We start from the raw sequence: 72,089 nt of genomic DNA, 5'->3' as shown, positions 1-72,089 counted from the left end.
TAATACCTGGTATTAATGTTTAAGTTTGTGGATCTAATTAATTTAGACATGTCTTTAGAATCATCAACTTTAAGTATAATACTTTCATTGCACCTAGGTTTAATAGAAGTTAAATGAAATCTTGTTATACCTGTCGCAAATTTGTCAGCAAGAAGAATAACTTGGTAGATGAAACTTTAAAGTAAATGTAAATGAGATAAGAACTTTTAAGTAAATTCTATAGGAATAATTATGTTTTGAAAATTATCTAAAATAGTCCCTCCAGATTTTGGTAACTATTACTTGCCTCTTGGTTTTCACTGGAAATTAAGGGTTTTATGAGTTGGGGATTCTAATTTGGATATCTAATTAAAGCTACTAAAAATAATAAAACATTTCACTATACAGTAGGAAAGTGGGACATATATTTTGAGTAAAAAAGGAGTTTTATGCATGGTCAGGCTTAGATTAGATTACACTTAATTGGGTAAATGGATTTTGTTATTAAAAGTAGATTGGTGTCAGCAACAAATTGGCACTTGCCTTTGGTGCTTGCAAACTACCTCTACAAGGATTAAATCATGTGCTGCTGCAGCTGCTGATTTTCAACTCCCCCTGAAAGGAGTTCAGCATGAAGAGCAGAAATGAGTCACTCTGTGCTCTGGGAAAACTGACAGAACAGGTCTTCAGATAGTTATATATTTTCAGGAGACGATTTTATGAGCCCAGTTCTTGTATCTCCTCATATCTAAAAAAGCACTAAAATCCTTCATGGTTTAGCAGAAACCTTCTGCAAAAAAAAAAAATATATATATATATATATATATATATATATATATATATATATATATATATGTGCTAGATTGTATGTGCTCCCCCTTCACCAAAAGCACATATATACTGACCTTCCCCCCTACCTCTTTGGAACAGTTTCTTAGAACTATCTGAAATGCTGTCTCCTGGGCTATAGTCCTCATTTTGCCCCCAATAAAACTTGATTCATAATTCTCACGTGCATTTTTTTTTAAGTCAAAAGTTTTATGGCGACCATGAAGAAGGGACTCAGAGTGGAGTTCTCTCCTTTGACTGAACTGTATAAGGGACCAGAGCCTCGGTACCAACAGAGACCCCTTGCACCCATCCAGCTCCTTGGAGAGTCCAGACGAATTTGGGTAAGTCTCTCTTGGTTCTCGGATCTCCCGTATTGGTTGATGATCCTGAGTTTTATTTGGTGGTGTATAGCAGGTACCTGCCCCCTCCCAGTTGAAAGATACCAGGGAAATACCCACCCAGTTGGAAGATACTGGGAGGGGCCTTGTTGAAAGATACTGGGGTTTGCTTAGTTGTAGGAGACTGAGTGATCTGTGCTGAGTGGTTAGATAAGAGGCTGATCTGATGCTTTTCCTCAATTCAGCTGCCTTAATAGAATTTGTCGGGATAAAAGTGAGGATATTTCATGAGAGCTTTGCTCCGAAGAAAAGGGACAAGACTCCTCCCAGCCAGTTACTGCTTTCTCAGGTGACTGAGAACTTTACGGGAGTGGTGGAGGCAGAGTCCTCATACCGTGCAGTGGTCCCATAGGGAAACTTACTCATTAATTAAAACACTTGCTCCTCCAGGGGTCATGGATAAGAATTGGTCATTCAGCGATCCCAGCAACCGTGGTGGTCTTAGAACACCAAAGGGAGAAACTGAGACACGTAAGAGGGATGAAACGACTCTAGGGTAATGCCTAGAGGAGTTAAGCTCACAAACAGCACATTGGCCCACAACACAATTTCACTAGTAAATTTTATCTCTGACAAATTCAACGTTAAAATGGGAAATAGAGCCTCTCAAACACAGAAACAAGGGACATCAGAAAGCCAGCTTCTGACTAACACTCCAGCCAGCTTTATGTATGTACAAAACTCATACTTGCAAGTACCTACTTAATTGGGGAAACTATACTAAAAGGAGATCTCAACCTAAGATGGCCAAATTGGGGTTCTTTTGATATTTCAAAATTGATATTTTTGCATGCAAAGATAGAAAAAGCCAGCAGTAAGATCAGACTGAATTGAATGCTTACTTTGATTGATATCTGGAAGCTTCTAAAAGAGAAAATGATAGAGTAACTTCTTGAAACTATATCAGAACTAAAAAAGGCTACTAGCACTGTCTCTGATTCTGTCTCTCCCTCTGCTTCTCCCATGTATCCTCTTCTATTTTAATTGCCTGGCCCAGATGCTCTTTTTCTCTTCCAACTCTGGTCTCCTGCTGCTCCCCTTTCTCCAGCAAAGGAGGATAAAAAATCAGAAGTGATTATAGCTCCCTTTAAGGAGAAACCTATTACAGGGAGAGGTGAACCATCTTCGGTGTTTACGTACACACCCTGGAGCCGAACAGAACTTAGAGCCTTAGGTACGGAATTTCATGATCCAAGTCAGGATCTTTTGGGATTTGCTCAGGAATTTGAATTAACCATCCAGACCTACAAGCCCAGGTTTTCAGACCTATATCAATTAATACAGCTATTAGTTTCTGAAAACAAAGCAAGGGAATGGAAAGAGAAGACAGGATGGAAACGCCCCTTAATGGATTTTGAATCAAATAGTCCAGAGGCTCACACTGAATGCAAGGAATTAGCTCAGAAATTACTCGAACTTATCCCAGAGCTTTTTCCCAAAAATCCGTAGAGTGGACAGAGATTCAACAGTGTAAGTAAAGATCGGATGAATAAATTCTGGACTATTATGAAAGTTTGAAAGAAAAAAAAATTAAGCAATATTCTGGCTTGACACCTGAATCATTCTCTAACCACCAAAATGATCCTTTGCTTAACTCCGCTTTTTTAGAAGGCTTAGATGAAGATTTATGTACTCTAGTCAAAAGACACAATCTAGGTTGGTCTACGTTAAATACAAACACCCTTGTTACACTGGCTGACCAACTTTTCAAGACCATTAAAAAAAAAAAAAGGAAAGAAGAAAGAAAAGGGTTTATCTACGAAAATTATGAACCTTCAATTGCGCCAATTAAGTATACAATGCCTGTCGAAGGTTAACTGACCACTGTTTAATTCCCAACCAGTAGAGAAAGCTAGCTTGAAGGAAAAAAGAAAATCACTTCACTGTTCTGACCCTGAGGGAGTAAAACCTACTAGGAGAACCTGATTTTCTCTCCCTGTGACTTGAGACCAGAGTTCTCAGGATCATTTATCGTATTTGGATCATCTCTAAATTCCTGAGACTGACAAAAAAAAAGGAGGGGGGGATTCTTTTTAAAATTTAACTTACTCCAACTGTTATTTACAACTAGTGAGTTTTATATTATGATATCTGATTCATGACTAAGTTTAGAAAATGAAGCTATGAGATCTCTCGTGTCTGTCTGTATGTTTATGTGTGCATTATCTTTGTTTTTACCTTTGGATGGTATTATTAAAGATTAATTTGTAAGTGAGCTCTACTTATTTGGATTAAAGGAAATTAATATTTGTTTCCTTTATTTCGCTTATATAAATTCTAAAAAAAAAATACAGAAGGTAACTGGCCAGAATTAGTTTCAGGTTCACACAAACTGGGAAATAGTATTAAATTAATATCTGGTATTAATGTTTGTTTGTTGATCTAATTAATATAGACATGTCTTTAGAGTTATCAACATTAAGTATAATACTTTTATTGTGCCTAGGTGTAATATAAGCTAAATAAAATCTTGTTATATCTGTTACAAATTTGTCAGCAAGGAAAGTAATTTGATGTGAAGAACTTTTTTTTATATAAATTTATTTATTTTATTTATATTTATTTTTGGCTGTGTTGAGTCTTTGCTGCACGTGGGCTTTCTCTAGTTGCGACGAGCAGGGGCTACTCTTCGTTGTGGTGTGTGGGCTTCTAATTGTGGTAGCTTCTCTTGCTGCAGAGCACAGGCTCTAGGTGTGCAGGCTTCAGTAGTTGTGACATGCGGGCTCAGTAGCTGTGGCTCAAGGGCTCTAGAGCACAGGCTCAGTAGTTGTGGTGCATGGGCTTAGTTGCTCCGCAGCATGTGGGATCTTCCCAGACCAGGGCTTGAACCTGTGTCCCCTGCATTGGCAGGCGGATTCTTAACCACTGCACCATCAGGGAAGCCCCCAAAGAAAATTTTAAGGAAAGAAACTATAAATGAGATAAGAGCTTTTAGATAAACTCTATTGAGAATAATTATGCTTTAGGAATGTCTATCTAAAATAGTCTGTCCAGATTCTGTTAACTTGAAATTCTAAAGTTGTGCTAAATTAAGTGATGGAAGCTTATAGAATAGCTAGGTCATTCCCGAATATAATAAGATACTGAAACATTAATTAGTGAACATTGGCTTCCTTTTACAGAGAAACAAATGGTATTTAGGACTATTAATGAATATGTCTGGTGCCACATTCTCTAAAGAAAGCAAATGTTTTTAGAAAATATCACTGGTATTTATGTTCACCAATCTACAAAATGCTAATGTAAAAGACAGTTCATAATTGCTTACTTCTTAGTTTTCACAAGAAATTAAGGTTTTAAGATCTGAGGATTCTAATTTAAACATGTAATTAAAGCTAATAGAAATAATAAAGGAAACATTTCAGTATACAGTAGGAAACTAGGATGTGTGTTTTCAATAAAGAAGGTATGAGGAATGGAATTACATTTTATTAAGGGAAAAGGAAGTAGGTCTGACTTAGAGGTGGCTTTTTCTGAATGGGAAGATAAAGTGATGGATACAGAAAGTGAGGAAAGGTTTGTGGAAAATGGACCCTGAGAAAAGAGTTTTGTGCATGGTCAGGATTGACTAAGGTTAAAATAAATTTAATTGAGTAAATGAATTTTAAAAATAAGCAGGTACAAACTGAATTTAGTTTTTCTCTCTCTTAAGAGGACAAGATTTCTTAAGATATTTAACCACCTTTGATAATACATTTCAAGTTTCTTTACCTTTTAAGTGATCTGTTCTGTATTTGCCTTTGAAATCTTTTATTGTTACTTTGGCTAAGTGAATAACTATTTTTTCACAGTGACCTGTGATCCTATCTGACTGAGTGTTCTAAACCCTTTTTGATTTTTTTTTTTTTGACAAGACTTCCTAAATCAAATTCTAATGAAGTCCTTTTGACCTTTAGCTAACTTTCGGATACTTCAGAGGGCCCCGAAACATCCCAAAGAGAGATATTAAACTAATTAGGTTCATATGGTATGTTAAATTACATGAAAAGTATTGTCAAATGAGTAATAAATCTTCTTAGGTTATATTGTATGGTAAATGTTACTAATATAGAGATCCTAGAAATTATATGGAATTCCTAAAATTCTGATATGTCCTGGTAAAATGTTATCAGTCATAATTCTAGTTGTTATCTTAAAGTGTTGTATGTCACAACAGTAACCAAGTTTCTTTGTCAATTTCCCTGAAAGATAAGGATTGGTACAGAACAGACTAAGTCAGATGACCTGAGGATATACTGGGTTGCACCTAATGGAAGTTCTTGGCTTAATTCTTATTTATGACTTTACTAATACTGCTAGATACTTTATTTGAATTTTGTCTGTTTTACAAGATTCTTATTTCTTGCATTACCAAATGTGTGACTGAGCCTCCGACAAAAATACATAGTTTTATATGAGATCAATGATTGTAAAATTGTAACTCTACACTTGGGAAAATACAACAAAGGGGAATTTTCCTGGACCATAACAGATTGGTAAGACAGGTGGGCCAGAGTCCTTAGTTATTGTTAAAAGACCTAGTCCAGTAATAGAACATTAAGAAGCCTATCAGTGAAATCTTCGCCAGACCTAGGAATGAGCCTTCCTAGCACCATTCGTCCTTCCTTTCATCCCATTTCATAGGCCGAAATGGTCATGAAATGCCTCCCAAAGCAAGGTCGAACTTACGACCATGAGAGGGCCCTGTCAACAACAAATTGGCACTGGCCAAACAACCTCTACAAGGATTAAATCATGTGCTGCTGCAGCTGCTGATTTTCAACACCCCCTGAAAGGAGTTCAGGGTGGAGAGCAGAAATGAGGGCACTCTGTGCTCTGGGAAAACTGGCAGAACAGGTCTTCATATAGTTAGATATTTTCAGGAGCCGATTTTATGAGCCCAGTTCTTGTATCTTCTCATATCTAGAAAAGCACTAAAATCCTTCATGGTGACAACTGCTCCTCCTGATTAACAGAAACCTTCTGCAGAAAAATATGTGCTTGATTGTATGTGCTCCCCTTCACCAAAATCACATATATACCGACCTTCCCCCCTGCATCTTTGGAGCAGTTTCTTAGAACTATCTGAAATGCTGTCTCCTGGGCTATAGTCTTCGTTTTGTCCCAAATAAAACTTGACTCATAACTCTCATGTTGTGCATTTTTTTTAAGTTCACAGTGGTACAGGACCTGACTTGGTTCCTCTTTGCTAAAAGAACAAGTTTACTTAGAATGCTGTTTTTGATAACAGATTGAGGGAACTATCTTGCCTTAACCGATCTGTATTTATTCTTAAATATTCTGTCTGACCAAATGTTTTATAAAAAAAAGAACTTTTTGGCATTTTTGATGAACTTCCTATCAGATTCTAATTCAAGTTGTATTGACTTCAGTTAGCTTTGGGATCCTTCAGAGGGCCCCTGAGGTACCTCAGGAAAAAAATCTTTATATATATATTAAACTGACTAGAATTGATCGGTATGCTAAATCACATGGAAAACATTGTCAAATGAGTGATAAGCATCCTCAGATTATACAGTATGAATAAATGTTACTTTTATCATTCATAGGCAGCTAAGCTGATGCTTTGCACAACTGCCATATCTACAAGAAGAGTCAGAGAAAGGATGCTTTGACAAAAACAGGTTTCTGATAACTTTTAAATCATAATGCTGGACTTGGTAAGATATGTTAAAATGTAATGGAAACTCTGATTTCATAAAACTGTTAGTAAAAAAGATTAATTATATAGGACTGAGTAAACTGATGAATATGATTTCAATTTTTTGGTCTTGCCTGAATTACTGGCTTTTAATCTGTGTTTTTACTAAGGGGTTTAATATTCCCTGCCCAAAGCTGATCAGTTCCAGTTCATAATCACCCTTCATCGCCCCCGTACAGCAGAAAGTAGCAAAGTGCGGTCGTCGGCCCTTTCCCCACAAGATTGTGAAATGGATATTGACAGTTGGTAATTGTAATAGGGAAGAACAAATCTGATGCCCTATTAGACCTGTTTTTTTTTTTTTTGTAACATCTTTATTGGAGTATAATTGCTTGAAAATGTTGTGTTAGTTTCTGCTGTATAACAAAGTGAATCAGCTATATGTACACATGTATCACCATATCCCCTCCCTGTTGCGTCTCTCTGCCACCCTCCCTATCCCACCCCTCTGGTGGTCACAAAGCACGGAGCTGATCTCCCTGTGCTATGAAGCTGCTTCCCACTAGCTATCTATTTTACATGTGGTAGTGTATATATGTCAATGCTATTCTCTCAATTTGCCCCAGCTAACACTTTCCCCTCCCTGTGTCCTCAAGTTCATTCTCTATGTCTGCAACTTTATTCCTGTCCTGCCCCTAGGTTCATGATAACCTTTTTTTGTTTGTTTGTTTTAGATTTCATATATATGTGTTACCATATGGTATTTGTTTTTCTCTTTCTGACTTATTTCACTCTGTATGACAGACTCTAGGTCCATCCACCTCACTACAAATAACTCAATATCATTTATTTTTGTGGCTGAGTAATATTCCATTGTATATATGTGTGACATCTTCTTTATCCATTCATCTGTCGATGGACACTTAGGTTGCTTCCATGTCCTGGCTATTGTAAATAGTGCTGCAATGAATATTGGGGTACATGTCTATTTTTGAATTATGGTTTTCTCAGGGTATATGCCCAGTAGCGAGATTGCTGGGTCGTATGGTAGTTCGATTTTTAGTTTTTTAAGGAACCTCCATACTGTTCTCCATAGTGGCCATATCAATTTACATTCCTACCAACAGGGCAAGAGGGTTCCCTTCTCTCCACATCCTCTCCAGCATTTATTGTTTGTAGATTTCTTTATGATGGCCATTCTGACTGGTGTGAGGTGATACCTCATTGCGGTTTTGACTTGCATTTCTCAATGATTAGTGATGTTGAGCATCCTTTCATGTGTTTGCTGGCAATCTGTATGTCTTCTTTGGAGAAATGTCTATTTAGGTCTTCTACCTATTTTTAGATTGAGTTGTTTGTTTTTTTGATATTGAGCTGCATGAGCTGCTTTTATATTTTGGAGATTAATCCTTTGTCAGTTGCTTCATTTGCAAATATTTTCTCCCATTCTGAGGGTTGTCTGTTCATCTTCTTTATTGTTTCCTTTGCTGTGCAAAAGCTTTTAAGTTGCCTTAAGTCCCATTAGTTTATTTTTGTTTTTATTTTCGTTACTCTAGGAGGTGGGTCAAAAAGCATCCTGCTGTGATTTATGTCATAGGGTGTTCTGCCTATGTTTTTCTCTAAGAGCTTTATAGTGTCTGGCCTTACATTTAGGTCTTTAGTCCACTTTGAGTTTATTTTTGTGTATGGTGTTAGGAAGTGTTCTAATTTTATTCTCTTACATGTAGCTGTCCAGTTTTCCCAGCACCACTTATTGAAGAGGCTGTCTTCTCTCCACTGTATATTCTTGCCTCCTTAATCAAAGATAAGGTGACTATATGTGCATGGGTTTATCTCTGGGATTCCTATCCTGTTCCATTAATCTATTTATCTGTTTTTGTGCCAGTACCATACTGTCTTGATTACTGTAGCTTTGCAGTATAGTCTGAAGTCTGGGTGCCTGATTCCTCCAGCTCCGTTTTTCTTTCTCAAGATTGCTTTGGCTATTTGGGGTCTTTTGTGTATCTATACAAGTTGTAAAATTTTTTGTTCTATTTCTGTGAAAGATGCCATTGGTAATTTGATAGGGATTACATTGAATCTGTAGATTGCCTTTGGTAGTATAGTCATTTTCACAATGTTGATTCTTCCAATCCAAGAACATGGTATATCTCTCCATCTGTTTTTATCATCTTGAATAAAACAATAGCAAAGATCAATAAAACTAAAAGCTGGTTCTTTGAGAAGATAAACCAAATTGATAAACTATTAGCCAAACTCATCAAGAAAAAAAGGGAGAAGACTCAAATCAGCAGAATAAGAAATGAAAAAGGAGAAGTAACAACTGACACTGCAGAAATACAAACGATCATGAGAGATTACTACAAGCAACTATATGCCAATAAAATGGACAACCTGGAAGAAATGGACGAATTCTTAGAAAGGTACAACCTTCCAAGACTGAACCAAGAAGAAATAGAAAATATGAACAGACCAATCACAAGCACTGAAATTGAAACTGTGATTAAAAATCTTCCAGCAAACAAAAGCCCAGGACCAGAGGGCTTCACAGGCAAATTCTATCAAACATTTAGAGAAGAGCTAACACCTATCCTTCTCAAACTCTTCCAAAATATAACAGAGGTAGGAACTCCCAAACTCATTCTACGAGACCACCATCACCCTGATACCAAAGCCAGACAAATATGTCACAAAGAAAGAAAACTACAGGCCAATATCCCTGATGGACATAGAAGCAAAAATCCTCAACAACATACTAGCAAACAGAATCCAACAGCACATGAAAAGGATCACACACCATGATCAAGTGGGGTTTATCCCAGGAATGCAAGGATTCTTCAATATATGCAAATCAATCAACATGATACACCATATTAATAAACTGAAGGATAAAAACCATATGATATTCTCAATAGATGCAGCAAAAGCTTTCAACAAAATTCAACACTGATTTATGATAAAACTCTCCAGAAAGCAGGCAAAGAGGAAACCTCCCTCAACATTATAAAGACCATATATGACAAACCCACAGCCAACATCGTTCTCAATGGTGAAAAACTGAAACCCTTTCCTCTAAGATCAGGAACAAGAAAAGTTTGCCTACTCTCACCTCTGCTATTCAACATAGTTTTGGAAGTTTTAAGCACGGCAATCAGAGAAGAAAAAGAAATGAAAGGAATCCCAATCGGAAAAGAAGAATTAAAACCATCACTGTTTGCAGATGACATGATACTATACATAGAGAATCCGAAAGATGCTACCAGAAAACTAGTAGAGCTAATCAATGAGTTTGGTAAGGTCGTAGCATACAAAATTAATGCACAGAAATCTCTTGCATTCCTATACACTAACAACGAAAAATCTGAAAGAGATAGTAAGGAAGCACTCCCATTTACCATTGCAACACAAATTCCTGTTTCTTTTACTTTAATCATTGTATTCTATTGCTTTTGCTACAAGTTCGTCACTAAAGTGATGTTGCCTATAGCTTAAAGTATACATAATGGTCCATCTCAGGGAACTCTGCCCCCAGGCTTGAATGTTAAACTAGAATTCCTTTGTTCAGCTCACTGGGAACATCTTGACCCAGCCCATCTGTGAATGGCTGCAGGAAAGAAGAAATTAACATATCCCCTCATGAGTCTGGTTGAAACCAGGAGATATATGCAACAACTTATAACCTATATTAGGTTTTTTGTTGCTTCTTTCATTATTCAGTATGTGTGAGCCTCTGATAATATATATTTCCATATGAGATCAATGATTGTAATAGTGAAACACTAGATATGAGAAGAAGACATGAGAGGGAATATTTTCCTGGACCCTATGAGGCTAGTAAGACAGGAGGTCCAGAGACTTTGGGCTCTAAGGCCTAGTCCAGTGATAGCACATTGAGTGGCCTACCAATGAAGTCTTCTTCAGACCTGGGAATGAGCATTCATAGCACCGTGGGACGAAATGGTCATGAATTCCCCCCAAAATCATGGTCAAATTTATGACCATGAAGGGGCCCTGCCAGCTGAAACTTGGCGCTTGCCATCTACCTCTCCACTGCAGCTGCTGACCTTCAAAACCCCCTGAAAGGAGTTCAGAGTGGAGATCAAGAATGGGACACTCTGTGCTCTGGGAAAATGTGGCAGAACAGGCCTTCAGATAGTTAGATATTTTCAGTAGATTTTATGAGCCCAAATTCTTCAATCTTCTCATATCTAGAAAAGCATTAATATCAATAATGTGACATCTTCTTTGGCCATTGAGGAGAGAAATGCATCTGGAAGTAAAAATGGAGTAGCTGTGTCAGACTCAGAAGCCACCAGCCATTCTCAAAGCAGTGTCTGCCAGAATAATTGTAACGAAGCAGGACCCTGTGGGTACCTCTGTCAAGTTTATGATTAACCTCTCTATCTGACGTTTATTCCTTTTCTTGATCAAAACTTGTTCTCCTCAAGATTGAGGGTGTCAAAGAAAAGGGGGTAATTGTAACTGAGCAGGACCCTATGGGACCTTCCTGGGACAGGCCTTCCCCCATATCCTCTGCTTTAGCTCCTCTCTGAAGTACGTAGATAATAGCATTTGATGCAAATTTCCTGAGTTGTTTTACAGATGTGAACGACCCCCCCCAACACACAAAATGGAAGAACTACTTGAGGACCATGAGCACATAACCCCAGGCCTCCTGGAGCCTAAGGACTGATAATGTTGACCCCTGTGACAGCATCCTGCTGCTTCACCATCAGCTGATCAGAGAATTTTGCACAAGCTGATCACATACCCTGTGACCACCCCCTCTCCTGGCCTTTAAAACTGCTTTGCCAAAACCCTTTGGGGAGCTCGAGGCTTTTCAGGGCATGAGCCACCTTGTCTCCTTGCATGGCCTTGCAATAAACCTTTCTTTCATCCAAATTCCAACGTTTCAGTTTGTTTGTGTGTCAGGCACACAAACTTGCATTAACAGATATATTAGTCTCCTTATCTTGGTTACCTGAAATACTCTCTGTATGTAAAAGTAGAGGAAAAAATAAGATGAAAGAACAGAACAGGATGTAATTTAGTAATATATTAGATATAGGAAAATGATTGCCCATTCATAGTGGCTTAAATAAGAGGATGTTTCCAATAAATAAGTCAGAGCGTAAGATTCTGGCACCAGTTTATTATGTTAATGAGATCAGTGGTTTGGATAGTTCTCTCTGTATTTCTCTTGGCTTTTCTCTCATGGCCTTAATATGGATACAATGGATGTATCTATTACATTCTCTAAACTGTGCTTAAAGGCAGGAAAGAGGGAGAGGCATGGAGCAAAATTTCTTCTTCCATACCCAGTGAGGATATCATTGTCAAAAGTGCTCCTCCCCAAGCAAACGTCTCTTTATATTTTTATTGGGCAGAACTGGATCATATACCCACCACTAATCTATGAATAGGACCACTTCCTCTGAGATCACGGGATTTCCAGCTAATACTTTTGAGGAGGAAAAATGGGTAAGTGACTCTTGTGTAGATAGCCAACAGTGCCTGCCCCAGAAGGTATAGGAGGATGTGGACACACACACGTACACACACACAGTTTTATCCATTTACTTTAATGTTTCCTTTCTAAGAAACTTTTCAAAGCCTCTGGGTCAATATGTATAGTAAAAAATAGGTGGTTAAGGAAAGTTTTATTAAATGAGTCTAAGGGAAGACTGTGAATTTGAAAATTTACTTCCCATTTCTTTTCAGAGGTTGTCTTCTGTGTTCTTAGCATTCTTTTACAACTTGATTTTTTAAGCATCAATATTTAGATGTTGTTATGGTAGCAAGGAAGGTAACTACACATGCTTATGGTTTCTTTGTTAGTATCTGCACAAGTGCAATCTTTTTTTTTTTTTTTTTAAGTTTAGATTCAAATGTAGGTGTAGAGACTTTCTTCCAAAGGAACATGTTTCACTTTGGCTAGAAGGTGATAGCTTTAAAAAGGGGTTGGAGATGCAACTACTGATTCAAGAATAATTATTATCTTGTGAATGAAAAATCCTACTGTTATACACAAAATCCTTTGTATAGATGTTTTCATTTTGTTTTGATATACAGTTGACCTTTGAATAACAGGGCTTTGAACTGTGTGAGTCCACTTATACGCAGGTTTCTTTCATTAAATCCGTACTACAGTATTACACAATCTGCAATTTGTTGAATCGTGGATGCAGAATCTCAGATAAGAGGGCCGACTGTAAAGTTATATGTGTGTTTTCAACTGCACAGGGGGTGGGGAGGGAAGTTTGGTGCCCCTAACCCCTGAGTTGTTCAAGGGTCAACTGTAAACATACTTGTTGCTACACATCACATTTGTCCACAAATGGAAAAATTTCTGACACAGGGATTTAGAAGAATTGACAGATTTACATAACCTTAGCACCAGTACTATTTGTTTATTTAACAACAGTTCATTAGACATATAATAACATAAGGAGAATAAAATATTTGGTTATATATACAAAGATGATTTACATTATGGATGGACCTTCGCAGTTGAATTTTTCATACAGAGGAAAATGTATTAAAAACATTCTGCAGAAAGGTTGTTCAAAGTTTTGTGGGTTTTTTTGGTAGAGTGCTGAATTTCCTTATGATTATTATCTTCCTTTAGATGTATTTCACCAGTACAACACATTATATTTCATCAATCATATTTGATTGCAATGCTTGATTCAAATAAAACTGTCACAAATTCTGCCTCTTGGGAAATTCATGAGTACTTTTTGTTATTGTTGATTTATTTTTATTTTTTTTTCATAGTTCATACTATTTTTCACTCTTTGTTTCCTGGAGGTTTTCCACAGCAGTGTTTTCCTAGGAAATCTGGAAGGACTGCCACTGACCTTAATCACAACCGATATTCAGTGCTTAAATAACCACCATTAAATGATTCATTAAGTTGTGGTATAAATAGAGTAATAAATACTTTTAAAATGTTTTAATATTTGAGTATTTCATCACTTTCTATGATCCAGTTGTCCTACTTCATTAGTATGAAGTCAAATGCACAAAATTTATGCTGAGAAATCATGGTTATTTTTCTTCCTCTTTTTTGTGTGAACAATACTTTATACTTCCAAGTAGAATGAAGTGTCAGAAAACGTGGTCTTCGTGCTCAGATACTGACACAAGCTATGGAATTTGGGAAGAATCCTTTGACCATTGTTTTCTTATCTATAAATAAAGATACTAGTGTTAACTTTTAGTTTGATTTTTTAGGGCTATATGAATCAAGTGAAACAATGTAAAGATGTTTTAAACTGTATGTAAAATTCATTCTATACATTGATAATTGCTATTTAAATGTATGATTGTTATGATACCAACTCAGTTGTAGGTGTCATATGATTCATCTATTTTATAAAACTGTAGAAATTAAAAATTTAAAAGCACATTAGTGTTCGTCTGGTCTGACATCTTTATATTTTCCTGAGATGGTGTTGAAGATCCCAAAGAATTATGGCTTATTAACTATATTTGTGGAGAAAACACTGGGATAGCACTCCTGAATGTTTGCCAAATAACCCTCTCTAACATCTGTGTTTAGAATGTGACCTCTCTTCCATTAAGACATAGTAATCCACAAGTCCCCCGTGACGATTAGCTGGAAATATCAGATACTGCGTTACAGAGGAATCGTATATTTTGAAGCTTGTATACCAGAGAGGTATTACATTTTCAGTGCTACCCTTGAGATTTTAAACATTTTAAGCAGTTACAGTTATTAAATAAGTTTCTAAATTCTAATGGCTATAAGAAATATACCCTGTGTCCTTAAGCATTGTGAATTTGTGACAAGTTGTCAGGGGAAGCATAAGTACTATCATACAGAATTCCAGAGAGATGAACAATATGACAATTTTTAGAGGTTTTAAAACATTTTATGAAGGCAAGATACTTGAAAAACACACAGCCATACACAAAGAATTGACTGCAAATGAGATCTAACAGACACAAGACAGCTAATTCTCAAATTTTATATTTTTTTCTGCTACTTGGATACTGAATTTAATGTAAAATTAAAATGAAATAAGATACTCAATTCAATTTGCAGAGGTTACAGAGACTTTGAAGCCTTTTGAGTAACCAAATATGTAATACATTATCATGTGGTCAAATATACTTGGTAAAACAACATGCATACTTCATGTTATGAATTTCTTGCAAAATAATAGGAAACAAGGGAGAGCAAATAAATTCATTTAAGTTCATTGTTTGCATTTTATTTATTACAAATAGCTCTGCATTAAATCAATATTAATTAGCAATGTGGACCTGAGACAACTGTTTTTCATCAAAAATAAGAGGTATTTATTCTTATTAATGTCATTCTGCTACTAGTGATAGCTCTCTGCTCTGCTAGAGGAATTTTCTTTGCTTATACACCAAATGGTCTACTTCTAGACATTTCAAAGATCATATAAAGAGGTTGCACGTATACCAGACAGGGAAAAAAATGAATCTGTCATAGGATTTTAGAGTAGGAATGAGGCTATTTTTAAACTACATTGAATCTTAATTGTTTCAAAAAAAGGCATTATTAGCATTAGCTTCTTAGTCGAAAATAGGTTCTACAATCAACAAGTTTCCATGAAGGTTTGTAGTAGTAGTAGTAGTAAAGTTGTTGTTGCTGTTGTCGTTGTTGTTGTATTAAGTGGCAGAGCCAGGATTTGAATTCAGGTTAGTCTGCATGCACATACCTCTTAGTCATTATGCTAAACTGAAAGACTGAAACCTACTCTTGATAATTTTAGCATTTTTTTAAGGCTCTCATTCACTTATTCATTCATTTATTTCATTTATTCTCATGAATTCATTCATTTGTTCAACAAAGTGTTATTGAGTGCTAACTATGTGCCAGTCACTGAATCTGATTCTCCATGACTCCAGAATGAGCATGACTGTTTGGTACAGTGATACCAGGATTACCCACCTGTTCCTGAGACATGGAAAATTTCCTCCCACTTTTGGCAATTGTAGCAGACTTGTAATTTTATATCAAAATCTGTTCTGTTCATTGGCATTTAGCTGGACTGCATTTGTCTGCCTTCTTTGAATTTGGATGTGGCTATGTAACTGAGCTTTCTCCAGTGGATGCATTTGTAACACAGCCAGGCATGGCCCATTAAATCCTTTTATGCCAGGTCTTCTTTGTTTTTCCACTTTCAGTTGACTGCAGTGGCAATCGTCCGGGCAAACTAGGAAGCCCTGTGTTGAATAAAACAGAGCCTTCTTCACTTAAGTTCTTAAATTATCACTTGGAGAGAAGCTGCCTAGGACTGTTAAGTAAAAGAAAAATATTCTTGCTGAAGCTTCAATTGTGATAAGATATTTTTCTATAGGTTACCACATAATTAGCCTATATTAAATAATACAGACATTAAAAAGTCCTCAAATCCTAGATTCATGGGGTATTTTTAACTCAGCAGAGTGGCATTAGCCATGGTCAGTGTGCTTTGTTAAGTTTCTGGTGGCAAGTTGGCCCTTTATCATTGCTGAGTTGTCCTATGAGATAGGAAAAACACCTCACCTCAAATTATGGAGAGGGCTATTAGTGTTGCCACCTACTGACAGACATATATCAGTAAAATAGATTAACTATATATGTGTCACGTATTCCATCTAATTATATTTCCTCTTTCTAGTCTTCAAAGTTCTCCAAAAAGGCATGGAATTACATGGAATTACAATAAAATTAATATTTATTGAACACAATATGTTCAGAGATTGTACTTTGCCCATTATGTATATTATTCCATTTAACCTTCAAACAAACACCCCTATGATATAGGAACTATTATTACAGGTGATTACATTGAAACTTAATCCATTAAATATCTTGTCCAAAGTCTCACACACACAGAAAGTGGTGTACTTTGTATAAAAACTCTGCTTTTGCTTAAGTTTACTTTAGAGACCCAATTTCCCCCCCAGATTGAAAAAATGGGGACCTTAATATAATTCTTAATTTATCCTTATCTATGGTGGTAGCGATAATCTGGTGGTATCTTCCAAAAAGTAATTATTGAGATATAATTCATTTGCCATAAAATTCACCATTAAAAAGCATAAAATTCATTGGTTTTTAGTGTATTCACAAGGTTATGAAAACATAACCACTGTTTAATTACAGAATATTTTCATAACCTCCAAAAGAAACCCCATACCTGTTAGCAGGTACTCCCAATTCCCTCATCTCCCTATACTCTGGCAAACACTAATCTGTTTACCATCTAAATGGAATTTCCTGTTCTGGGCATTTAATATAGATGGACTCATACAGTACATGGCTTTTTGTGTCTGGCTTCTTTTACTTAGAATAATATTTTCGAGATTATTATAGCATATACCTGTAATTAATTTCTTTTTTTAATTAATATAATTTATTTTTTGAATAGCTATAGGTTTATAGAAAAATTGAGTAGAAAGTACAGTGTTTCCATATAACCCCTAAACCCGTTCTCCCTTATTTTCCTCTATCCTTAACAACATCTTGCACTAGTGTGGTACATTTGTTACAATTGATGTGCCAATATTGATACATTATTATTAACTAAAGTGCATAGTTTGCATTATGGTTCACTCTTTGTGTTCTGCATTCTGTGGGTTTTGGCAAATGTATAATGATGTGAATCCACCATTACAGTATCATACAGAATAGTATCGCTGTATCAAAAGAATCCCTTGTGCGTCACCTGTTCATCCCACACTATCTTCTGCTGAATCCCCAGAAACCACTGATATTCTTACTATCACACTAATTTTGCCTTTTCCAAAATGTATATAGTTAGAATCATACAATATGTAGCCTTTTTAGTTTAGAAATAAGTTTCACTTAACAATATGCATTTAATATTCTTCCATGTATTTTCATGGCTTTACAGCTCATTTGTTTTTATTGCAGGATAATACTCCATTCTATGGATGCACTAAAGTTTGTTTATACATTCACATGTTGAAGGATATCTTGGTTGCTTCCAAGTGTTGGCAATTATAAATAAAATGGCCATGAACATTCCTGGGCAAATTTTTTATGGACATAAGTTTTCAAATCATTTGGGTAAATATCAAGGAGCATGATCACTGGATCATATGGTATGCATATGTTTAGTTTTGTAAGGAGCTGCCAAACTGGCTTCCAAAGCAGATGTACCATTTCACAATCCCGCCAGCAAAGAATGAGCATTACTATAGCTCCACATCCTCACCACCATTTGGTATTGTCAGTGCTTTGGATTTTAGCCATCCTAATAGGTGTGTAGTGGTATCTCATTGTTTTAATATGCAATCCTTTAATGACATATGCTGTTGAATAACTTTTCATTTACTTATTTGACTGCTTATTTATCTATATGCCTTCTTTTGTGAAGTGTCTGTTCTTATTTTTTTCCATTTTTAATTGCACTGTTTGTTTTCATGTTACATTTTAAGAATTCTTTGTATATTTTGGATAACAGTTCTTTATCAAATGTATCTCTTCCAAATATTTTCTACCAGTTTGTGGCTTGTCTTATCACTTTCTTGACAGTGTCTTTTTCAGAGCATGAGTTTTTAATTTTATGAAGATCTACTTATCAATGATTTCTTTCACCAATTGTGCCTTTGTTGTTGTATCTAAGAAGGCATCACCATACCCAAGGTTATCTAGGTTTTCTCCTGTGCTGTCTTCTAGGAGGTTTATAGTTTTTCATTTTACATTTAGGTCTATAATCTATTTTGAGTTGCTTTTTGTGAAAGGTGTAAGGTCTGTGTCTAGATTCATTTATTTACATGGAAATGTGCAGTTGTTCTTGCACCATGTCTTGAAAAGGCTATCCTTTCTCCATTGCATTGTCTTCACTCCTTTGGGAAAAATCAGTTGTGACTGTATTTATGTGGGTCTATTTCTGGTCTCTCTATTCTGTTCCATTGATCTATTTGTTTATTCTTTTACCAACACCACACAGTGATGGCTTTATAGTAAGTCGAAGTTGGATAGGTTCAGTCCTCTAACTTTGTTCTTCTCCTTCAATATTGTGTTGCCTATTCTGTTCTTTTTGGCCTCTCCATAAAAACTTTAGAGTCAGTGTGATGATATCCACAAAATAACTTGCTGGGATTTTGATTGTCCTTGTACTCAATGTACCTGAGAAAGAAGGATATGCTGGGATTTGAGACAACATAAATGGACTTTGAAAACATTATGCTAAGTGAAATAAGTCAGACAGAAAAAAACAAATACTGTATGATGTCACTTATATGTGGAATCTAAAATAAACCAAACTTACAAAAACAGTAAAATTGTTGTTACCAGGGGATAGGGGGTGGGGGAATAAGACAGATGGTGTTTAAAGGGTACAAACCTGCAAAGTCATAAATAAGCCGTAGAGATCTAATGCACAGTATAGTAAATATAGACAACAATAGTGTATTTTTATGATCACACTTGCTAAGAGACTAGAAATTAATCATTCCAATCGCTAAAAAGAAACGATGGTTATGTAACATAATAGAGATGCTAGCAAGTTATCACTACAATGGCAATTATTACAATATATAATTGTATCACATTAACATGTTTACACCTTAAATTTACACAATGTTGTATGTCAAATATATTTCAATTAAAAAAAGAAAATTAATAAAGGACCAAATGGTTAGACACTGGAAAAAAAGTGAAATAAAAATCCAGGGGACTCAGCTTAATTTTGTCAAAACTCTCAGTGTTAACTGACAATCACAGAAAGACAGCCATGTCACTGTAACTTGTACTGAATAAGCTTATTTGTGTTAGCATTTGAAGCTAATGGTGCTACATATTTAAATTTTTGAAGTATGAGCTTAGGTACTTATCTGTTAAAAGACATTAATGAAAAACTGAATGAGTACATTCACGCACACAAATAGCATTTATAAAACGTTTAAAAGTTGACAAGTCTCTTCCATATTTATTTTGTCATTGAATATAGCAATCCTCTTAAGATAAGTAGTTTCTCCCCTATTTTACAGGTGAGTAAATTAAGCTCCAAACAAAAAATTACTAATTTGCCCCAAGACACTGTACCCAAAACTCAGAACCAGGTTCCCTGATCCTAAACCTTCTTCTTTTTCTTCTAGAGCACATATTGTCAATTTTCTAGAGATAGTAACACACATACTTCTTTGAGTTCAAACTGGAAAGCACTCACATCTAGGGAAGAAGACACCCTCCCAGCCATATTCTGGAAGAACTATAGTAATTCAGGTGTTCTGTTTTTGCTAGTGTCATGGGTTTTGGGAGACAGTTCTCCAAGGGTCTCTCATATGTTTCTGCATGTCTTGTGAACAGAGGCACTGACAGCTTTTCAACGATATTTTTATAGCAAACAGCTTTGGAAGATAGATATAGTATGTTTCTCTGTAGCAGAAGGCAGATTTGTTTGCTGTCCAGTATGGGAAAGATAACATCTCCCTTTAGGGCAAAGGATGGGCAAGTTTCCTATCAGTCCTTCTGTAACTTTGTGTGTTTCTTAAGCTCAGAGTTTCTCAGCTGTGGCACAAACTCACTGTGTGCTCTGCATCCACTTGGACCCAACACTGTTTTCCCCCCATGTGACTTGGGCAACAAGGGATATTGCTGTGAACGTGAAGTTCATGTTGCCTGTTATGCCATGAATAATAAAGTCCTTCTTCTCTGATGCAGGAGTCTTGGGTTTTCTGCCATTATCTATGAAATTGTTGCAGGCTAACTTGTTAACTTTTAAGTAGGGTGAAATCTCAGACCTTTCAGAGTTTTTGAGAGTGGAGAAAGTGGCAAAATTGAGCATTTGTTGAACATCACACACAAAGAAAAAACTGAAGAAAGTCAAAGATATTCATCTGATCCCTGAAACATGCCAATTTAAGAAGCAAGTAAGATTTGTAGATGGAAAGATCCCTCAAACCGAATATTTGTGTCATGGTAGAAATGGAAGGGCATTTGAGGTCATTTGTAACTGAGGGGTTCAGCTTGCAGCAGAGATAAACACCTATCACAAATGACAGGATGAAAGCCCTTAATCAAATACATATGCAAGAAAACGTTGAGTACTGATGCAGAGCAAATAATAGAACAGCTATAGTTCAACTTGAACACAATACCTGGCAAAGGAAATGGTCATCTACTTGAGAGTGAAAACTAGCCTTGAGCCCATGTTTGGGGTTGACTGCCAATATGATAAAAATGATTGGTTCCTTAGTAAAGAATGTAAGTGCATTAAATTTGTTGAGCAGATTTGTCAGGAAACAGATTTAGGTATAATATGTGATACTGAACAAAAAGAGTGGATAGAATTAAGAAGGCAGATGTTAAAAGGCAGGGGAGAAAGGATGGGTTGGCAGAACTATCTTCAGAGAAGTTTACCAAGTTAGCACTGAATGTAATAATTTTTTAAAGTTTAGTAATGTAATATGATAAGCAAAAAGTGTTATGTTGTTATTTCACTTCAATTTTCTTTGATTATTATTCCTTTTGAATTTTAAAAATATATTTGGCCTTATTTTACATAACTTGCCTGTGCAGTTTGCCTCTTTAGATATTAGTAAATTTGATTATTATGTATGTATGTGTGTATATATATTTTATATCTATATAATTTGCTTTTTAATTGCATTTGTGTTTTTTAATATGAAGATTTTTTTATTTTAATGTAATATAACCAGCTGCTCTTCTTTATGGTTCTTGCCTTCTCACATATACACCTAAAATGCCTTCCTTACTTTTAGATCAGATAAATGTTCACCTCTTAGTTATTTTATAGTTCACTTTTCTACGTTTATCTCTTAAATTCTTCTGTTAATGATCTTGGCATTGTTATGAATTATCTAACTTTTTATTTCCAAGTAGTGTAAAATATGTGTACACAAAAAATATCCAGAATAAATAAGGGCTACCTACAAATTTTTAAAAAGCAACAAAATAGAAATATGTGCTAAATTTATGTATATTCAATTCACAGAAAAAGAAATATAATAGCCAAAAATATGTGAAAATATGCTCAACCTTACCAGTGTTAGTAAACTAAAATCATGAGATATAAACTTTTATTTCAGAATGGAAAAATTAAGTGTAATTCTATAAAGTTCTGGTGAAACTTTGAGAAAGTTGATTCTTTTTGTTTCATTTTTTTGGAAACTGAGGTATAATTGACACATAACGTTATTTAGTTTCACGTGTACAACAAAATGATTTGATATTTGTATATATTGTGAAATGATCACCACAATGTCTAGTTGACATCTGTCACCAGACATAGTCACCAAAAAATTATTTTTCTTTGTGATGAGAACTTTTTTTTTTTTTTTTAATATTTTATTTATTTATTTATTTATTTATGGCTGTGTTGGGTCTTCGTTTCTGTGTGAGGGCTTTCTCCAGTTGCGGCAAGCGGGGGCCACTCTTCATCGCGGAGCGCGGGCCTCTCACTATCGCGGCCTCTCTTGTTGCGGAGCACAGGCTCCAGACGCGCAGGCTCAGCAATTGTGGCTCACGGGCCCAGTCGCTCCGCGGCATGTGGGATCCTCCCAGACCAGGGCGCGAACCCGTGTCTCCTGCATTAGCAGGCAGACTCTCAACCACTGCGCCACCAGGAAAGCCCCACTTTGTGATGAGAACTTTTAAGATCTACTCTCTTAGCACCTTTTATATATGCAATACATTGTTATTAGCTACAATCAGCATGCTGTATATTACATCTCTATGACTTATTTTATAACTGTAAGTTTGTACCTTTTGACTCCCTTCACTCATTTTACTCACCTCCTGCCTCTGGAGACCATCAATCTGTTCTCTTTATCTTTGAGCTAGGTTTTGTTTGTTTGTTTGTTTTAAATTCCATATATAAGTGAGATCACATGGTATTTGTCTTTCTCTGTCTTATTTCAAAAAATAAATACTTTTAGAGTTGCCACATGTAGTATATAAAAATACAGGATACCCAGGTTAATTTGAATGATTTATATTTTCCTATGCATATGAACATTGAGATAAAATTAAAATATTGCATGAGACATTTTTTTACTAAAAATTATTTGATATTTACCTGAAGTAAACTATAAGCATCTAAATTAAATACTTATTTTTAAAATTATATTTCCCTCATAATTTGGCTCTCCTTAAGAGTTCTGTAGTTTTCAGAACTTGCCTATAAAATTTCTTAAAATTATAGTATTTTTTATATTTATATTGTAATATAGCTTTAACAGTGGTCACATCCAACTTATTTCTACTTTGGTCAATTGAATATTCATTAGTGAGTAAATACGGTCAACATTAGTATTATGAACCAGTATACTGATGTACTGGCATAAAGTTAATAATGCTGAGAATTGTTCTTCACATTTTATTTTGAATATTTTAAGATGAGCATAATACCATCTTCTGTAGTATAACTTTCTTTTCCATTCTTCAGGATTATTTTGCATCTTTTGATCAGCTTTTTAAAATGTTGTCCACTGACAAAAACAGCATTGCTATCAATTTCTTCCCACTCTTCTTCAACACTATACATTATGATTCTGCTTGTTCCCATTTGGGAATAGTATTAAACAGCATCCACATAAAGAATCAAATTATTTAAAGGATATCTATTTCAAAAGATTGGCATAGTAAGTGCCATAATACTATTTAGTTCAAGTTGAAATTTCATTTTCTGTTAATAAGTAATGTTCCTTTTAAGAATAGCCTTGATACCTAAAATAATACATTTTTTGTCAATTCATTCTTTAAGAAATTCAATAATTTCCTTAAACATCAATAGCAGTTTATCCTTTCTTCAGTCTGCATAATTCTGTTTCTAAAAAATACTAAAAACTATAAACGATGAATAAGTAGGCTTCACTCAGTGGATTACTTAAAAAGTCAAGAAGAATTTTTGAGACCTTTCTTAAGAATTAAAGTATGATTTCAGTGCTTCACAAAAACAGGATTCTCTCAACTGCATTTGTTAAATAAAGCCAATGGATTTGTTGGGTCTTAGTTGCGGCACGCTAGGGCCCGCTGCATTCGGAACGTGGAGTCTTAGTCACAGGACCACCATGGATTTTTAAATGTGAGAGAATTGAAGAATACCAAATGCCAATACCAAAAGTGAAAAAAAAAATCCTTTAGTCACTCAGTTTGAAGACTATAAATGCTGAAGTAGAACAATTTTATAACGATTGCTTCAAAGTCAGTAGAAAGAACATCACATACTATTTGAGCAGCATTATGCAGGATATGGGTAGGTTAGCCAACAACTTCCATAGAATCATTCATACTTTTTTTCAATTTTGAATATGCATTGTATCTTTACACAGACATCCACTAAAATCTGTATTTGTATTATCTCCACCAAAAGCAAAAATTTGCAGTTTCTGATGTTCTACTTTCCAATAGACTTTCAAGTAACCCGTTTTTTTTGTGAGAAAGTATGGCACAAGCAAAAGGAAATTTCTTCTTGCACTGTAATTACTTGCATCTGTGGCTATTTTGTTTAAAAAAAAAGTGAGTTATTTAGAGCTTTAGTAATCTCTTTAATTTACTTTTTTTGTTGTTATTCCAGTACATTTCGTCCTGGAAGTTGAAAATTTGCTTGCAATTTTGAAATCAGAAAATACTTCTGGTAGTAGCATGTTCAATTATTTTTGCTGATAGATTGATGATGTATGGTGCAGAAGGCCATTACAACTTCTGCTGTGATTATTTTATCTTCATCATCTGAATTTCTCTTTAATCAAAAAAAATGTTATTTTGTCACTTTCTTTGACACTAGTTGAAGAAACCATATATATCTTATACTTAGCAATTAGTATATGCTGGTTTATATCTGACTTTCCACCATTTTTATATTGAATGAACAATTACATACTACACAAAGAGCTTCAAAAGGACTTTTTTGTTGTTTAATAAATCTTTACTGTTCAGAAAACTCATCACAAAATTTACATTTGTGTTTTTGCATTTGGGGATTAAATATACACAAATAAAAAGTGGATGATAGCAACCATTGCAAGAGTTGAAAGACTGAACTTCATAATCTCATCTCATGTCCACATCAGTGTATCTGTCACTTACATACCCAAACCCATAACTAATCATAAGATAAGGTTGAACACTGACAGGGTCATGAACTAATGAAAAAATAAACTAGATATCTGATGTAAAAATGGTGAACTTTCTGTTGGCCTGAGGGAGAGCTGTACTTGTATAGGCTAGGTTTCTCGAAAAAAGCCAAAGTTTATTTTATATAGCCATACCTCTGAGATATTGCAGGTTTGGTTCCAGAACACTGCAATAAAGTATACATTGCAATAAGGCAAGTCACAAGAATATTTTGGTTTCCCCGTGCATATGAAAGTTGTTTACACTATACTGTAGTATATTAAGTGTGCAATAACAATGTTTAAAAAATGTATATACCTTGATTAAACAATACTTTATTGACAAAAAAAGCTAACCATCATCTGATCTTTCAGTGATTCATAGTAGTAACATCAAAGTCACTGATTACAGACCATCATAACTAATATAATAATGACAAAGTTTGAAATACTGTGAGAATTACCAAAATGTAACACAGAGACATGAAGTAAGCAAATGCTGTTGGAAAAATGGCACTTACAGCCTTGCTCGTTACCGGGCTGGCACAAACCTGCAATTTGTAAAAACTGCGTTACCTGTGAAGTGCGATAAAGCACAGCACAATAAAATGAGGTATGTCTGTATAAGGTTTTATTTAGCCTGGGGGTTCAGGGCTTGGTAGACTTCCAGAAGCAGAAGTGTTTAGGGATTGTAGAACTTTCAGCTCTGTTTCTATGGTCCCTGGAATAAGGTTGCTGTGGACCAGTTAACTTTCAGAAGCATGGTCACTGGAGTGAGGCATTTGCTAATTGGCTATTGTATAAAAGAGCCACATTGTCACTGATTGGCTGACTTTAGGGATTATCATTGTTTGTTAACCTTCAAGGGCACAATTACCAGGGTAAGGCTGTTGTTGACTGTCTCCTTTATTTTTGAACATCTTTATTGGAGTATAATTGCTTTACAATTGTGTGTTAGTTTCTGCTTTATAACAAAGTGAATCAGTTATACATATACATATGTTCCCATATCTCTTCCCTCTTGCATCTCCCTCCCTCCCACCCTCCCTATGCCACCCCTCTAGGTGGTCACAAAGCACAGAGCTGATCTCCCTGTGCTATGCGGTTGCTTCCCACTAGCTATCTATTTTACGTTTGGTAGTGTATATATGACCATGCCACTCTCTCACTTTGTCACATCTTACCCTTCCCCCTCCCCATATCCTCAAGTCCATTCTCTAGTAGTTCTGTGTCTTTATTTCCGTCTTGCCACTTGGTTCTGCATGACATTTTTTTTTCTTTCCCTAGATTCCATATATATGTGTTAGCATACTGTATATGTTTTTCTCTTTCTGACTTACTTCACTCTGTATGACAGACTCTAACTCCATCCACCTCACTACAGGTAATTCCATTTCATTTCTTTTTATGGCTGAGTAATATTCCATTGTATATATGTGCCACATCTTCTTTATCCATTCATCCAATGATGGACATTTATGTTGCCTCCATGTCCTGGCTATTGTAAATAGAGCTGTAATGAACATTTTGGTACATGACTCTTTTTGAATTATGGTTTTCTCAGGGTATATGCCCAGTAGTGGGATTGCTGGGTCGTATGGTAGTTCTATTTATAGTTTTTTAAGGAACCTCCATACTGTTCGTCATAGTGGCTGTATCAATTTACATTCCCACCAACAGTGCAAGAAGGTTCCCTTTTCTCCACACCCTCTCCAGCATTTATTGCTTCTAGATTTTTTGATGATGGCCATTCTGACCGGTGTGAGATGATATCTCATTGTAGTTTTGATTTGCATTCCTCTAATGGTTAATGATGTTGAGCATTCTTTCATGTGTTTGTTGGCAATCTGTATATCTTCTTTGGAGAAATGTCTATTGAGGTCTTCTGCCCATTTTTGGATTGGGTTGTTTGTTTTTTTGTTATTGAGCTGCATGAGCTGCTTGTAAATCTTGGAGATTAATCCTTTGTCAGTTGCTTCATTTGCAAATACTTTCTCCCATTCTGAGGGTTGTCTTTTGGTCTTGTTTATGGTTTCCTTTGCTGTGCAAAAGCTTTTAAGTTTCATTAGGTCCCATTTGTTTATTTGTGTTTTTATTTCCATTTCTCTAGGAGCTGGGTCAAAAAGGATCTTGCTGTGATTTATGTCATAGAGTGTTCTGCCTATGTTTTCCTCTAAGAGTTTGATAGTGTCTGGCCTTACATTTAGCTCTTAAATCCATTTTGAGTTTATTTTTGTGTATGGTGTTAGGGAGTGTTCTAATTTCATACTCTTACATGTACCTGTCCAGTTTTCCCAACACCACTTATTGAAGAGGCTCTCTTTTCTCCACTGTATATGCTTGCCTCCTTTATCAAAGATAAGGTGACCATATGTGTGTTGGTTTATCTCTGGGCTTTCTATCCTGTTCCATTGATTTATGTTTCTGTTTTTGTGCCAGTACCATACTGTCTTGATTACCGTAGCTTTGTAGAATAGTCTGAAGTCAGGGAGCCTGATTCCTCCAACTACATTTTTCGTTCTCATGATTGCTTTGGCTATTCGGGGTCTGTTGTGTTTCCATACAAATTGTGAAATTTTTTGTTCTAGTTCTGTGAAAAATGCCAGTTGTAGTTTGATAGGGATTGCATTGAATCTGTAGATTGCTTTGGCTAGTAGAGTCATTTTCACAATGTTGATTCTTCCAATCCAAGAACATGGTGTATCTCTCCATCTATTTGTATCATCTTTAATTTCTTTCATCAGTGTCTTATAATTTTCTGCATACAGGACTTTTGTCTCCTTAGGTAGGTTTATTCCTAGATATTTTATTCTTTTTGTTGCAATGGTAAATGGGAGTGTTTTCTTAATTTCACTTTCAGATTTTTCATCATTAGTATATAGGAATGCAAGAGATTTCTGTGCATTAATTTTGTATCCTGCTACTTTACTAAATTCATTGATTAGCTCTAGTAGTTTTCTGGTAGCATCTTTAGGATTCTCTATGTATAGTATCACATAATCTGCAAACAGTGACAGCTTTAATTCTTCTTTTCCGATTTGGATTCCTTTTATTTCTTTTTCTTCTCTGATTGCTGTGGCTTAAACTTCCAAAACTATGTTGAATAATAGTGGTGAGAGTAGGCAACCTTCTCTTGTTCCTGATCTTAGTAGAAATGGTTTCAGTTTTTCACCATTGAGGACGATGTTGGCTGTGGGTTTGTCATATATGGCCTTTATTATGTTGAGGAAAGTTCCCTCTATGCCTACTTTCTGCAGGGCTTTTATCATTAATGGGTGTTGAATTTTGTCAAAGGTTTTCTCTGCCTCTATTGAGATGATCATATGGTTTTTCTCCTTCAATTTGTTAATATGGTGTATCATGTTGATTGATTTGCATATATTGAAGAATCCTTGCATTCCTGGAATAAACCCCACTTGATCATGGTGTATGATCCTTTTAATGTGCTGTTGGATTCTGTTTGCTAGTATTTTGTTGAGGATTTTTGCATTTATGTTCATCAGTGATATTGGCCTGTAGTTTTCTTTCCTTGTGACATCTTTCTCTGGTTTTGCTCTTAGGGTGATGGTGGGCTCGTAGAATGAGTTGGGGAGTGTTCCTCCCTCTGCTATATTTTGGAAGAGTTTGAGAAGGACAGGTGTTAGCTCTTCTCTAAATGTTTGATAGAATTCGCCTCTGAAGCCGTCTGGTCCTGGGCTTTTGTGTGTTGGAAGATTTTTAATCACAGTTTCAATTTCAGTGCTTGTGATTGGTCTGTTCATATTTTCTATTTCTTCCTCTTTCAGTCTCAGCAGATTGTGCATTTCTAAGAATTTGTCCATTTCTTCCAGGTTGTCCATTTTATTGGCATAGAGTTGCTTGTAGTAATCTCTCATGATCATTTGTATTTCTGCAGTGTCAGTTGTTTCTTCTCCTTTTTCATTTCTAATTCTATTGATTTGCATCTTCGCCCTTTTTCTCTTGATGAGTCTGGCTAATGGTTTGTCAATTTTGCTTATCTTCTCAAAGAACCAGCTTTTAGTTTTATTGATCTTTGCTATTGTTTCCTTCATTTCTTTTTCATTTATTTCTGATCTGATCTTTATGATTTCTTTACTTCTACCAACTTTGGGGTTTTTTTGTTCTTCTTTCACTAATTGCTTTAGTTGCAAGGTTAGGTTGTTTATTCGAGATGTTTCCTGTTTCTTGAGGTAGGCTTGTATTGCTATAAACTTCCCTCTTAGAACTGCTTTTGCTGCATCCCATAGTTTTTGGGTCGTCGTGTCTCCATTGTCATTTGTTTCTAGGTATTTTTTGATTTCCCCTTTGATTTCTTCAGTGATCACTTCGTTGTTAAGTAGTGTATTTTGTAGACTCCATGTGTTTGTATTTTTTACAGATCTTTTCCTGTAACTGATATCTAGTCTCATAGCGTTGTGGTCGGAAAAGATACTTGATACGATTTCAATTTTCTTAAATTTACCAAGGCTTGATTTGTGACCCAAGATATGACCTATCCTGGAGAATGTTCCATGAGCACTTGAGAAAAATGTGTATTATGTTGTTTTGGGGTGGAATGTCCTATAAATATCAATTAAGTCCATCTTGTTTAATGTATCATTTAAAGCTTGTGTTTCCTTATTTATTTTCATTTTGGATGATCTGTCCATTGGTGAAACTGGGTGTTAAAGTCCCCTACTATGATTGTGTTACTGTCGATTTCCCCTTTTATGGCTGTTAGTATTTGCCTTATGTATTGAGGTGCTCCTATGTTGGGTGCATAAATATTTACAATTGTTATATCTTCTTCTTGAATCGATCTGTTGATCATTATATAGTGTCCTTCTTTGTCTCTTGTAATAGTCTTTATTTTAAAGTCTATTTTGTCTGATATGAAAATTGCTACTCCAACTTTCTTTTGATTTCCATTTGCATAGAATGTCTTTTTCCATCCCCTCACTTTCAGTCTGTAAGTGTCCCTAGGTCTGAAGTGGGTCTCTTTTAGACAGCATATATACGGGTCTTGTTTTTGTATCCATTCAGCCAGTCTGTGTCTTTTGGTGGGAGCATTTAATCCATTTACATTTAAGGTAATTATCGATAAGTATGTTCCTATTCTCATTTTCTTAAATGCTTTGGGTTTGTTATTGTAGGTCTTTTCCTTCTCTTGTGTTTCTTGCTTAGAGAAGTTCCCTTAGCATTTGTTATAAAGCTGGTTTGGTGGTGCTGAACTCTCTCAGCTTTTGCTTGTCTGTAAAGATTTTAATTTCTCCATCAAATCTGAATGAGATCCTTGCTGGGTAGAGTAATCTTAGTTGTAGGTTTTTCTCCTTCATCAGTTTAATTATGTTCTGCCCCTCCCTTCTGGCTTGCAGAGTTTCTGCTGAAAAATCAGCTGTTAACCTTATGGAGATTCCCTTGTGTGTTATTTGTTGTTTTTCCCTTGCTGCTTTTAATATGTTTTCTTTATATTTAATTTTTGATAGTTTGATTAATATGTGTCTTGGCATGTTTCTCCTTGGATTTATCCTGTATGGGACTGTCTGCGCTTCCAGGACTTGTTTAACTATTTCCTTTCCCATATTAGGGAAGTTTTCAACTATAATCTCTTCAAATACTTTCTCAGTCCCTTTCTTTGTCTCTTCTTCTTCTGGGACCCGTATAATTCGAATGTTGGTGCATTTAATGTTTTCCCAGAGGTCTCTGATATTGTCTTCAGTTCTTTTAATTCTTATTTCTTTATTCTGCTCTGCAGTAGTTATTTCCACTATTTTATCTTCCAGGTCACTTATCCGTTCTTCTGTCTCAGTTATTCTGCTATTGATACCTTCTAGAGTATTTTTAATTTCATTTATTGTGTTTTTCATCGTTGCTTGATTCCTCTTTAGTTCTTCCAGGTCCTTGTTAAATGTTTCTTGCATTTTGTCTATTCTATTTCCAAGATTTTGGATCATCTTTACTATCATTATTCTGAATTCTTTTTCAGGTAGACTGCCTATTTCCTCTTCATTTGTTAGGTCTGGTGTGTTTTGACCCTGCTCCTTCATCTGCTGTGTGTTTTTCTGTCTTCTCATTTTGCTTATCTTACTGTGTTTTGGGTCTCCTTTTTTCAGGCTGCAGGTTTGTAGTTCCTGTTGTTTTTGGTATCTGTCCCCAGTGGCTAAGGTTTGTTCAGTGGGTTGTGTAGACTTCCTGGTGGAGGGGACTAGTGCCTGTGTTCTGGTGGATGAGGCTGGATCTTGTCTTTCTGGTGGGCAGGTCCACATCTGGTAGTGTGTTTTGGGTTGTCTGTGACCTTACTATGATTTTAAGCAGCCTCTCTGTTAATGGATGGGGCTGTGTTCCTGTCTTGCTAGTTGTTTGGCATAGGGTGTCCAGCACTGTAGCTTGCTGGTCGTTGAGTGAAGCTGGGTCTTTGTGTTGAGATGGAGATCTCTGGGAGATTTTCGTCATTTGGTATTATGTGGAACTGGGAGGTCTGTTGTGGACCAATGTCCTGAAGTTGGCTCTCCCACCTCAGAGGCAAAGCCCTGATGCCTGGCTGGAGCACCAAGAGCCTTTCATCCATGCGGCTCAGAATAAAAGGGAGAAAAAATAGAAAGAAAAAAAAGAAAGAGGATAAAATAAAATAAAGTATGATAAAATAAAATAAAGTTATTAAAATAAAAAAATAAAAAATAATTATTAAGAAAAAAAGAAAAAAAAATTTAAAGTAAAAAAAAAAAACAAAAAAAAAAAAACCAGACGGACAGAACCCTAGGACAAATGGTGAAAGCAAAGCTATACAGACAAAATCTCACACAGAAGCATACACATACACACTCACAAAAAGAGGAAAAGGGGAAAAAATATATCTTGCTCCCAACGTCCACCTCCTCAATTTGTGATGATTCTTTGTCTATTCAGGTATTCCACAGATGCAGGTACATCAAGTTGTTTGTGGAGCTTTAATCCACTGCTTTTGAGGCTGCTGGAAGAAATTTCCCTTTCTCTTCTTTGTTCACACAGCTCCCGGGTTTCAGCTTTGGATTTGGACCCGCCTCTGCATGTAGGTCGCCTGAGGGCGTCTTTTCTTCGCTTAGACAGGATGGGGTTAAAGGAGCAGCTGCTTTGGGGTCTCTGGCTCACTCAGGTCGTGGGGGGAGGGAAGGGTACGGATGCGGGGCGAGCCTGCGGCGGCAGAGGCCAACGTGACGTTGCACCAGCCTGAGGCGTGCTGTGCGTTCTCCTGGGGAGTTTGTCCCTGGATCACGGGACCCTGGCAGTGACGGGCTGCACTGGCTCCCGGGAGGGGCGGTGTGGATAGTGACCTGTGCTCGCACACAGGCTTCTTGGTGGCGGCAGCAGCAGCCTTAGCATTTCTTGCCCGTCTCTGGGGTCCGCGCTGATAGCCGCGGCTCGCGCCCATCTCTGGAGCTCGTTTAGGCGGCGCTCTGAATCCCCTCTCGTCGCACAGCAGGAAACAAAGAGGCGAGAAAAAGTCTCTTGCCTCTTCGGCAGCTCCAGACCTTTTCCTGGACTCCCTCCTGGCTAGGTGTGGTGCGCTAACCCCTTCAGGCTGCGTTCACACGCCAACCCCAGTCCTCTCCCTGCCATCTGACCGAAGCCCCATCCTCAACTCCTAGCCCCCGCCCGCCCCAGCGGGTGAGCAGACAAGCCTCTCGGGCAGGTGAGTGCTGGTTGGCATTGCTCCTCTGTGCGGGAATCTCTCCGCTTTGCCCTCTGCACCCCTTTCGCTGCTCTCTCCTCCGTGGCTCCAAAGCTTCCCCCCTCTGCCACCCGCAGTCTCCGCCCACGAAGGGGTTTCCTAGTGTGTGGAAACCTTTCCTCCTTCACAGCTCCCTCCCACTGGTGCAGGTCCCATCCCTATTCTTTTGTCTCTCTTGTTTCTTTTTTCTTTTACCCTACCCAGGTACGTGGGGAGTTTTTTGCCTTTTGGGAGGTCTGACATCTTCTGCCAGCATTCAGTGGGTGTTCTATAGGAGCAGTTCCACGTGTAGATGTATTTCTGATGTATCTGTGGGGAGGAAGGTGATCTCCACGTCTTACTCTTCCGCCATCTTCTCCTCTGCCCCCCGACTGTCTCCTTTTTAGAAACCTGGCTGCTGGAGAGCCACTGTCACTGATTGGCTGATTTTCTGAGCATGTCTCCTGATTCCAAGTTACCTTTAATTAGTGGTGGTTACTTATTCATCCCTTGGGACTGTGGGCAAAAATAGTCTTTTCTTGAATAAGAAAAATAAGTACTTTTAATTTTCAATCCTCCTTTTAGGTTTTCCTTCAGCTAAACCCATAGGAGATCCATTAAAGATCAGATTTTTTTTTTTTTTACTATATAAGCTTAAGGTGGACAATGTGATGATTTAATACACGTATATATTGCAAAATACTTAACACAAGAGGGTTAGTTAACACATCCTCTAACTCACATAATTACCTTGTTTCATTGTTGTTGTTATGGTGAGAACATTAAAACTGTACTTTCATGGCAACTTTTAATTATACAGTACAATATTGTTAACTATAGTCACCATGCCATACACTAGATTCCCAGAACTTATTCAGCTTTTAACTGAAAGTTTGGACCCTTCTGATGATGAGAGTTAGACATTCTGACTGCAGATCATGTGTTAATTACTAACCTATACTGAATGATGATGATGGTGATATTATTAAGTAAGCTAGAGCTAACCTACCAAAAAATAGGCTTTGTCTGTCATGATAGCAGCAATTAGGGCAAGTATTTGCACCTGGACTGAATACTTAAAATGTCATAGCATCCTTATTCATAAACATTTTAATGAATTCTAGAGCTCCAAGCAAGTCTTCACATGAAGGCCTCCTTTTGGGTTTTTGTTCCTCATATGAGTCTCCAGGTTTAGGGATAGGGAACTTTTAAAATTTATCTAACTTGGGCTTCCCTGGTGGAACAGTGGTTAAGAATCCTCCTGCTAATGCAGGAGACATGGGTTCTAAGCCCTGGTCCGGGAAGATCCCACATGCCGAGGAGCAACTAAGCCCATGCACCACAACTACTGAGCCTGCTCTGTAGATCCCAGGAGCCACAACTACTGAAGCCCAAGCACCTAGAGCCCGTGCTCTGCAACAAGAGAAGCCACCACAATGAGAAACCCGTGCACGGCAACAAAGAGGAGCCCCCACTTGCCGCAACTAGAGAAAGCCCACGTGCAGCAATGAAGACCCAACGCAGCCAAAAATAAATAAATAAAATAAATAAATTTAAAAAAAAAATAAAATTTTTCTAACTTATTTTGAGCAACTCTTGGTAATAACTCTGTAGTCAGTATTATAAAGTGTATTTGCTTGAGCAAATTTGCCCGGGTTTTGTCAAAAGATTGTATTTACCTATACTTATAAAACAGCTTCCATTTTTAAAAAAAAGTTTTTCTCCAGAAAAATTGATGGGGAAAACTGGAATTTGAGTCAGAAAACATGATTTTTCTATTTAATAACTGTGTGGCATTGGATAAAGAGCTTAATTTTTTGAATCATTTTAAGGTGAAGATACACTTTCATAGAGTGTTTAATGTATGCATCCTACACAATGAAGGATTATATATTACTTATAAAATTGTAGTATTTGTTATAACATTGATCTTTATAACTTTTTATGTATTAGGAAACTGTGGTAGTTTTAAAAATATGTCCACAAATTATTTGATACTCCTCCCTTTAAAAGGTGGGATTAATTCTGCTCCTCTTTAGGATGTCTAAACTTCTAACCAATAAAATACAGCAGAAGTGATGGCATGACACTTCCAAAAAAAGTGCTAAAAAGACAACAACCTCTATCTTGGGCAATATTTACTCTCTCCCTCTCTCTTGGACCACTCCTCTAAGTAAACAAACTGCCATGTTACAAGTAGCCCTACTGAGAGGCCCATGTTGTGAGGAACTAAAGCCTTTTGTAAACAACTGCAAGAGTCAAGTTTCCAGTTGACAGAAGATCTGGCCAAGAGTTGGACTGAAAATTTGTGGCAGACCCTGAACCCAAATCACTCAGCTAAGTCACTCCCAGATTCTTTATCCTCAGAAACTGTGTGTTAAAATAAGTATTTATTGTTTTAACTGCTTAATTTTAAGGTAATTTGTTATGCAGTAATAGATAACTAATACAGAACTATTCATGATTATCACTATTATGCCTTTATTATTCTTTATGCACTCCTTTTCTTCCCTTCTCTATTCATACTCATCCCTAGGTGATTATATTTATTCCCATAGCATTAAATGCTACCTGTATGCTGATGGATCCCAAATTAATATCCATATCCCATGCTTCTTCCTTGACCTCCACACTCATACATTGAACCCTGAATCACATCTCTATTTAGATGTCTAATTGGCATCTCAAAACATAGCCAAAATGAAAATCTTCATTATTGATTTTTCCTCTAAACCCCTATATGCAACCTGTTTCTCCCCATTTCTCATCACCATTTACCCAGTTGCCCAGAATATAAAACTGAACTCCCTTTTCCATTTATATTCCATAATCTTGTCCATTGTCAAATCTTTTAATACAGCTTCAAAATAGATCCCAAATCTAACTACTCCTCACCACTTGCATCAGTACCCAACTACCATCACCTCACCTGGATTACTACAGTAGCCTCCTGATTTCCCTATTTTAGACCCCTTCAATCTCAATGGAGCAGCCAGAGTGACTCCTTTAAAACAGGAATCAGATTATATCACTTTTTAGCTCAAAAACCTTTATTGAATTCCCATCATGACCAGAATAAAATCCAAGGGTCTGCAAGACCTAGCTTTTATTGGCCTCAGTCCAACCACAACTCCTATCCTCCCACAAGCTTACTGTGTTTCAGCCACTCTGATCTTAAACCCACCATGATAATTCCTGTGTGTGTCTTTGCATCATATGTTATCTCTTCTTGAATGTTCTTCCCCTAGATTTTGGAATTGAGTACGCACATCTCATAATACAGGTCTCAGCGTACATTATTATCACCTCCTCTGAGAGTTCCTCTTTGATCATTCCATTTAATGTAAACAGCCTTCTCTGCCCTGCCATCACTCTCTAACCTTTTCTCTTATTTAATTTTTCTTTACTAAACTTATTAATTCTTGACATTATATTACATGTCTCTTTCTTATTTTTTTAATATTCTATATCTCCCACTAGTAAATTCTGTTATTATCATGTATCCCTTGTACTAAAAGCAGTTTCCACTCTTGTATCTCCTATAATTCTCAACACAGAAGCCAGAAATGTCCTTTAACAACATTAATCAGATATTCTCTCTCTCAGGCTTACAATCCTCCAGTATCTTATTTAGTGAACATTTCCTATGGAGAAGTAATTCATTTTGAGTGTAGGAAAGTACTAACTAGCTCTCAGAAGATTATAAAGGTAATCATAATTATAAGTAAAATTATACAAAGTAAATCCATTAGATTGAACTCAAGACTTTGAAGAAATATTCTAAAATGACCATTTTTATATGTATGAATAGCAATTTGGAGTTATGTGATGTAACCAGTAGAATAGCTTTTTTCTGCTATCTCTTTTGGGATTTTGGACAGGATAAGGTGGTGGGGGTGGCTGTTGTATTACTACCATTGAAAGCAGCTCCAAATTCTGAAACAATACATTTGAAAAGCCCATTTTTTTCCTTGGCAGCTCCTAAGTTAAGAGAGTGTGGGTGACAGTTGATTTCCCATTTTCACTTGGTGCCAAATTCCTCTAGGTTTGATTTGATCAAAATAGCAGGTAACTTCAGTGGAGTGATAAGGTTAGCTGAGGAGGAAGGAGAAAAGGGAAGGTAGAGGTACCATCAACTTGTGTCTTTTTGTTTTTGTTTTTCCAGCAAATTCAGCTGTCAAAATATTTATTAGACTAAATGTTTTATTTTTGGTGTTCTTAGTATTTGTAGTGGCTCTATTAGATTTGCTTAGACCTCTGGGATCTTGTGAGAGCTTTTAGCTGTGATGTACTTCTTTACAAGTTCAAGAGTGATAGGTCAATATGTCATAAAGCAGAAGACAGTTTGGTCGAATTTTTCACTTTTGTGTTGTGATACAAGAAAAGTGTCATTTAGGGGCAGTTCATTATCCAGGAGATGTTATTATAGGAGATTGAAGGGGGAAAAAAACTAGTGTGGTGAACTGATTGCAATAAAAGCTCCAATTTTTAACTCCCCCTTGTAACCCTGCCCTTTGGCAGTACCTTCCATAATGACTCATGTGACTTGTTTTGACCAATGGGACAGTAGAAAGTATGACACAAAGATAGACTTGAAAAACACAGCCTTGCTGCTCTTAAATCCTGCCACCGTATGAGCATGCCCAGGCTAGCTTCCTGGAGATCAAGAGATCTTGTGGAGGAGATTCCAAGTGCCCTAGCCAACAATTAGCCAGCCTCCAGCCTAACCAGAAACTAACAGCTGACCTCAAACACATGAGTGACTTAGATCGGAAAAATTGCAGAGCTGACCCCATCCCAAATTGTTGATCTGTAGAACTGTGCATGATGATAAATAGATGGTTTAGCAGTTTCTATTTAATCTGGGGGTGGTTTGTTATGTAGCAAAAACTAGCTATTACACTAAGATAAACAAAACAGATTTCATTCTAAGGAGGGGAAAAGAAACCAAGATCCATAGAATGTTTTATCTATTATTGTAAACCATCAGATTAGTAGCCATTCTGTGAATTGGCAACCAGATTTGTCTTTAGGAGCACTTCAGTGTTTGGGTTTATTGTACTTGCTTCTGTAGGAGAGTTCACTAAACACCTCTTATTGACTGTGCCTGATGCAAAGGAGCAGGATAGTTTCAAGGCTGTTTTAATTAAAGTGTCTTTGTTCTTTTGAAGTTTAGTGGAAGGCTATTTACCACAAGGCTATTTCCATTACGGTTTAATTTTTGCATGGCCTATTTTCCGTAACAGTATTAGAAGACTCCCTAGGAGACCTCATTGCAGATTGCAGAGGTGGCCTCTACTGAGAAGAGGAATTGTTGAATTATAGCTTAGAATTTGCTGCAGTATTTACCAAGGGCCATCACATTATTTTTTTTGAGTTCAAGAAGCCAGTTATGAGGTTATTAAGATAACTGGAGCCCAGAAAGAAAATTTTATTGCCTTTTTGAAATTGCAAGTACCTTGAAGCATGCCTTCTAACAACACAGCAGAGTAAGGACTGCTGGGAGAAAACAGGGGGTGACAGGTCAGCCTGGCACCCAATAAAAAGGAATCCCACAAAAAGGAAGTAATATTCCCAAGGAAGCACTTTGAGTGAGCCACAATACTTATTTTGTTTTCCAGTTGAATGAAATATAGTAAAAAGTTTTAAAAGAAAAAATAAATAAATAAATAAGAGCAGTGACTAAAACATAGGTGATACTTAATATATGTTTGCTGAAATAATTACTGTAAGCTATGATAAGACATATGTTTGTATTTATGTTTAGCAAGGAAACATCATCGATCTCATTCTTGACAACATTTTGTTCTCTGGTATCCCTATAGATTAAGACATAATTGTTTAGTTGATGAGCTATTATTGTATAACTGAAAAAAATAGTATGTGAGAGCCTTAGAATTAAAACTAAAATCTTCATAAATATGTATAATGTGGTAGAGTTCATCATATTCCGTCTTATCTTGTGTGTTGAGATCTTTGCTTTTAACATCAGAAAGTTTGGTCAAGTTCATATTTTTGCTCTATGCAAAGTAGCAAGTGATCCAACAAAATAAAATGAACAAAATAACTTCTATCCGTGAATGGAGTAAAATGGGATGGTATAATTGTGGTTAAAAATACCAGGCATGAAAGACTGGAGTTATCTCTCTGGCTCTAATACTTAGTAGTGGGACCCCAAACAAGTTACTAAAATTTTCTGAAACTTAATTTTCTCACTCCAAAATGGAGATCATTAGACAACTCATAGAAGATTTTGAGATTAAACGAAATAATGTAGGTAAAGCATTTGACACAATGCCAGGCACAAGCTAAGTATTTAATAAATATTGGTGGATACCTGTAGTAATAGAAGTAGTACTAATAATGGGGGAAGTATCATTTTTAACATTGTTTTAGGACACTAAGTGCACTAATTTTGAAAATCATTTTCTATCATCGGTCCTGTAGTATATATCTCATAATGTGATATCCTATTAAATAATATAAAGGTTCCTTAAAATAAAATAACTGGAATGAAGCATTTAGTCTAGACAATGGAAGTTGATGTGAAAATTTACTCTACCCTACATCAGTATGGCACTGTTGTTTTAACCTTTGAAGAGTTTCAACTGATGATATTAAGGATGTGTGTCTTATTGATAGAGTCCAAATATAAGAACAACAGTTCTGTTGTCCCTGAAGTATATTCTTTTCACAGTAGAGATAATGCAGAAAACTTATCAATTGATATCATAATCTGCTTTAATGCATCTACCTGGGCTTCACACACTCTCAATAAATGTTTATTCAATCAAAAATGGATGTAAATTTTCTCCAGCAGATACGGCATTTCTTGCAGAATGTCCACAGTGCTTACAAACTTATAGCTCTAATAACGTTCTGCCTTGTATTTTTGTCAAAGTCATTATATTCTGATTTCTTCTGTGAATCTTTTTATCTGTACTGCTTATTACTATATCTTGCTCATCTCAGATTAGCAGTAAATGTATGAATACCTGGAAGCTGTGTATTAACAACCAGTAGAAAATGCTAAAATATTAAGCATAAGCAGACACATCTGTTTGTGCCAATTTATTCATTACACATATTTTAAATTAGGATTTACTGCCTAGTCTGATACCATAAATATTTTGATCTCACTCCTTGTCTTTCTATTTTTAGATATATCACTTGCTAGGTTTTCACATTGTCTCTGCTACATGCAAGGACAAAAGGAGTCTTGAACCAACAGTGAGCCAAAGGCTATTATGATCTAAACTTGTTTAAAAACATATTTGAAAGCTAGCATATGGATTTTTAGAAAAAATTTTGCCAAAACCTTGAAGGGTACAGGAATTGAGGAAGAGAAAATTGGTAAGAATATCTTAGATATATAATTTTTTTTAATCCAAAGAACTCAGTGGCTTGTCATATAAAACTTGATTTTTATAGAGCCTGAACTACTTTCTAAGTGTAAATGAGGGACCTGTACATAGTAATACCTATTTCAGGAAAACAAGATACTGTATAGTCCTCTGATGCATTTATTTGGAAAAAAGAAAAATACTAATTTCTTTAAAGTTTAGTTTGTCTGGAATTTTCTTTAATGTTAAAATGACATTTTTTCATGCTTTTTTACTTGTTCATTAAAGAATTTTGTCTTCTGAAATAGTCATACTATGCTTAAATTTTAAACAAATATTAAATGAAAACAATGTACTATGATATCTTCATATAGATGTATTTATATATTCTAGTTCATTACCTAGGAATTACATTCTGTTACATTAGCTGCAAAATCTTATTTTTCCCTTCTCTTTTAAAAAGTACATCAAAAAGCCAACCTAAGCTTTAGAAAGAAATTATCATCACCATCTGAAAGCACCTACTATTGGTTTTTAACAACTCAAGTGTGTTCCAAGGGTATTCTGTGGCTCTACAAAGGCACAGAAGTAGTCTGAAATATTCTGAGGGGTTTTTGGAGACCCAAAATGATGGTACTAACAAACCACTTCATTGTGTTCTCTCCCTCTAGATTAGCCCTCTAGATTAGCCCTTGGGGGGCAGAAGCTATATATCACTCATGTACCTGTCATATCTTCAGTGCCTAAAAACAGTATTCAGTACTTAATAGACACTCAGTATATATCTTATGAATGCATGAATATTGACAGCATTAAAAGTGGTGGTACAGGAACCAGTATGCTGGGTAAGAGAGATAAATATATGCTATAAATATTAATGGAAGGCTCTAATTCTAGCTGTGAAGGAAGGAGATTTGGTGACACATTTTGTACCCTGTGGTGACACATTTTGTACCCTGTGGTGTCAAGCTCAGTAACTAAATGGCCACTCCCTTCTTTATTGTAAGACTGGGTATGGGAGTGCAACCCCTGCCATTTTTGATTTCTACAGATTCAGAGGAGAAAATTAAATTGATTGGGCCTTTGTAGACCCTGAAAAGTTTTAAAGAAATTGCAAAAGTATAAACCTATTGAGATAAAACTATTATTTTATAGATTTTTGTTAACAAATATTCTGAATACATGCACCAGTATCCTGTTCAAGTACTCCTTCTAGTATAGGTCACAAAAATCCATTTTAAATTTTGTTTCTCCCATTTTGAACTTTTACGAGAACAAGATTTTTTTCTTTGTTATTAGATTTTACAATCCATTAGAAGGTACTGAAAATAAAGCAAAATTTCCTATCCTTTGAAATGTGACAAACTATAGATTTCTTATTATTTGAACAAGTATGCAAGTGATGCATACATTCATGTTAGAGAAGCATTACAATCAAAGTACAAACTGCAAATTTATATTTCCATCTGAAAAATATATTTTACAAGTAATATTTTTCTTAATGCTGAGGTATATTGGGTATGACCTGTTATTATTCTTAAAATACACGTTTTGTGTTTATTGTCTGAATATATACTTCCAAACAATTACTTTTACATTTTGGCACTGATTTGTTTTGGGATAGTCACTATGTACGTTGTAGATTTAAGAAGAAAGAGCCATAGTGAAATAAGTGGTAATTTAAATAGTGCCCTGATACTTGTTGTCAATCCAAATGTGGGATTTGCAGTTTTCAATAAATAGATTTTTGCTTTTGAGCATCAAGATATTTAAATAGATATTTATAACTGTGAATGTATTGGATAAACATTCTTTCCCCAGAATCTTCAAAATAATCACTGTCTACAATTACCTCCTGATGCTCTGTAGCATTTGGAATTTTAAATACTTTTCAACTTATACAAAATATCAACTTTGTGTATTATAACAACAAACCTGAGTACCCACCTTATATGCTTGACTGTAGGAATCATGTACTTACAAAGTGTATATAATGAATCACAAAGAACATATACTGGAACACATTTTAAAGGTTAAGAGCATTTATAAAGTACCAATCAATTGTTGCAATTTAATTTAATGTAGAGTGTAAAATACTGAGGGGTGAGGAGTAACAGAAAACCAGAATTTATGGACTTCATCAGGGAATGCTCTAGGAAGAGAGACTTCCTGAGGTTTTCTTAAATTGTGGTAATATATAACAAGAAATATCCCATTTTAACCATTTTTAAGTGTACAGTTCAGTAGCATTAAGTACATTCATGTTATTGTGCAATCATTACCACCATCTTTCTCAAGAACTTTTTCCTCTTCCCAAACTGAAACTCGATACCAATTAAACAATAACTCCGCATTTTCCCCTCTGACCAGACCCTACCAAGCTCCTGTCAACTTTCTGTTTCTATGAATTTGACTAATCAATGTACCTCATATAAGTGGAATCATAAAATATTTGTTCTTTTTGTCACTGGCTTACCTAACTTAGCATAATGTCTCCAAGGTTTATTCATATATAAGTCAAAATTTCTATGTTTTAAACGTTCAACAATATTCCGTTGTATGTATAAATCACATTTTATCAATTCATCCATCAGTGGACACGTGGATCACTACCACATTTTGGCTATTGTGAATAATGTTGTTATCTGTTTAAGTCCTTGCTTTTAGTTCTTTTGGATATATACCTAGGAATAGAATTGCAGGGTCATATGATAATTATATGTTTAATTTTGGGAGAAACTACCAGACTGTTTTCTGTAGAAACTACACCATTTTGTATTCCTTCCAGCAATGCAAAAGGGTTCCAATTTGTCCACACCCACATCCTCACCAACACTCGCTTTTCATATACATATATGAAATAGCTATATATATATAGCCACATATATATATGTATATATATATATATATGATAATAGCCATTATAGTAAGTATGAAGTAGTATCTAACTATAGTTTTGATTTGCATTTCCCTAATGATTAGTAATATTAAGTATCTTTCCATGTGCTTTTTGGCCATTTGTATGTCTTCTTTGTAGAAATATCTATTCAAATTTTTGTACATTTTTATATTGAGTTGTTTGTTTTTGTTATTGAGTTGTAGGATTCCTTTATATATTCTGAATATTAAACCCTTGCTAGATATATGATTTGCAAATATTTTCACCCATTATGTGGATTAACTTTACACTCTCAATAGTGTCCTTGGATGCATAAACATTTTAAATTTTGATGAAGTACAATTTATTTTCTTTTTCTTTTGTTTCATGTGCTTTTGGTGTCATATCCAGGAAATCATTACCAAATTCGGTGTCAAGAAGCTTTCCTCCTATGTAATTTTTCCAACAGTGTTTTTAAGTTTTAGCTCTTATGTTTAGGTCTTTAATACACTTTGAGTTAATTTTTGTGTATGTGTAAGAAAAAAGGTCCAACTTTATTCTTTGCATGTGGATATACAGTTTTCCCAACACCATTTGTTGGAAAGCATGTCCTTTCTTCATTGAGTGGTCTTGACACCCTTGTCAAAAATTATGTGACCATATATGTAAAGGCTTATGTCTGAGTCCCTATTTAATTCCATTGATCTATACACAGTCATCCCTCAGTATCCATGGGGGATTGGTTCCAGGAGCCCCCACTTATACCAAAATCTTCAGATGTTCAAGTCCCTTGTGTAAAATGGTGCAGTACAATGAATACAGTAAGCCCTTCACATCTGCAGGTTTTGCATCCACAGATTCAACCAAATTTCCAAATGGAAATTTTGGTCCATGGCTGGTTGAATCTGTGGATGCCAAACCCATGAATACAAAATGTGCAAATACAGAGGGCCAACTGTATATTTATTGAAAAAGTCTGCATATAAGTAGACCCATGCAGTTCAAACCCGTGTTGTTCAATGGTCAGCTGTATTTGTCTTTGTGCCAGTACCACAGTGTTTTGATTACTGTAGCTTTGTAGGAAGTTTTGAAATCAGGAAATCTGAGACCTCTAATTTTGTCCATCATTTTCAAGATTATTTTGGTTATTCAGAGTCCCTTGAGGTTCTGTATAAATTTTAGGATGATTTTACTATTCATGCCAAAAAATATTGGGATTATGATAAGAAGTGCATTGCATCTGTAGATTGTTTGGGTTAGTATTGTCATCTTAACAATATTAAGTCTCCCAACTAATGAATGAATTTTTCCATTTATGCATCTTTAATTTCTTTCATCAATATTTTGTAGTTTTCAGTGTACAGGTCTTACATTTCCTTGGTTAAGTCTATTCCTAAGTATTTTATTCTTTTTGATGCTATTGTAAATGGAATTGTTTTCTTAATTTTCTTTTTGGATTGTTCATTGTAGACACAAATGAACAAAACATTATAGACACAAAACTGATTTTTTGTATTCGTTTTCTATACTGCAATTTTGCTGAATTTGTTTACTAGTTCTAACAGTATTTTGGGAGTGTGGACTCTTTAGGTTTTTTACATATAAGATCATGTCGTCCATGAACAGAGATAATTTTGCTCCTTCCTTTCCAAATAGGATGCTTTCATTTCTTTTTCTAGCATAATTGCTCTGACTAGGACTTCCAGTACTCTGTTAAACAGAAATGGCAAAAGAAGTCATCCTTGTCTTGTTTCTGATCTTAGAGGAAATAATTTCAATCTTCGATCATTGAATATGTTATTAGCTATGGGTTTTTTTATATATTTATTTTCATGTATGGAGGTAGTTTCTTTCTGTTCCTAGTTTGTTGATTGTTTTTATCATGTTTGTATTATTTACAATTTCCTTCTACTGTGGTTTTCTAGTTTATTTTATTGTGATTGGAAAAGATACTTTGCATGATTTCAGTCTTTTTAAATTTATTGAGACTTGTTTTGCAGTTTAATATATGGTCTCTCCTGGAGAATGTCTCATGTGCCCTTGAGAAATGTAAATTTAGTCTTGTTAGGTAGAGTATTCTACATATGTCTGTTAGGTCCAACTGGTTTATTGTGTAGTTCAAGTCCTCCATTTCCTTTTTGATCTTCTATCTGGTTATTACATACATTATTGAAAGTGGAATATTGAAGTCTCCTGCTGTTATTCTGTCTTTTTCTCCCTTGAATTCTGTCAGTGTTTGCTTCATATATTTAGAGGTCTGATGGTTGGTTTATATATGTTTATTATTATTATATCTTCCTGGTGAATTGACACTTTTGTCATTATATAATGTCCTTTCATGTCTCTTAAAATATTATTTGACTTAAAGTCTATTCTGTGTGCTATTGTATATCCCTGCTTTCTTTTGGTTACTGATTGCATGGAATATTTTTTTCTCCATACATCCACTTTCAACCCATGCATATCCATAGATATAAAGCAGATAACATGTAATTGGATCCTATTATTTAATCCATTCTGCCAGTCTGTATCTTTTTTTTTTTTAATTTGTATCACTTTTAATTAGTTACAAAGCGAATGTATGCTCTCATAAAACGTTATTTTTATTTATTTATATATTTATTTATTTATTTATTTTTAAAAACATCTTTATTGAAGTATAATTGCTTTACAATGGTGTGTTACTTTCTGCTTTATAACAAAGTGAATCAGTTATACATAAACATATGTTCCCATATCTCTTCCCTCTTGCATCTCCCTCCCTCCCACCCTCCCTATCCCACCCCTCTAGGTGGTCACAAAGCACGGAGCTGATCTCCCTGTGCTATGCGGCTGCTTCCCACTAGCTATCTATTTTACATTTGGTAGTGTATATATGTCCATGACACTCTCTCACCCTGTCAGGTCTCACCCCTCCCCCTCCCCATGTCCTCAAGTCCATTCTCTAGTAGGTCTGTGTCTTTATTCCCGTCTTGCCACTAGGTTCTTCATGACCTTTTTTTTTTTTCCCTTAGATTCCATATATATGTGTTAGCATACTGTATTTCTTTTTCTCTTTCTGACTTACTTCACTCTGTATGACAGACTCTAACTCCATCCACCTCATTACAAATACCTCCATTTCATTTCTTTTTATGGCTGAGTAATATTCCATTGTATATATGTGCCACATCTTCTTTATCCATTCATCCAATGATGGACACCTAGGTTGCTTCCAGGTCCTGGCTATTGTAAATAGAGCTGCAATGAATATTTTGGTACATGACTCTTTCTGAATCATGGTTTTCTCAGGGTATATGCCCAGTAGTGGGATTGCTGGGTCGTATGGTAGTTCTATTTTTAGTTTTTTAAGGAACCTCCATACTGTTCTCCATAGTAGCTGTATCAATTTATATTCCCACCAAAAGTGCAAGAGGGTTCCCTTTTCTCCACACCCTCTCCAGCATTTATTGTTTCTAGATTTTTTGATGATGGCCATTCTGACCGGTGTGAGATGATATCTCATTGTAGTTTTCATCTGCATTTCTCTAATGATTAATGATGTTGAGCATTCTTTCATGTGTCTGTTGGCAATCTGTATATCTTCTTTGGAGAAATGTCTATTTAGGTCTTCTGCCCATTTTTGGATTGGGTTGTTTGTTTTTTTGTTATTGAGCTGCATGAGCTGCTTGTAAATCTTGGAGATTAATCCTTTGTCAGTTGCTTCATTTGCAAATATTTTCTCCCATTCTGAGGGTTGTCTTTTGGTCTTGTTTATGGTTTCCTTTGCTGTGCAAAAGCTTTTAAGTTTCATTAGGTCCCATTTGTTTATTTGTGTTTTTATTTCCAATTCTCTAGGACCTGGGTCAAAAAGGATCTTGCTGTGATTTATGTCATAGAGTGTTCTGCCTATGTTTTCCTCTAAGAGTTTGATAGTGTCTGGCCTTACACTTAGGTCTTTAATCCATTTTGAGTTTATTTTTGTGTATGGTGTCAGGGAGTGTTCTAATTTCATACTTTTACATGTACCTGTCCAATTTTCCCAGCACCACTTATTGAAGAGGCTGTCTTTTCTCCACTGTATATGCTTGCCTCCTTTATCAAAGATAAGGTGACCATATGTGCATGGGCTTATCTCTGGGCTTTCTATCCTGTTCCATTGATCTATATTTCTGTTTTTGTGCCAGTACCAAACTGTCTTGATTACTGTAGCTTTGTAATATAGTCTGAAGTCAGGGAGCCTGATCCCTCCAGCTCCATTTTTCGTTCTCAAGATTGCTTTGGCTATTCGGGGTCTTTTGTGTTTCCATACAAATTGTGAAATTTTTTGTTCTAGTTCTGTGAAAAATGCCAGTGGTAGTTTGATAGGGATTGCATTGAATCTGTAGATTGCTTTGGGTAGCAGAGTCATTTTCACAATGTTGATTCTTCCACTCCAAGAACATGGTATATCTCTCCATCTATTTGTATCATCTTTAATTTCTTTCATCAGTGTCCTATAATTTTCTGCATACAGGTCTTTTGTCTCCTTAGGTAGGTTTATTCCTAGATATTTTATTCTTTTTGCTGCAATGGTAAACGGGAGTGTTTTCTTAATTTCACTTTCAGATTTTTCATCATTAGTATATAGGAATGCAAGAGATTTCTGTGCATTAATTTTGTATCCTGCTACTTTACCAAATTCATTGATTAGCTCTAGTAGTTTTCTAGTAGCATCTTTAGGATTCTCTATGTATAGTATCATGTCATCTGCAAACAGTGACAGCTTTACTTCTTCTTTTCCGATTTGGATTCCTTTTATTACTTTTTCTTCTCTGATTGCTGTGGCTAACACTGCCAAAACTATGTTGAATAACAGTGGTGAGAGTGGGCAACCTTGTCTTGTTCCTGATCTTAGTGGAAATGGTTTCAGTTTTTCACCATTGAGGATAATGTTGGCTGTGGGTTTGTCATATATGGCCTTTATTATGTTGAGGAAAGTTCCCTCTATGCCTACTTTCTGCAGGGCTTTTATCATAAATGCGTGTTGAATTTTGTCAAAAGCTTTCTCTGCATCTATTGAGATGATCATATGGTTTTTCTCCTTCAATTTGTTAATATGATGTATCATGTTGATTGATTTGCGTATATTGAACAATCCTTGCATTCCTGGAATAAACCCCACTTGATCATGGTGTATAATCTTTTTAATGTGCTGTTGGATTCTGTTTGCTAGTATTTTGTTGAGGATTTTTGCATCTATGTTCATCAGTGATATTGGCCTGTAGTTTTCTTTCTTTGTGACATCTTTGTCTGGTTTTGGTATCAGGTTGATGGTGGCCTCGTAGAATGCGTTGGGGAGTGTTCCTCCCTCTGCTATATTTTGGAAGAGTTTGAGAAGGATAGGTATTAGCTCTTCTCTAAATGTTTGATAGAATTCGCCTGTGAAGCCATCTGGTCCTGGGCTTTTGTGTGTTGGAAGATTTTTAATCACAGTTTCAATATCAGTGCTTGTGATTGGTCTGTTCATATTTTCTATTTCTTCCTGGTTCAGTCTCGGCAGGTTGTGCATTTCTAAGAATCTGTCCATTTCTTCCAGGTTGTCCATTTTATTGGCATATAGTTGCTTGTAGTAATCTCTCATGATCGTTTGTATTTCTGCAGTGTCAGTGGTTACTTCTCCTTTTTCATTTCTAATTCTATTGATTTGAGTCTTCTCCCTTTTTCTCTTGAGGAGTCTGGCTAATGGTTTATCAATTTTGTTTATCTTCTCAAAGAACCAGCTTTTAGTTTCATTGATTTTTGCTATTGTTTCCTTCATTTCTTTTTCATTTATTTCTGATCTGATCTTTATGATTTCTTTCCTTCTGCTAGCTTTGGGGTTTTTTTGTTCTTCTTTCTCTAATTGCTTTAGGTGCAAGGTTAGGTTGTTTATTTGAGATGTTTCCTGTTTCTTGATGTAGGCTTGTATTGCTATAAACTTCCCTCTTAGAACTGCTTTTGCTGCATCCCATAGGTTTTGGGTCGTCGTGTCTCCAATGTCATTTGTTTCTAGGTATTTTTTGATTTCCCCTTTGATTTCGTCAGTGATCACTTCGTTATTAAGTAGTGTACTGTGTAGCCTCCATGTGTTTATATTTTTTACAGATCTTTTCCTGTAATTGATATCTAGTCTCATAGCGTTGTGGTCAGAAAAGATACTTGATACGATTTCAATTTTCTTAAATATACCAAGGCTTGATTTGTGACCCAAGATATGATCTATCCTGGAGAATGTTCCATGAGCACTTGAGAAAAATGTGTATTATGTTGTTTTTGGGTGGAATGTCCTATAAATATCAATTAAGTCCATCTTGTTTAAAGTATCATTTAAAGCTTGTGTTACCTTATTTATTTTCATTTTGGATGATCTGTCCATTGGTGAAAGTGGGGTGTTAAAGTCCCCTACTATGATTGTGTTGCTGTCGATTTCCCCTTTTATGGCTGTTAGTATTTGCCTTATGTATTGAGGTGCTCCTATGTTGGGTGCATAAATATTTACAATTGTTATACCTTCCTCTTTGATCGATCCCTTGATCATTATATAGTGTCCTTCTTTGTCTCTTGTAATAGTCTTTATTTTAAAGTCTATTTTGTCTGATATGAGAATTGCTACTCCAGCTTTCTTTTGACTTCCATTTGCATGGAATATCTTTTTCCATCCCCTCACTTTCAGTCTGTATGTGTCTCTAGGTCTGAAGTGGGTCTCTTGTAGACAGCATATATATGGGTCTTGTTTTTGTATCCATTCAGCCAGTCTGTGTCTTTTGGTGGGAGCATTTAATCCATTTACATTTAAGGTAATTATCGATATGTATGTTCCTATTCCCATTTTCTTAAATGTTTTGGGTTTGTTATTGTAGGTGTTTTCCTTCTCTTGTGTTTCTTGCCTAGAGAAGTTCCTTTAGCATTTGTTGTAAAGCTGGTTTGGTGGTGCTGAACTCTCTCAGCTTTTGCTTGTCTGTAAGGTTTTAATTTCTCCGTCAAATCTGAATGAGATCCTTGCTGGGTAGAGTAATCTTGGTTGTAGGTTTTTCTCCTTCATCACTTTAAGTATATCCTGCCACTCCCTTCTGGCTTGCAGAGTTTCTGCTGAAAGATCAGCTGTTAACCTTATGGGGATGCCCTTGTGTGTTATTTGTTGTTTTTCCCTTGCTGCTTTTAATATGTTTTCTTTATATTTAATTTTTGATAGTTTGATTCATATGTGTCTTGGCGTGTTTCTCCTTGGATTTATCCTGTATGGGACTCTCTGTGCTTCCAGGACTTGATTAACTATTTCCTTTCCCATATTAGGGAAGTTTTCAACTATAATCTCTTCAAATATTTTCTCAGTCCCTTTCTTTTTCTCTTCTTCTTCTGGGACCCCTATAATTCGAATGTTGGTGCGTTTAATGTTGTCTCAGAGGTCTCTGAGACTGTCCTCAGTTCTTTTCATTCTTTTTTCTTTATTCTGCTCTGCAGTAGTTATTTCCACCATTTTATCTTCCAGGTCACTGATCCATTCTTCTGCCTCAGTTATTCTGCTTTTGATCCCATCTAGAGTATTTTTAATTTCATTTATTGTGCTTTTCATCATTGCTTGGTTCCTCTTTAGTTCTTCTCAGTCCTTGTTAAATGTTTCTTGCATTTTGTCTATTCTATTTCCAAGATTTTGGTTCATCCTTACTATCATTATTCTGAATTCTTTTTCAGGTAGAGTACCTATTTCCTCTTCATTTGTTAGGTCTGGTGTGTTTTGACCCTGCTCCTTCATCTGCTGTGTGTTTTTCTGTCTTCTCATTTTGCTTATCTTACTGTGTTTGGGGTCTCCTTTTCACAGGCTGCAGGTTCGTAGTTCCCGTTGTTTTTGGTATCTGTCCCCAGTGGCTAAGGTTGGTTCAGTGGGTTGTGTAGGTTTTCTGGTGGAGGGAACTAGTGCCTGTGTTCTGGTGGATGAGGCTGGATCTTGTCTTTCTGGTGGGCACGTCCACGTCTGGTGGTGTGTTTTGGGGTGTCTGTGGCCTTATTATGATTTTAGGCAGCCTCTCTGCTAATGGATGGGGCTGTGTTCCTGTCTTGCTAGTTGTTTGGCATAGGGTGTCCAGCAATGTAGCTTGCTGGTCGTCGAGTGAAGCTGGGTCTTGATGTTGAGATGGAGATCTCTGAGAGATTTTTGCCGTTTGGATTACGTGGAGCTGGGAGGTCTCTTGTGAACCAGTGTCCTGAAGTTGGCTCTCCCACCTCAGAGGCACAGCCCTGATGCCTGGCTGGAGCAGGCATCCACACGGCTCAGAATAAAAGGCAGAAAAAAATAGAAAGAAAGAAAGAAAGAGGATAAAATAAAATAAAATAAAGCTATTATATTAAAAAATAAGAAAAAATTATTAAGAATAAATTTCTTAAGAAAAAATTTTTTTTAATTTTTAAAAATAGATTTATTAAGTTTTTATAATAAAAATAAGAAAAAAATTATTAAGAAAAAATTTATTAAGAAAAAAAAATTTAATTTTTAAAAAAAAATATGAAAAAACTTATTTAAAAATTTTTTTAAAATTTTTTTAAAATAGAAAATAAGGAAAAAATTATTAAGAAAACATTTATTAGGGAAAAAAAAATTTTTACGTTAAAAAAAAAAACAAAAAAAAAAAACGGACGGACCTAACCTTAGGACTAACGGTGAGAACAAAGCTATACAGACAGAATCTCACCGAGAAGCATACACATATACACTCACAAAAAAAAGGAAAAGGGGAAAAATTAATATATCCTGCTCCCAAAGTCCACCTCCAAAATTTGGGATGATTCGTTGTCTCTTCAGGTATTCAACAGACGCAGGCACATCAAGTTGTTTGTGGAGCTTTAATCCGCTGCTTCTGAGGCTGCTGGGAGAGAGTTCCCTTTCTCTTCTTTGTTTGTACAGCTCCTGGGGTTTAGCTTTGGATTTGGACCCACCTCTGCACGTAGGTCGCCTGAGGGCGTCTGTTCCCCACCCAGACAGAACGGGGTTAAAGGAGCAGCTGATTCGGAGGCTCTGGCTCAGTCAGGCCGGGGGGAGGGAGCGGTACGGAGGAGGCGGGGAGAGCCTGCGGCGGCAGAAGCCGGCGTGACCTTGCAGCAACCTGAGGCGCGCCGTGCGCTCTCCCGGGGAAGTTGTCCCCGGATCACGGGAGCCTGGCCGTGGCGGGCTACACTGGCTCCCGGGAGGGGCAGTGTGGAGAGTGACCTGTGCTCGCACACAGGGTTTTTGGTGGCGGCAGCAGCAGCCTTAGCGTCTCATGCCCGTCTCTGGCATCCGCGCTGATAGCCGCGGCTCGCCCCCGCCTCTGGCGTCCGCGCTGATAGCCGTGGCTCACGCCCGTCTCTGGAGTTCGTTTAAGCGGTGCTCTGAATCCCCTCTCCTTGCGCGCCGCGAAACAAAGAGGCAAGAAAAAGTCTCTTGCCTCTTCGGCAGCTGCAGACTTTTTCTCGGGCTCCCTCCCGGCTAGCTGTGGTGCGCTAGCCCCTTCAGGCTGTGTTCACGCCGCCAACCCCAGTCCTCTCCCTGCGATCCGACCAAAGCCTGAGCCTCAGCTCCCAGCCCCCGCCCGCCACGGCGGGTGAGCAGACAAGCCTCTCGGGGCTGGTGAGTGCTGCTCGGCGCTGAGCCTCTGTGCGGGAATCTCTCCATTTTTCCCTCTGCGCCCCTGTTGCTGTGGGATCCGCGCTGATAGCCGCGGCTCGCGCCCGTCTCTGGAGCTCATTTAGGCAGTGCTCTGAATCCCCTCTCCTTGCGCGCCACGAAACAAAGAGGCAAGAAAAAGTCTCTTGCCTCTTCGGCAGCTGCAGTCTTTTTCCCGGACTCCCTCCCGGCTAGCACCGAAGCCTGAGCCTCAGCTCCCAGCCCCCGCCCGCCCCGGCGGCTGAGCAGACAAGCCTCTCAGGCTGGTGAGTGCTGCTCGGCGCCGATCCTCTGTGCGGGAATCTCTCCGCTTTGCCCTCCACACCCCTGTGGCTGCGCTCTCCTCCGTGGCTCTGAAGCTTCCCCCCTCTGCCACCCGCAGTCTCTGCCCACGAAGGGGCTTCCTAGTGTGTGGAAACCTTTCCTCCTTCACAGCTCCCTCCCACTGGTGCAGGTCCCGTCCCTATTCTTTTGTCTCTGTTATTTCTTTTTTCTTTTGCCCTACCCAAGTACGTGGGGATTTTCTTGCCTTTTGGGAGGTCTGACATCTTTTGCCAGCGTTCAGTGGGTGTTCTGTAGGAGCAGTTCCACGTGTAGATGTATTTCTACTGTATCTGTGGGAAGGAAGGTGATCTCCGCGTCTTACCCTTCCGCCATCTTCAGTCTGTATCTTTTGATTGGAGACTTTAATTCATTTGCATTGAACATTATTATAGGTAGGCTATGACTTTCTATTGACTTTTTTCTTTCTCTTCTCCTTCTGCAACTCCCATAATGTATATATTGGTTCACCTACAGTGTTTCATAATTCCTTTAGAATATGTTCACTTTTCCTCATTCTTTTATCTTTTTGCTCCTCAAACTGCATAATTTCACATGACCTGTCTTAAAGTTTGCTGATTCTTTCTTCTGTCCCTTCGAGTTTCTTTCTTAATCCCTCCAGTGAAGTTTTCAGTTTAATTATTATCTTTTTCAGCTCTTGAATTTGTTTGGTTCCTTTACAACTTCTATGTCTTTGTTGATATTTATACTTTGTTTATGTATCGTTTTCCTTTATTTCTGTGCACATTTAAGATAATTCTTTTAAAACATTTGTCTAGTAAGTCTGATTTCTGTGTTTCTTCTGGGATGGTTTCAGGAGATTTATTTTGATCCTTTTAATGAGCAATATATACCTATTTCTTTGTATGCTTTGGGATTCTTTGTTGAAAATTTGTTATTTGTAAAAAGAGCCACCTCTCTTAGCTTTGCAGACTAATGGGGAAGACCTTCATTAATTAGTAAGACATGGTTTTCATCTTGAGTTCAGCCCACTGTGAAGGCTTACAGTCTTCCCAGGTTGTTTCTTGACATGTTTTATGCTTGGGTCTGTGTGTGTGCTTTTTTCCCCCAATTTCCCTGTATACACAACTACTTATAAAAGTCTTAATTCACATGTAATCTCATGTGGCTTCTACTTGGGACCTTAGATTTTTGTATTTTATTTCTATTCCCACTTTCTCTTGCCCCAAGTGTCCACATGTATGCAGGCCAACTGCAACTTTTATGCTCTTCAGTGCCTTCCATTGCCTCCCATGGGTTCCATCAACTGAAAATTCAAACTATGTTGAAGTTCCCCCATCTGATCTTCAAGTCAGGTGTTGCCACTGCCTTCCACAGTCTTTCTCCTTCTGAGCTTCAAGTTAAGCAAAACAGAAACCTGTCCCTTAGGCAGCCCATAGTCAAGTTAGGATATGGTTTGTGTCTGGTAATAGGAGCACTTCCTCCCAAAGGTGCTGTACCACACCAGGGAGGATGTGGGGAAAAGGCAAAGAAAGATACCATAAAATTTCTGACAGCTTTGAATGTGGCTTTTTCTTGATGGGGCATTTGCTTAGTTGCTGTATATCTTTGATTTCCAGAGCCTCTTCAAAGTAATTTTAGTTTGTCATCAGTCATTCTTTTCTTATTTGCACGGGGGAACGAGGCTCTGGAGCTTCCTAGTTTGCCACATTGCTGATGTCACTCTTTGAGTTTTGAACAAGAATCAGGTATGTGAGCTGGTAGAATAGAAATAGGAAGCTAATTCATGTCAAGGTGAAAACACACATTCAGATGAAAGAAACAATGTGTGTACAGTGTGGCAAAGAGATTAATCTGTTAGAATCAGAGCATGTATGTTTTTATTTCAGAATCAGCAGCAGAAGCCTTACAACCCTAACTTGTCTCCCCTGTGAGCTCTTCCAGGGTCATTGATACTCCTACCTCCTTAATCCTTTAGGAGCATTGAAAATTTGGCTCAAAGTAAAGTATTTTTCAGGATTTTTGGTTTCAGTAATGGTTGAGTACTTTTATTGGAATAACCTGTTACAATTAGCAATTATAAACTCTGGATAAAATATATTGCACCATTACTAATGGCCCTTAATAGTGAAAAAAAAAGCAGATTAAAAACTAGCAAGGATTAAATGCTGGAAGAAAGGTACTGCAGTGGATGAGATCCACGTTTATAATTTTTCCCCTGAGGGTGCTTCCTAGCCCACATGATGGAGGGAAGATAGAACTCACATAGAAATCTGTAGTTTATTGGCATGAAGTGCCCAAGGATGAAGATTGGGAGCCCGAAGAAGGGTGGCTTGAAATTGGGGGGGGATACATTCAAGAATAGAAGAAGCCCCAGAAGTAGGGGGCCCTAAATCTGCATATAAACTCACCTCAAATCCTTGGCTGACCCCTTAACTGTGTACCCACACAGGAGTCTGAAAGGAGTTCAGCAGAAATAAACTGTTTCAAGGCTATAAAAGTTGAGCATAGATTTCAGCTAATGCCCAACACAAGAGAGACAGAGTTTTGATTTGGGGTCTATGTAAAGAGTTTGATAACTCCCTCAGGCTTTCCGTTGAAATCCCAGAAGGGCCTAATTTTATGAGTAAAGTCTATGTCTTGTGACAAGGGGATTTCCCTAAGGCTTGGGACAAAAGTGAAATAGATGGCTCTAAGAAAGTGTGAAACAAGCCTTCACAAGTCCAAGTTGATCTGTCAGTAATTTAACTGCATACTAGAATAAAATAGTCAATACTCTTCAGAGGAAGAGAATAGAATCCAGATTCTCACAATATTGTATTCACAGGTCTAATATAAAACAGGAAATAGTGAAATTGTCTCCCAGCATCAAATGAAAAACACTTAATAGAAACAAATCCCAAGATGACTCAATTTGGAATTAGCAAACAAAATTTTTAAAGCAACTATTGTAAGTTGGTTCAAGGATTTAAAATTTTTTCACAATGAATAAGCCAATGGGGGCTATCAAAGAGAAATGGGAATAATAAAAAGAATCAAAGGGTGATTATATAAATGAAAATTACTATATGTAAAATGAAAATTTCACTCAGTGGGCTTATAAATTGATTAGAGGCAACAGAAGAAAGGGTCAGTGAACTTTAAGACAGACAAATGGAAATCATCCTACTGGAAGAACCAGGAGAAAAAAGATTGAAAAGAAAAAGTTTCAGTGACCTGTGAGACAATGTCAATCATTTTGACATACACACAATTAGAATTTCAGTAGGAGAGAATGAGACTGGGGGAGAAAAAAAGTATATAATATTTGAGTGAAGATGGCTGACATTTCCTCAAATTTAGTGAAAAACATAAACTTACGTATTACAGATGCTCAGTCAGCCTTAAGAAGGATAAATACAAATAAATCCACACCTATTCACATCATAGTCAAAGAGGTAAAAACTAATAATAAAGAGAATATCTCAAAGGCAGCCAGAGGAATAAGACATTATATAGAGGGGGACACTGATTTTTTTAGATCTTTTTTTTGTGTGTGTAGGCATTTATAGCTATAAATTTCCCTCAGTGTACTGCTTTTACTGCACCTCATAAGTTTTGGTTGGTTGTATTTATGTTTACACTTGTCTCAAAGTATGCTTTAATTTCCCTTAGGATTTCTGCTTTGACCTATCGGTTATTGTGAAGAGTGTTCTTTAACTTCCATGTACCTGTGAATTTCCCAAATTTCCTTCTGTTATTGCATTGGTGGTATAGTGGTGAGCATAACTGCCTTCCAAATTTCCTTCTGTTATTAACTTTTAATTTTATTCTATTGCCTATGGAGCACATACTTTGTATGAAATATATTTTTTAATTTATTGAGACTTGTTTTCAGCCTACTATATGGCCTACCTTATAGTGTATACTTCAGAAAAAAGTATATCTTGCTATTGTTGGGTGGAGTGTTCTATAGTTTTTTGTTATATCTACTTGGCTTACGGTTTTGCCAGTGTCTTCTGTCTCCTTGATGATCTTCTGTCTAGTTGTCCCATCAATTATCAAAAGTGGGGCATCAAATTCTCCAACTATTATTGATGAGTTGTCTAATTTTCCTCTCAATTATTTCAGTTTTTCTTCATGTAATTTAGGGTTCTGTTGTTGGGTGTATACATTTATAATTGTTATGTCTTCATGATGGATTGACCCTTTTATTGTTATAACATGTCCTTTGCCTCACATAATAATTTTTTCTTAAAGTTTATTCTGTCTGATAGTACTGTGACCAGTCTAGCTCTCTTTTGATCACTGTTTGCTTGTAACATCTTTTTCTATACTTTTACTTTCGAACTGATTGTGTCTTTGTATATAAAGCATATCTCTTCATTTTTGAGGATATTATTTCCACTATTAATATATCATCTGATTTCCTTCTGCCCTTCATTATTTCTGATGAGAAATAAGCTGTTATATTTATTGAGTTTCCCTTGTATGTAGTGAGTAAATTTTTCTTTTGTTGCATTAATGATTTTCTTTATTTTTGGCTTTGTCATTTTTTTTCAATGAAGCATCTGGATTGGATCTCTTTGATTTTATTGTAAATAAAGTCCATTAAGCTTCTTGGATGTATAGATTAATATTTTTAATCAATTTTGGGAATATTTTGGCCATTGTTTCATCAAATATTCTTTATGTTCCTTCCTCTCTCTTCTCTCCTAGAACTTCCATGATGCATGTATTTATATGTTTGATATTGTTCCAAAGGTTTCTGAGGCTCTAGTCATTTGTGTTCACTATTTTTTTTTCCTGTTCCTATGACTGCATAATCTCAATTGACTTATCTTCAAGGTCAATGATTCTTCTGTCTGATAAAAATCTGCCCTTGAGTCTCTCTTCTGAATTTTTCATTTTAGTTATTGTACCTTTAAACTCCAGAATTTCTACTTGGTTCCTCTTCATGCTATCCTTTTATTTATTTTCTCTATTTCTTAGTACATAGTTCTTGATTCCTTTAGTTCTTTGTTTACTTTAGCTCTTTGAACATGTTTAAAATAGTTGATTTAATGACTTTTTCTAGTAGGTGCTTTGTTTTTATTTTCCTCAAGGACAGTTAATTACATCAATTTCTTTTTCTTTTCTTTTTCTTCTGTCAATGGCCTACTTTCTTTTTTCTTTACATGTTCTGTAATTTTGTGTTGAAAACTGGACATTTAAAAAAAATATAATGCGGCAACTCTAGAAATCAGATTTCTCCCCCCAAGGGCTATGTCGCTGTTCTTACTCTATTTTTGTTCACAGGATTTTCAGAACTAATTCTTTGCACTCTTATGTTCTTTGTCCTTTATAGCCACTGAGGTCTACTCAATTAGCTTAGTGGTGACCTAGTGATTCCACAGAGACCTACTAACTTCTGGGACTAAGTTTCCCAGTCCTTGCTAAGGCATTCTATATGCATGTTATGGCACACCCTCAGCATTCAGTTTTGTAGTTTACCACTATGCCTTAACCTTCACTTCCTACTTACACAGACCCTCTAGGTTAACCAGAGGTGGAAGCTTAATGTTTTCTTAGACTTTTCCTGAGCATGTACACAGCCCTGGGCATGTGTATTCTTCTAGGTTCTCAGGAATTTCTCAGAGTTTTTCAAAGCACTTATCAGCAAAACATCTCATTCCTCAGCCTTTCCTCCCAAGCTTTTGGCTAGTCTATCATTTACCCCAACTTATATGCCTTGCCCCAGATAGCAGCAACTTAGAAACAACCTATGAGTCCATCAATGGACGAATGGATAAAGAAGATATGGTATGTATGTTTGTATATATTTATATATATACACACACACACACAATGGAATGATATTCAGTCATAAAGATGAATAAAATCTTTCCAGTTTTGGCAACCTGAATGGGCCTTGAGGCTATTACGTTAAGTGAAATATGTCAGAAAGAGAATGACAAATGATCTCACTTATAAGTGGAATCTAAAAAATAAATACAAAAACAAATAACAAGCTCATAGATACAGAGAACAGATTAGTGGTTGCCATAGGTGAGGGTGGGGATTGGGTGAAATGAGTGAAGGGGGTCAAAAGTAACAAAATTCCAGTTATAAAATAAATAAATCATGGGGATGTAATATATAGCACTGTGACTATAGTTAATAATGCTGTATGGCATAATTGAAAGTTCCTAAAAGAGTAGGTCTTAAATTTCTCACTTTTTATAACTATGTAAGGTGACAGATGTTAACTAGACTTATTGCAGTGATCATTTGGCAATGTGTACAAATATCAAATCATTATATTGTACACCTGAAACCAACATAATGTTATATGTCAATTATACCTCAATTTTTTTAAAGTTTAAAAAAATGAATAGGGAAACCACAGATTGAAAAATAAATTGCAATACATATATCTGACAAATAATTTATTCCAAGATATATAAGGAATTCTTACAACTCAATAATAACCAAAAGAAAAACTCTAAAAAAAGGCCAAAAACTGAATAGACACTTTGAAAAGAAGATATAAAATAGTCATTAAAGACATGAAAATGTGCAAAATATTTTATTTAGCAGCTAAATGCAAATTAAAACCAATATGAGATATGATTGCATACCTACTAAAATGTCTAAAATTAAAAGGCCAACAAATACCAAATATTTAAGATGTGGATTAAATGGGACTACAACATATTGCTGGTGAGACTGGAAAATAGTACAGTCACTTTGGAAAAGGTTTTGACAATTACTTGTAAAGTTAAATGTATGCCTACCCTATGACCCAGCAGTTCTAGTTATTTACTCAGGACAATAGATGAACAGATTATTGATTTTCATACAATGGATTACTATTCTGCAAAAAAGAAGAAAAAAATGTGAACTACTGATAGATGGCAAAGCACGGATGAATTAAAAAACATTATGCTGAGTGAAAAAAGCAAGGTACAGAATTGTACACACTATATGATTCCACTTTTATGAAGTTCAGGAACAGGTAAAACCTATCCTTGCTATTAGAAATAAGAATAGTGTTTGCCTATGGGTGTTGGGATTTACTAAAAGCAGGAATAAGGAAGTTTCCTGAGGTGATGGAAATTTTCTGTACTTTTACTAGGGTCATGTTTACATTTAAAAATCTAATCAATGTATATAACTCAAATATATTTCAATAAGAAATTACATAAATAAAAATCTAAAAATCTAATCAACTTCTACACTTAAATGCATTTTGGTGTGTTTAAATTGTATTTAAGAGAAAAATATAAAATGTTTTCAGGGCTTGAAAACACATTTAAGCTCTATCTTAATAGGTCCTTTTCTTAAATTTACTCCTATATCCTTTATTTTGCAAACACTTTCCATGACCCTGTAGGAAAAGTTTTGGAATAGTGTCAGATAATATGTGTTTCATGCTAGTTTTATCACTTTTTACCTTGGTGATCTTGGGAAATTTTCAAATTACCATAGATCCATAGACTGTTAATGCGGAGGAAAAGTGTAAGGTGCATAAGAAAGGTTGAACTGAATTAGAAAATTTCTATTGAATACCTTGTGCGCCTCCTGTACAAAGGCTCCCTTTTTATGTACAATTGAAATTTCTTTAATCCCTTAATAGTGTAAATTAAAACTTTCAATTTACTTTGAATGTCATCCAGAGTTAGAGAAAATTGCCCAGAGTCTTATGAAAGTTTTTTCTTTCTATTGGGTCACACACAGGGCTAATTGACTGGGAGGTTTGGATTGTGGCATCCTTTAGAGATCCAACCTAACTCAATATCCCCTATGACTCTATGTGTGCACCCTTTCCTCTTGATAAGAAACACTCAATCTATAAGAAAAGATTGGATGATGATATTAGAGGAAGAAAAATATCATTGACATTTTGAGGTTTTATTCTTTCATGAGGTAAAATGATATTGCTCTGAGAAATCTCTGTGCCTTCCTTAAAGTGATACAGTTATCAATAGCCCTGAATAGGTATCAACAGTAGACAAAATCTTCTTAGGAAATTGCAGTCAGGTAACAAACAAGTTCATTGTGACTATAGTCACTTATTTTTGATGAAGAAGGAAACTTTTTACCCTTCAATGTTCCTTTCATATATTCTTTGGAGAATCTATTTTATTCAATCACATTAAAGAAAACCTCTGGCTGTTGATAAATTTTTGAGCATCTTCTGGCTATAAGAAGGCCCTTGTGACCTGATGCAGCATAATATTCAGACAGACTAGTAGCTTTCCACATGGAAAGAAACTTCTTTCTTTATTGCCAGTTCCCTTGTTAAATCAAACACAATAACTGTGTTGAGCCATGTCATTCCATTGTAACCATTCCCACCTGTTCAGCACTTACATTATCCATAGAAATCTTAACACTTTGGCTATATATCATTATGATTGTCCATCCTGTTTTTGTTGGATCTATAAAATTATATTCTAAAGGACTTGAAGATCCTTATATGAGAGAATAACAAATGATATTAAATTTGCAAAAACACTTTTTCCTCAAGATACTCAGGTGAGAATTTCTAACTAAAATAAAAAACACTTTAAATCAATCTCAGAGTTAGACTTTTTCTTCTTTGAAATAATCCAAATAGTCTTAGATTTCTTTCTCTTTAGGATCTTTGAACCCTTCCGCATAATTTTATTCCAGAAGTTTAGCACATTTTAAGATCACAGGTTTTTTTAAAAAAATCTATATTCACATTTCTCTTCATCTAATCTCTAATTTCCATTTACTGTTATTTAAGCTGTCACCTGCATCTCAAATGGAGCCTTGTTTGTTTATCAGAAGCTCTTTGATTTTCAAGTCTAATAGTCTCATGAGCATTCCCAAAGCCATTATCAAACAACATATATTTAGGAGGGATTGTTATTAAAGTGGGGTTTCCCTGGTGGTGCAGTGGTTAAGAATCTGCCTGCCAATGCAGGGGACATGGGTTCGAGCCCTGGTCTGGGAAGATCCCACATGCCGCGGAGCAACTGGGCCCGTGAGTCACAATTACTGAGCCTGCGTGTCTGGAGCCTGTGCTCCGCAACAAGAGAGGCCGCGATAGTGAGAGGCCCACGCACCGTGATGAAGAGTGGCCCCCGCTTGCCACAACTAGAGAAAGCCCTCGCACAGAAACGAAGACCCAACACAGCCATAAAAAAAATAAATAAAAATAAAGGAAAACTGGCAAAAATTCTAAAAAAAAATATATATATATGTGTATATAATTTAGAAATGAAAAAATATCCACTTCCTGATTAAATAGCTTTCTCCTCATTTGTTCCTTAGTGCTAAGGTGCATAACTGTTTTTCACTTATTTGCTTAGTACACTTAACACATGCATAAGTACTCAAAGATGCATAACAAGCAAAAAACTAATAATAATAATGGTAATATTTATTTTTATGATAGTAGCTAACATTTACTGAAAGCTCACTGTGTGTCTGGAAACTCATGAGGTTGAAATTATGAAGTAGATATCATTAATGTCACACAGGTACTAATAGTGAGATTTAAATCCAGGCTTATCTGACACCCGCACCTGTGCTCTTAGGTACATGTGAGAGGCAGAGTTCGTTTTGTTCATTATTGTATCTCTTAGTGCCCAGCACAGTGCCTGATGAATAGTAGGTATTCAGTATTGATGAATGAATGAATGAATAACTGTCTTCAAAAAACTTCTATTGGGAGAGAGTTGTCACACATAAGGTATAACACATGAAACGTTGTATAAGGAATCATGTGTCAAATAACACAACTTATTTGGAAATCATATTAAGATATTCTTAAAATTTGAGTTTTTGTGAAGAGCTGTGCTGGTATTTTTTTGTAGAAAGGAGGACCCACTGGGACAGAAAGTTGTCCTTGGGTCTAAAAGGATTCTGGTTCTCATTAAAAGTTGATTAGACAAATTAGGAAGGAAGGAAAGAAACATGAACAAGTCTACATAAGGGCTCTGTTAGGAGAAATAAAATTAAAAAAAAACCCTAAAAACAAATACAAACAGCTGTAAATAATATATTCCACTCTTGAATGTGATAATCGATCTTCATTTTAAAGTTTTTCTACATCTTTGTCTCTATTTCTGCTTTGCCAAAAGGTCATCAATACCATTTTTCTAGATTTCACATACATGCGTTAATATACAATGTTTGCTTTTCTCTGACTTACTTACTTCACTCTACATGACAGTCTCTAGGTCCATCCATGTCTCTACAAATGACCCAATTTCGTTCCCTTTTATGGCTGAATAATATTCCATTGTATATGTGTACCACATTTTCTTTATCCATTCCTCTGTTGATGGACATTTAGGTTGCTTCCATGTCCTGGCTATTGTAAATAGTGTTGCAATGAACATTGGGGTGCATCTGTCTTTTGAGTTATGGTTTTCTCTGGGTATATGCCCAGTAGTGGGATTACTGGGTCATATGGTAGTTCTATTTTTAGTTTTTTAAGGAACCTCCATACTGTTCTCCATAGTGGCTGTATCAATTTACATTCCCACCAACAGTGCAAGAGTGTTCCCTTTTCTCCACACCCTCTCCAGCATTTATTGTTTGTGGATTTTTTGATGATGGACATTCTGACTGGTGTGAGGTGATACCTCATTGTAGTTTTGATTTGCATTTCTCTAATGATTAGTGATGTTGAGTATCCTTTCATGTGACTGTTGGCAATCTGTATATCTTCTTTGGAGAAATGTCTATCTAGGTTTTCTGCCCATTTTTGGATTGGGTTGTTTGTTTTTTTCATATTGAGATGCATGAGCTGCTTGTAAATTTTGGAGATTAATCCTTTGTCAGTTTCTTCCTTTGCAAATATTTTCTCCCATTCTGAGGGTTGTCTTTTGGTCTTATTTATGGTTTCCTTTGCTGTGCAAAAGCTTTTAAGTTTCATTAGGTCCCATTTGTTAATTTTTGTTTTTATTTCCATTACTCTAGGAGATGGGTCAAAAAGGATCTTGCTGTGATTTATGTCAAAGAGTGTTCTTCCTTTGTTTTCCTCTAAGAGTTTTATAGTGTCTGGCCTTACATTTAGATCTTTAATCCATTTTGAGTTTATTTTTGTGTATGGTGTTAGGAAGTGTTCTAATTTCACACTTTTATATGTAACTGTCCAGTTTTCCCAGCAACACTTATTGAAGAGACTGTGCTTTCTCTACTGTATATTCTTGCCTCCTTTATCATAGATTAGTTGGCCGTAGGTGTGTGGGTTTGTCTCTGGGCTTTCTATCCTGTTCCACTGATCTATATTTCTGTTTTTGTGCCAGTACAATACATCTGGATTACTGTAGCTTTGTAGTATAGTCTGAAGTCAGGGAGCTTGATTCCTCCAGCTCCGTTTTTCTTTCTCAAGATTGCTTTGGCTATTCGGGGTCTTTTGTGTTTCCATACAAACTGTAAACGTTTTTGTTCTAGTCTGTGAAAAATGCCATAGGTAATTTGATAGGGATTGCACTGAATCTGTAGATTGCTTTGGGTAGTTTAGTCATTTTCACAATTAGATTCTTCCAATCCAAGAACATTGGTATATCTCTCCATCTCTTGGTGTCATCTTTGATTTCTTTCATCGGTGTCTTTTAGTTTTCTGCATACAGTTCTTTTGCCTCCTTAGATAGGTTTATTCCTAGGTAGTTTATTCGTTTTGTAGCAAAGGTGAATGGGATTGTTTCCTTAATTTCTCTTTCTGATCTTTTGTTGTTGGTGTATAGGAATGCAAGAGATTTCTGGGTATTAATTTTGTATCCTGCAGCTTTACTAAATTCACTGATGAGCTCTAGTAATTTTCTGGTGGTATAGATGATCTTATTGGCAAAGCAGACATAGAGACACAGATGTAGAGAACAGATGTATGGACACCAAAGGGGGAAAGGGAAGGTGGGATGAATTGGGAGATGGGGATTGACATATATATACTACTGATACTATGTATAAAATAGATAACTAATGAGAACCTATTGTATAGCACAGGGAATTCTACTCAATGTTCTGCAGTGACATAAATGGGAAAGAAATCCAAAAAAGAATGGATATATGTATATGTATAGCTGATTCACTTTGCTGTACAGTAGAAACTAACACAACATTGTACAGCAACTATACTCCAATAAAAATAAAAAAAAGTTTTTCTAATATCTTATCTAATTTAGTAAGTAGAATTATATTTTTTGTATTGTACTGACAATATTTTTAGATTTGCTTTTACTAGGGCTATGCTGTTTACTCTTCCCAAAGCCTTAGAAGCCTTCCTGAAGCTGTGCTTTTCTGGGTCATATACCAAGCATTAAGATGTAATGTTTTGAAATATTTTCCTTCTCTGTATTTTAGACATAATGTCTTCTAGACAATTGGTATCCAGTTTTAAGCTGAGATTTGATCTAAGTTATTTCCAATTCTGTTAAAATATTTGATATTTGAATAAGAAACTTCTGTTCAGAGGACTTAATTTGACTACAAAATTTGGTGCAGGAAGATTATTCTTAGTAATTTTATTTGACTTAAATCCATAATGGAAAAATCAGTTTTAAAGGCAAAGGGCTTTTTAAAGCAAGAATCTACAGGAAAATTTTACAAATTTTTTCTTCTAAATTGAGGTCAATATCATTATCATTTATGTTTCAACAGCTTTTTGCATTATAGTCATGTTTTAATAATTAAAGTTAAAATTAAATGAAAATTGTACAAATCACAAAAGACAAAGATAATGATGAAGGGACATCAGCATACAATAGGTTACAATGACAGTGCTGTAAGATAGAAAAAAGAGCTAATATGTCCCCACAGAACCCCAGAAAAGTTCAGAACCTAGAGAAAACATTTATAGTAGAGATCAAGTGTGCAAAATCTATCATAAGAAAATCTATCATAAGAATATGTTCACCGGCAATATAGGGATACACAGTAAGAAAAAACAAGATATTGAGTTCCTTAAGATGATGTTAAAAATATTTAACAACCAACATTTCATGACACTTACTAGTGAGAATGGATTCTCAAACAATCAAGAGGGAGGCTGGCTACTCTGCCATACAGGTGTGTAACAGCTAAATGTCATTCCTAGGTTTAGGGATCAATGAGTTTTACTCAAGAGAACTGTGAAGATTAGTCTTAGGATAGCAACTGTATGGCAGACCTGCAGAGAGCAGTCTGTCCAGATTAGAGCAGAATGATGGCGGTCCCAGGAAGGAGGTATCCCAGAAAAATTAAACTCAGTAGAGCAGATGCTATGGTAGATAATGTGATTGTGCATCTAGAAAGAATTAAGAACATCTGGAAAATTATGCAAGGCAACTAGGCAAATAATAGCCTGAAGATATGAAAAATGTAAATAAATATATATGATGACAAGACTTGGCTATCCAGTAAATATGTACATAGTAATAATTATGAACATGTTGATTAATGATTTAAGCAATATGGTGATTTACATATATATTGGGAGGAGTGGAAGAGGGGCAGTTGGGAAGGGAGAGGAGGAGGTACAAGATAGCTAAGTCTTTATTATAATAGGAAGTTGATAAGTTTAAAATTAATGAACCAAGGAAAAGTTTTTTCTATATGTATATTGTTTAGAAGTATGAACATCACCATCAGATGTCTAGTACAGGGAACTCTACTCAATACTCTGTAATGACCTATATGGGAAAATAATCTAAAAAAGAGTGGATATATGTATATGTATAACAGAGTCACTTTGCTGTACACCTGAAACTAAAAACATTGTAAATCAACTATACTCCAATAAAAATTAAAAAAAAAAAATTGCCTCTGGAGATGAGAACTAGAAATAGTTGGAGAAAAGGGCTACAGTATTTCATTAAAAACTTTTCAGCACTATTTGATATTTAAGTATGTTCATAATATACTTTGATACATTAAACACTATATTAAAAATCAAAAAAAGAAAACCAAACCTAACCAAACCAAACAAAAAGTTAAGAAAAGAAAAAAACAAAAAAAAACAAAAAACAGGAGTTTTTACAGAAGTAAAAATTGCCAACACACTGAAAAGCACTGTTCTGTGAGAACCCCTTTGGCCAAGTGCGATTTTCCCCACTCCTCCACCCAACTAACCATAAATGAGGAGAGGGATTCATAGATCTAAGTGTTTTGTAGGAGAAGAGATATTGTTGGTACATGTGACTGTGCCCTCTGGGTATTACCCAAGGAAAATGTCCTTAATATATAAACTAGCAACGTTAAACTTTACCTGAGCCCTGTATTCTGGAAACAGTGACTCAAGGACCTACCCCCACCCCCCGCGCCCCCCCCCCTCACTTTTGTGTTTCAGGAAATAGCTAACTGCAAAGAACCACATTTCCCCACATAACTTAGATAAGACTGGTAGATGACCCCCTTGTTTACCTAGGACAAGGCTCATAGGGCCCACAGCAGTGAAAACGCAGAATCCTAACCACTGGACTGCCAGGGAACTCCCCAAATTCCCATCCTTTGACTCATAAATGATTTGATAAACTGTTTGTCCCCACTAAATACCACTAGCTTGGCTTGACCAAACTTTCAGATTTCTTTCCTTCCCCCAGGTCCCTGAACTTTGACCCACCCTCAGCCTGAGCCAGCATCAGAATATGGAACACCCCCCCCCCTTAATGGCTCCTCCAGAGAGTTTGCTGACTGCAAGGAAAGACATTTTCTTTGCTCAACTGTCTTTAAGCCATGTATTCACCCCACTGCCCCATTCCCTGTTTTTTTCTAGCCTTGTTTATCCTTCCCAATAAAAGAAAATTTCTTTCTACCTTACTTTTGAGAGACTTGCAGATCTCATTCTCCCTGTTGCAATAGTCACCTCCACTTGTGGTAATAATCCTTTTGAATAAAGTCTTTCCTTACCTAATTCTGGATTTTTTTAATTTGACAAACTAACATCAGAAATGATGTGTTTGAAAGGAAGTCAGAAATCTATGTATGAAATATTCAAAAACTATCACAAATACTGTCAAAAATTTTAAATGACTGATTTTAATTTTTATTAGAGCAAGAGGGTTTAAGACCTGTGAGACTGGCAGTCTTTTGTTTAATAGTTACACACACACACACACACACACACACACATGCATACACACATATATATTTACACTCTCATATGATTTAAAGAAAATTCTGGCTTCAGACCTAATCGTATCATAGTACGCCTAAATAGAATTTGAAAAATAAAATACCAAAGACATGTAAATTGATGAAGGTGGGCTAATTTGCCAATTAACTGATTACATGAGGGTTTTTTTTTTTCAGTGTAAAAACAATCCAATTCTGAAGACTTCCACCAACATGAGGCTAAGTAAATATTCCACTTCTTTTTAGCCTGTGATTGCCGCTTTAATGAATGCTAAATAAGAAAAAAAAGGTCCTTTTTTCTGTATGTTGGCTGTGTGTGTATGTGTGTGTGTGTGCTTATGCCTATGCAGTAGGCCATTAACAGAAAATTAACTGGTGTGGGGTGACAAGTAAGGGTGATGGCCTGCAAGTGGAGGTTGTGACATTAAATGCCAAGATGAAATCTGATCCTGGGAAGTTGTTCAGAAATTTCAGTTAAAGAAAGAAATAAAAATAAACAGAAAAATTACCTGTGTGAAAGAAATGTAATATTTGTAAAATCTCCACTGTTGACACTAAGAGTTAATAGGCCTCCTGAGAAAGACATATAGAAGTTAATCTTCAAAGAAGATTGAGTCTTATCCTTCACAGAGTTAAGATAGATGATATTTATGTAGTCACATAGCTCAAAATAATAATAGCTAACATTTACTAAGTGCTCACAGTATGCCAGGTGCTTTCTGTGTATTATAGTATTTAATGTTTGGAACAACAACATGAAGTAGATACTATTATTCACTTCCTCTCACAGCTAAGCAAATTGAAACACAGAGGGCTTAAGTAACTTTCTAAGGTCACACAGCAGGGAAGTGATAGAGCCAGAATTTGAACCCAGACAGTCAAACTCCACAGCACAAGCCATTGACGATTATAATATTCAGCCAGCAAGATAACAGCCATTGCATCTAGGAAACTGAGCAGGACCCAGTGGGGCTCTTGGGCACAAACGCCTTTCTGTGTCCCCTTCCCTGAGTTCCAAAGGACAGTTTCAAACTGTTAATCAGGGAAGGGTGGAGATGCAGAGACAAGGGAGGAGCAGTCAAGAAACAATAGTACAGCCATGGCACAGGGTCCTGGTTCCTCCTCAAGGGACATACATAACAATATCTTTGAGCGTTTCTGCAGAACAAAAACCCCCAACAAATGGAAGAGGTTCCAGAAAGGTCACAGTTCAGTAACCTCGAGAACCACAGATCATGAGACCACCTGATGCCAGAAGATCTCTAGATTGAGGGAAATGCAGGCCACGCATGCACCCCGACCCTTATCAGTAACCCTGCCCCTTGACTATAAAACTCCTAACCCCCCCATCCCCATTGGACACACAGTTTTGAGGGCATTGGCCTGCTGTGGCCCCCTTTACCTGACAAAGCAATAAAGTTATTCTTTTCTACTTCACCCAAAACTCTGTCTCTGAGATTCCGTTTAGTACCAGTGTACAGAGGCCGAATTTTTGCATCATCTACATGCACACACTTTCCTCTTTGTATGGCTACACTAGACCTATTGCACTCAAAATAGAAGTAGGCGATCATCTTTGAAATTAAAATCCAATGAGTACTGTAATTTAGGGGAATTTCCAAGGTAAAAGACTTGAAAATAAAATTGGTCAAGGTTTCAACAGTAGTGTTCCTCAGATGGAGGTAGTGTGGGTGTTTATTTTCTTCTTACTTTTTTGTATTTTCTAATTTTTCTATGATGAAAATGAATTGATTTTATAAGAAGAAGAAAATGAAGTTATTTCTTGTTAGACATGTACTGCCTATACTACAATGAATGATATTGCTTTCTTTTTTATACCAGCTGCCAAATGGCTAGATCATTTCCCTGATGCTATCTCCACTGAGCTTCTGTTTTTTCTTCTTGGCTTATAGGTTCGTTGAACATAGAAGTGGGATCTCATTACTAAAGCACTGTTTAAAATTTAGTATGTTTAATAATCACCAGAGGTGTTAAAAAAAGTCAAAGGATAGAGTGACCATCAGATTTATAACATACAATCCAAATTGTAGCACTTCAGAAAGTGAAAGGGAACAACAAAATAATTAAAATGATGACAATTTGGTTTTACTATGTGGGTGGACCTATAAAATTGTTTTATTCAAAAACTATTCTCAAAAGTGAAATTATTTCAAAAATAAAATAACGTGTATCTGTGTACATTAAAGTAACATTTAAAAATATATAATTTACCTGAACATCGGAAAATAACATATACAGAACATGTATTATTGATAATTCATACATCTTAATCACAGTCTTAGCTACAACTATCTATAATATGCCATTTTGGGGAAAAATATTGTCTTTTCCCTGAAATGTTTTTAAAAGTTGCAATTTATCACTGATAAATTTGAAATTTTTAATACTTTCAGTTGATTCTTCTCTCCAGACCATGATAGTTTTAATCAATAAAATACTGTCTAGGTCATGACAGGGAAACTCAGAGAAAATTCTGCTAAAAGGGGTATATTCCCAATTTTCTTGTATGTATTGAAATGTGTATTTGTTTTAGTTTAAATATATTATTTTTGCTTCTATTCAGAGTATCTGTCTTCAACAAATGTGTTTTACAAGAAAAAATTCATCAAGAAGTTGTCTCTTTTTATAAACCTTTTGAATGTTTCACCAAATTTAGATGCTGCAAAATCATATCCTTTATTTTATTCCATTCTAGTACAGAATATGAATTTATCCAATAAAAATAGATGCACCATCAAAAAAATCACAAATCAAGATGTTCCAAAGTTCAATTATAAAATTTCAAAATTAGAACTTTTACACAGTTTGAGCTTTCATCATTCAATTCAGTCTTTCCCTCTCTTTTGTAATAATAAAATTCCAGTGTCTTTGTGTTATCAAGCTTTGTTTTCAATCATTGTGATTCATTAAAAGCTTGAAAGCTACATTTGTTTCATGTTTCATTTGTCCTGCATCAGAGTTCCAACTGATTTTGATAAAAATTCAACTCAAATTTTAAGAACTCATTTACAAAAGGTAATTAATTACATTTGAAAACAGGTTAATTTACAAAATAGTTATCCAAAGGCTTAAACATTTCCAAACTCTAATTGATGAGGGGCAGCAAGGAAAGAAAGTAGGTAAATACATGTAAAGGGGAAATTTTTCTTTTTAGATTCAACACCACCAATACCCAAAACTGTATACTTCTATCAATTACTCTTTGTCCATATAAATATTGACAACTATGTTTTCTACATAGATTGGTGGACTATAAAGGCATTTTAGGATATAGTTGTGAAATATGTGTATTTCAAAATAATCCCAAATTTCTCAAGAGGTTTCTAACTTAATAAGAAAATATTTTACAATGATGCTTTTGCTCTACTAATATTTGCATTCATATGATGACTATAAAAATATTTTTATCTCCAGATTTAATTTTTAAACTGAATTTAAAATAGCTTTCTCAATAATCTCAAATATTTCACCTTGGTAGAATAAATTTCCAAAGGCTTTACATTGATTCTATGTATTGGATCAAAAAATCAAACCATTATTAAAAATAACATTTTCTATTTGAAGTATTTGATGTCATCATTCTAAAATTGCCTTCGTGTTACTGTGAAATACTTCTGTTAATAGAATCATCTTATTAAGTTATCATTTCACTTTTTGTTTATGCATGAGAAAGGTTAGAACCAAATATGAGCTAAATTAATTTAGAATGAGTCATTTGATCTAAATGAATAGCACATTTTGTGCAAATTACAAATTTATCATTAACTTTTTGAAAAATAGAATTGTATTATTTTTCATTTAACATGGCTTTTAATGTTTGTTGATTAGTGAATGTGCTTATTGCAAAAAAATGTTATAATTGAGTTAATAGATAGTTGTACAGTACATAATAAATGGCAAAACCACTATAGCAAGAGCACTATGCTACAACAAAATCTAGAGACCAGCTCTATGGTACAGCTGTTCAGCCTTGTCTGGTACTTATTTCATGACCACCTAACCCTTGGTTTTTCACATTTCCCACTAACACCAGCAACTGGCAGCCTGGCATCTTTGTACATCTAACAGGACTGAGTATCACCACTGAAGTAGAGAAGGAGTTAACAGTCGTTAGCTGCTCATGTTCCAATATCTATTTTTTATCAGTAAGAATTCTTTATGTTGTGTTTTTTTAAACATCTTTATTGGAGTATAATTGCTCTACAATGTTGTGTTAGTTTCTGCTGTATAACAAAGCTAAACAGCTATATGTATACATATATCCCC

The sequence above is a fragment of the Eubalaena glacialis genome, chromosome X (genome assembly GCF_028564815.1).
Source record: "Eubalaena glacialis isolate mEubGla1 chromosome X, mEubGla1.1.hap2.+ XY, whole genome shotgun sequence".
Classification (NCBI taxonomy): Eukaryota; Metazoa; Chordata; class Mammalia; order Artiodactyla; family Balaenidae; genus Eubalaena; species Eubalaena glacialis.
The sequence above is the reverse complement of the archived record's forward strand: the minus strand, read 5'-3'. Positions refer to the sequence as shown.